This window comes from Desmodus rotundus, chromosome 8, assembly GCF_022682495.2.
Source record: "Desmodus rotundus isolate HL8 chromosome 8, HLdesRot8A.1, whole genome shotgun sequence".
Classification (NCBI taxonomy): domain Eukaryota; kingdom Metazoa; phylum Chordata; class Mammalia; order Chiroptera; family Phyllostomidae; genus Desmodus; species Desmodus rotundus.
In genome coordinates this window covers 1004608-1071718 of record NC_071394.1, presented here as the reverse complement: position 1 = coordinate 1071718, position 67111 = coordinate 1004608, and the positions used below count along the sequence as shown (strand labels likewise).

General features: G+C 62.1%; 4 protein-coding genes across 11 annotated transcripts; 3 read left to right on the top strand and 1 right to left on the bottom strand.

Moving 5' to 3' along the window:
- Positions 1 to 9351: 9351 nt before the first annotated feature.
- Positions 9352 to 16544, bottom strand: LY6H (lymphocyte antigen 6 family member H). Of its 6 annotated transcripts, none has more exons than XM_053929829.1 (5): positions 16426 to 16544; positions 11387 to 11647; positions 10913 to 11040; positions 10152 to 10271; positions 9352 to 9913 (listed from the first exon to the last, which is right to left on the bottom strand). In XM_053929829.1, exons 2-5 carry the CDS (start codon positions 11413 to 11415, stop codon positions 9663 to 9665), a joined length of 528 nt encoding a protein of 175 aa, XP_053785804.1. In that variant the 5' UTR covers positions 11416 to 11647; positions 16426 to 16544; the 3' UTR covers positions 9352 to 9662. The 6 variants fall into 6 exon arrangements, 5 of the variants coding, with proteins under 5 accessions (XP_053785804.1, XP_053785808.1, XP_053785807.1 ...); XM_053929833.1 differs by having other exon boundaries at positions 11560 to 11647; positions 16426 to 16538; XR_011651508.1 differs by lacking the exon at positions 16426 to 16544 and adding an exon at positions 12210 to 12371 and having other exon boundaries at positions 9815 to 9913; positions 10152 to 10362; positions 11511 to 11647.
- Positions 16545 to 19033: 2489 nt separating this feature from the next.
- Positions 19034 to 22292, top strand: GPIHBP1 (glycosylphosphatidylinositol anchored high density lipoprotein binding protein 1). Its single transcript, XM_045181758.2, has 5 exons — positions 19034 to 19166; positions 20076 to 20144; positions 20698 to 20841; positions 21743 to 21856; positions 21946 to 22292. Exons 2-5 carry the CDS (start codon positions 20093 to 20095, stop codon positions 22179 to 22181), a joined length of 546 nt encoding a protein of 181 aa, XP_045037693.2. The 5' UTR covers positions 19034 to 19166; positions 20076 to 20092; the 3' UTR covers positions 22182 to 22292.
- Positions 22293 to 25103: 2811 nt separating this feature from the next.
- Positions 25104 to 33293, top strand: LOC112315689 (zinc finger protein 41). Of its 3 annotated transcripts, none has more exons than XM_024572465.4 (5): positions 25104 to 25344; positions 26917 to 28245; positions 29452 to 29582; positions 31218 to 31591; positions 31637 to 33293. In XM_024572465.4, exon 2 carries the CDS (start codon positions 27123 to 27125, stop codon positions 27714 to 27716), a length of 594 nt encoding a protein of 197 aa, XP_024428233.1. In that variant the 5' UTR covers positions 25104 to 25344; positions 26917 to 27122; the 3' UTR covers positions 27717 to 28245; positions 29452 to 29582; positions 31218 to 31591; positions 31637 to 33293. The 3 variants fall into 3 exon arrangements, with proteins under 3 accessions (XP_024428233.1, XP_045037568.1, XP_045037569.1); XM_045181633.3 differs by having other exon boundaries at positions 25104 to 25812; XM_045181634.3 differs by lacking the exon at positions 25104 to 25344 and adding an exon at positions 25838 to 26013.
- Positions 33294 to 34098: 805 nt separating this feature from the next.
- LOC112315396 (zinc finger protein 345) lies at positions 34099 to 53392 on the top strand. Its single transcript, XM_053929540.2, has 4 exons — positions 34099 to 34464; positions 35420 to 35581; positions 37893 to 38808; positions 48839 to 53392. Exons 2-4 carry the CDS (start codon positions 35458 to 35460, stop codon positions 49515 to 49517), a joined length of 1719 nt encoding a protein of 572 aa, XP_053785515.1. The 5' UTR covers positions 34099 to 34464; positions 35420 to 35457; the 3' UTR covers positions 49518 to 53392.
- Positions 53393 to 67111: the final 13719 nt, after the last annotated feature.

Genomic DNA, 67111 nt, shown 5'->3' with positions numbered 1-67111 from the left:
ACTCATGTATCCGATCAGCGTGTTGCACCCCTTCAACTGATACAATGTTATATATAGGTCAGGTATCAAACTGGAAACAAAAGTAACCCAGCTTTACCTGTGTTTCTGTTTAGAGATGCCTTACTTAGCTACATTGTAGCTTCAGCAACAAGGGGCTCACAGCCATCAGCACCAGGACCTCAGGCTGAACGAAGCTCACCCAACCTGTGTATTTTCCCCATGGCGCACATCCCAGCCCTCTCCCACCTCGGAAACCAGAGAGCACTTCAGCCCCGTGCCCGGGGACTATTTTAAACAGCAAAATAACCAACAAAAATGCCAAAACTGTGGCACTAGGTAACCCATGCAAAGCACACTTGCCCGCAGCAGACTGTCTCCTGGTCAGGCTCAGCTGGGAGCATGCATGCTGGGTGACTCGGGGGGTGGGGGGGTTGCCACTCTGCCGTGAAAGCCAGGATGGGGGGTTGGTCCAGGAGGGAGGCAGTGGGATGTGATTGCAGGGAGAATCAAAATATCTGAGATGAGTCTGGGAGGTGGGAGTGAGGTGAAGGATGGGGGAGCGGGGGACAGGCAGGAGGGCTGGGCTCCTGTCCCCACCACCTAGCCGCCCTCTCACCCTGAGGGCTGTGCTCTGGGCTGTGCAGAGCCCTGTGAGGCCACTGCAGGGCAGGTAGACAAGTCAGAGCAGGGAGGCAGGGCGGGGCCCCCCCGAGGGCTGCTGCTCACATGCAGGGTGTCGTGTATGGGGCACTTTTGGGCAGCACAGCCTCGGCCCTCTGCGCGCCATGTACACTGCACCTCCACTCAGGGGGCGGTGGGCCCCACGTGCCCCAGGTGCGCTCTCCGTGGTGAGCCCCTTCTCCCTGATGTGCCCTGCATGCCCCTCATCTCAGGCCCGGCTCCGAGAAGGGGGAGGCGGGCTGGGGCTTGCACCTCACAGATGGATGGTGGATAAGGCTGTCACCAGGCTTGGCTCAGTGAAGGTGGGACAGGAGCTGATTCTGGAGCAGATGGATCCCCAGGGGCTGCCACTGAACGACATTTAGGGTCAGGGTGCAGAGTGCAGAGGCCATGCCTGCCTGCACTGGCCTGAGCCCTGCGGCCCGACCACCAGCTCACACGCACATGCACACACGCACGCGCACACACACGCACACCCGGCCAGCCCAGAGGGCTCCCCACACCCTCATTTCAGAGTCCTGTCTGTGCCCCCCCTGCCCCAGGCTACCTTTCTTCCCCTGTGCTCCTGGAGGCAGCTGGCCTCCTTCACACCCCCCTCCCCGTGACGTGGGCTGCCCCAGTTCTCCGAGGCTCTGCCCACGGGAACTGCCAGCAGATCAAAGGTGCGAGCGGCCTCCTGAGGCTTGGTGTCAGGGACACTGTGAGCAGGCCTGCCTTTCTCCAACCGAAGGAGAGACTCTGAGCAGGGGGGATGCAGCACCCAGACGGAGAGTGGATTCACCAGTTCGGAGAAAGCACCAGGGAGTCAGAGGGACCTCTCTGGCCTGTGCCCAAAGCGCACAGCCCACCAAGGGCCACAGACATTTCTAGAACAGCATGAAAGCGAGAAACACACAAGGGAGAGCATGTGGTTCAAGCGTTTTGTGTCCAGCAAAACCGACGAGCTGTGTTCAGCCTCGATGAATCGGGGAGTTGTGTCCCCATGAGACAAGGCCCCAGAGAACCCGCCAGTGACAGTGCAGGAATCACCGGTGTGGACGGCATGTTCAGAGAGAGCTAACGGTCCCTGAGGACACAGCTCGGACGGCACAGACACAGCAGGACCACAAAGAGGGAAAGGGGTGCAAAACTGAATTTTGAACGTTAGTGACTAGATCGTGGGTGGTCCTGCAGCGTAGTTACTCTGAGACTGCCGTGTGTGCGGTCCGGGGTGAAGTAAATGAGTGATGTGAGACCCCTGAAATCTAGGCAGTCCTGGTTACTCCCCCCTGTGTCCCAGGGTTCTCGGGGTGGAAGACGGAGTACAAAAGCAGGGTGACCTTGTTTGGAAATAAAGACAGGACTGAGGTGAGACCATCCTGGATTAGAGCGGGGCCTCGATCCAATGAGAGTGTCCTTGTGAGAGATGGAAAGGACCCACAGAGCCCCAGGGGACAGAGGCCACGAGAAGACAAACGTAGAGATTGGAGTGATGTAGTCACAAGCCAAGGAACGCCAGGAGCCCCCAGAAGCTGGGGGCGGGGGGAATGATGTCGGATCCACCCGCTGGAGCCCTCCCAGGGGACTCCATCCAGTCCACGCCTTGACTGCGGCCTCTGGCCTCCAGGACGGTGGGGAAATAGATTCTGTGTCTCAAGACGCCTCACTTGAGGTCATTCGTTACAGCAGCCTCAGGGAACTCACACAACAAGCGTCACCATGGCTGGACCTCAGACATCACTTCCCCGAGCCCGACACACGGTGGCTGGTCCTCGGACCCGAGGTCCCTGCTCCTCCCTGGGGCCCATCCCCCGCCCCCCCATCTCCACTCAAAACCCTGCTCTCCTCCTCCCCGGGGAAGAATGATAGATAGATAGATGATAGATGATAGATAGATAGATGATAGATGATAGATGATAGGAGGAACAGGACGGCAGACGGATGAGAGATAACATTGAACTCTACAGTCTTTGCGGCTGTATTTTTTCCATCACAGCTGTGCCCAACGACAGAATGAAGCGCTTTCTGTGTGGGCGCCAGCCGCACGGAGTCTGCTGGGACTTGTCCCCGGGGCCCCACGTCGCTGGCACTCTTCCGCACTCTTTCCTGACTCGGCGGCTCATTTGTCGCAGCTGCTGTTAGAAGCAGAACGCTGGGCTTCGGCAGAGGGCTCTCCGAGGGGTCTCCAGGGAGCTGATGGCACGGTAACCATGGTGATTCCTGCGTTGTGCACACTGGGGACATCTTCACCAAGAACTTAATTTGGTTAACAAGGCCTAAGTCTCCTTCCCAGCGTGTCCCCTGGGGGTCTCCCCTGGATCGAGACCCCAAACTACATCACCTCAGGAAGGCAAATGCTTGTCTTTCTGTCCATCTTGAAGTCTGTCCATCTTATGGCCCAGCTGGGGCGAACATGGTTCTCAGGTCCCCAAGTCAGGAGATGTGGGCCCAGTGCTCAGAACGGGCAGAACAGGGACCCTGCGTCCACCTTCAGAGCAGGGAGCTCTGGGGAGGCTGCAGGCGGTTGGAGAGAGTGGGGTCGACAGGAAACACTGACCCCAGGATTCCAGCCTGAAGCAAGGGGCTCATCACCCCCCCACCACCACCCCTGCACCTCGGGCACCCGGCCCCTCCTGGGCACCCACTGTCCCTCATTCATTCATTCAGAATCACCGACTGCCTGCCTGGGGGCTGGCCAGAGAGGCCTGCTTCCAGGGGTCTGTGTCCAGAGCTGGGCCAAAACACAACCTCCCACATGCAGCCCACCCAAGGGAGCGGGGGAGGATGGGGGTGCCAGCCCGCACACAGCCCACACCAAACAACAGCTGGGTGCGTCTCAGGCAAAGGCAGCGTGAAGACCAAGTCCCAGCCTGGTCCTGGCCGCTCAGCCACACTGCCAACTCCAAACCCTGCCAGGCCACCACCGGGGCGTCTGGCTGGACACTCAGTGAGAGTTTCCCACCCCTGTCCTCCCTCACTCAGCCAGCGCCCTCTAGCTGTTCCCAGCCACCCCCGCCCCCATGCCAGTGCCGAGGAAGAGAGGCCTGGACATCAGGGGCTCGGGCACACTGGGAGGGCAGGGGCTTGGCCTTGGGGATCAGCAATGTTGGCCAGCATGGCCACAGGTTGAGGCCACGGGTCGGTGATAGGATGCCTGCCCCACTCACAGACTCTCCTCCTCCTGGTCCCAGTGACCCTGCTCTGAGCCCTCATCCTCCAGGATGTCTCTTGGGTGCCCCAGCTCGGCCTGGACTGGTCATTGGTTCCCAACCTGACCCTCACCAGTGTGCCCCGCTAAGGCCAGTCTCAAGGCCAGCCTGGGCCCTGCAGCCCTTCCATCAGCCCTCACTGTCCCCAGTCCAGCTGCCCTCCGACACGGGTCCCCTTGGCCCCACCGACCCCCGTCACATCCCCCAGACCCTCCAGCCCCCTCCCCCACCTCCACGCAGAGGCCAGCTGGCCCTTCTGAGAACCTGGACCCAAACCCGTGACTCTGACTGGCACTCAGCCAGCTCCTCACCGCTCACAGGAGAAGCTTGGATGGAACAGAGGTGGGGTCAGGCCCACACCCCAAGCCCCAAACTGAGGGAGGGGAGGTGTCCCTCCCTCCACACACCCACCGTCCCCACCCCTCTCCACCCACGCTGCTTGGACTAGCATTCTGCCAGGTGGAACAGAAGGGGCCAGAGGCCCAGGCTCTAGGCTCTGCCCCTCCTCCTTGTGCACGCTCCCTCACTCACAGATACAGGAACAGGGCCTGGGGGGGGACATAGGGTCTGGCCAGGACTGTCCCGCAGGCGGTGGTGGGAGAGGCACTGGAGCCCAGGCATTTCCTGTGAGTCCAGAGAAGAGTCTGATGTCAGGGGCTGATCTCTTCCAAGTCTGGCTCCTCGGTGTCAGGTGGAATGAAAAGACCTCTAACTCAGCCTCAGTTAGGACTCTGGCTGGTGTGGCTCAGTGGGCTGGGCACTGTCCCGTAAAGCAAAGTTTGTGGGTTCAATTCCCAGTCATGGCACGGACCTGGGCCATGTCCCTGGTAGAGGGGGGGGCGGTGTGAGAGACAGCCGATTGGTGTTTCTCTCCCTCCCCATCTCTCTAAAAATAAATAATTTCTTTTTTTTCTAGGTGTTGATGAGGAGGAGGTGGACAGATGCCCTCAGACGGACAGGCCCCACCTGAGGGGCCCAGCACCCACAAAGCAGGGAAGGGTGGGAGGGCACAGAGCATCCGCTGACCCTGGAACTACCGTGGCCCCAAGTCCCCATGAAGAGGCGCTGGGGAAGGTGAACACCCGGACCCCAGGAGCTGACTGCCCCAGAGCAGGGGAGTTAGGAAGTCGCCTGTCTGCTCCGCGAGGCTGCCCCAGTCCTGAGCTCACCTCCGGTGAAGGGCTCCAGAGGGAAACAAGAGACAAACCTCCATCCACACCTGATGCGAATACCCTAGGAAGCAAATATCCGAACCAGACACTGATGGCTTGAACCCGGCAGCAGGTCAGAATAGTAACGCCATGTCGTGACCTGCTGGGGTTGCTCCCCACGAGGAAACCCAGCCATAACCCGCTGCGTGAGCCACTGCCTGCGGGAGCGGACGGACAGATGGAGAAGGGTGTTTCTTTCAGACGCATCGGCCATTTCCGATAAAAACACTTAACTGGAATATGAACGAAGAGTCTACGCTGAATAACGGCTAACTTTCAAATCCAAAACTGAGCGTCAGTTTGGGAGACACATCAGTTTGAGACCTTCCTTTGGCGACTGCTTGTTCGTCTTGAAAACCTGAGGGTCTGTGTTGATGATGGAGTTGGGAGGAGACGGCCAGAAAGCAAGGAGCACTGGGAGCACCTGGGGTTGTGGCCGTCCCCAGCCACCCTGCTCCTCACCCCCGCAGCTCACTGACAGCTCCTGCGGCGTGAACCCCATTTCTCTGGGACTCATAAGCTTCATTCTGCAGCCTCCAGGCCCCTAGGGTGTCGTTACAGGGTTTCAGTTCTGCCACAGAGACACATCCGCCAGCCACCGACCTCCAGCCCTACGGAGGGGAAGGGGCAGCGCCCCGCCCGCCAGCCCTGCCCCTGGAGCGCCTCCTCCGGTCCTTCCCGAGGAATCCCTTATGAGAACCCCCAGTGAGGACTCAGGGGACCCTGCAGACACACTCGAGCACGTGAGCACAGCCCCCCTCCCAGGTGAACAAGGTCACTTGATTCTTTCTTCCGCAGGTTTTCTCTGCAGGCCGCTTCTACCAGGCAGGCAGAACCCTGCTGTCTGAGCCGAGGTAGAGCACACCTTCCTCCCCGGGGCCGGTCCGACCGCGGCCGCACCACGGGTGGGGGCCTGCGGCTGTGTGTGGCTCTCCAGCCCCGACTGCCCTCGCCCACCATGGTTCTGAGGTCTTGCTCCTCGGGGCCGCCCAGCCTCCACCCCTCCCAACCCCTCTCCCCTCTCAGCCCAGGGGATCGTTTCCAGGTTTGAGGGAGGTCCCTCCCTCCCTCCCACTTCCTGTCTTGAAGCAGTTTGGGGGGCTTCCCTGAGAACTCGCCCCCCATGTCTCTGTGTTTGTATCAGAGATGCCTGTGGCATGGCGGGTTGAGGCCCCAGCAGCCCAGGGCTCCAGCAGTTGTCTGGCCTGTCAGCCCCCCAGTCCCTCCCCAGCTGCTCTGCTGGAAACAGCACCATGAAGACAAAGAAAAGCATCAGCTCACCACACCAAAACCGACAGATTTGACTTAAAAGCAAGGGAGGAATCCCACTTACACGCCACAAAACTATAAATAACAAGCATGTCAGTGAAGATACGAGACAGGCACAGAGAAAGTGGAGCCATACGGAGGGGCGGACGCTGCCAGGGGGGCGGGCGAGTGACCCGCTACGTGGAGCCCCTGGGGGGATTTCAGACGGTGGCCGGCAGTGCCGTCCTTTCCCAGCTCTGGCCCAAAGGAGTAGAAGTCCAGCCAAAACTCTGAGAGCGTTATTCGGGAACTGGACAAATGGATCCTGAAATTTGTCTGTGAGAATCAATCGTGAGAAGTAACCACAACCTTTTAAAAAGAAGAGCAAGGAGGGCGCCTGCCTGCCGCCTGCCCGCCGCCTGCCCGCCGCCTGCCCGCCGCCTGCCCGCCGCCTGCCCGCCGCCTGCCCGCCGCCTGCCCGCCGCCTGCCCGCCGCCTGCCTGCCGGTTGCTGAACCTGCTGTGAAGGTGCCGGAATCAAAGCAGCGCGGCAGGGACCCCACGCAGAGTGCCCAGGGGTTGGGGGGGGAGGGTCCTGACAGGCTGCGGGTCAGGAACAGGGTGCAGCCCTGGCTGGTGTGGCTCAGCCTGCAAACCAAAGGGTTGTCGGTTCGATTCCTAGTCAGGGCACATGCCTGGGTTGCAGGCCAGGTCCCCGGTAGGGGGCGTGCGAGAGGCAACCACTCATTGATGTTTCCCTCTCTTTCTCCCTCCCTTCTGCTCTCTCTAAAAAAAAATAAATAAAACCTTTAAAAGAGAAGGTTGCAGACCCGCGAGGGGACACATTCTATTACCAAGGCAGCACCCGACGCCAGTGGGGAAGGCCTGCGTGCAGAGCGCACGGCTTTGGGGCAAACTGCCCGCTCCCCCGACGAAGGGCCCGCCTCCTGCCTCACTCTGAGCTCCAGGTGGGTTGGGCATCAGCACCAGTCCCCACGCTTGTAACCACGTGAGAAGGAAATATGGAGACTATATTGTCTCCCAGGACTTGAAACCCAGAAACCATAAAAGGACAATTCGATGTGACCGCGTGGACCCGAGAACGTGCACGTACGCACGGCGAAGACGCCAACACAAGGACGCGTGGGCACAGTGGCGAACGCACGCCCCAGGAAAGACTGTTCCTAGCGCGCGCGATGGCCCACGGGCCGGCGAGGAAGGGCAGACCGCCGACCGGGGCGCGCTGAGGGTGCGATCGGCTGTTGCAGAGGAAACCGCACAGGCACTGGCTGACAGACGTGGGCACGGCCAACACACGAATCACTTTTCAAAGTGGCGATTCAGTGAGACTCCAGTGTCTGTCGACCAGGCCGGCAGACATGCCCAGAGCCCGGTACCGCCCGTCGCTAGTGGTGGGGGTGCAGGGGGGACCAGGACTTGACAGCCGTTGTGGAGGTGTCTGTCCTGCTTGCAGGCAGATACCCTTCTGGCTCGGCTGCTCACTTCCCGAAATGGATCCAGCAGAAACAACCCTGTGAGCCCCTGAGGTGGTGCGGATGGGCTGCTGAGACCGGAGCCCTGGGCCCCAAGGTGCAGGCGGCCACACGAACCTCCATCCGTTTGTCCAGGGGGGCCCTCAGCCCACACCACGACCACAGGCCTCTCTCCCTGTGCTGACCGGGACAGGTGTGCTTGTGAACTGCTCAGAGCCAAGTGGCTCACAGTTGGGGGCACAGCCACATGTCCACCAGACCAAGCGCTGCCTCCGCCTGTGCAGGACCACCCTGCCAGCACGGTCGTGAGGGTGTTGAGACTTGGGGACACGGGCCCTGCAGCTTGGAAGTGGGGGCTGAGACCTCACCTCGGGGCTCTGTGCTGTCCTCCCCGGAGCCCCTGTTCATTCCCAATCAGACACCCTTCTTAAAATTGCTGAGAGAATTCCCTTACTTTTTGTTTTAAATACCTCCCTCAAACAGTAAATTCAGCACGCAAAGGCGGGCATGAGAGTCGGTCTGAGTCCTCCAGGACCTCCTGGCTCCCTGCTGCCCGCCACGCCACGGTGCCAGCTTCCAGCTTCTCTTCACTCACCCCGAGCGAGCTGCCTCACGTCACAGCCAGCAGCACTGTCCAAGGGTCCCACAGCAGCAGGCGCAGGCGTTGGGTGGCACAGGTTACGGGGGTTTGGGCAGGGGCAGCATGGGGTGCACTGCAGAGGAGACTTCAAACGGAGCGCAGACCACTTTTGGCCATTTCCACCGGCAGAAGAGGACACCACTCTCCAGTGACCCCGCTGTCCTCCCTGAGTCACTCACCCTGCACCCCAGATGCCTCTGCACGGCTCATCAGAGGAGCCTGGGAGGGAGGTCCAGGCCAGCTCTGAGTGGGACCGTTGTCCTTCCCAAGGAGTCCAGGACCCAAAGTGGCCCCGGCCTGGGTCAGCCACACAAGGAAGAGGAAGAACTGGCCAAAGATCTGACCCAGAGGAAGCCTGGAGTGGGCGCCGAGTGTCACGTGGGGAGCCTAGGCCCCAGGACAAGCCACGCGGCCAGTGGGTGCAGGAGGCCAGGCTGGACCTGGGTGTGGGGCAGGGCTGCAGAGCCTCGGTTGGGGCAGGAGGGGCCAGGAGAGGCAGCACCCTAAGACTCACCTCCAGGGGTCCTGCCCCACCACCCCCCGCCCAATGTGCCCCAGGGGTGTGAGCGTGGATGGGTGCAGACGCCGGCACGGGGGCTTGTGTGTGCACCCCCCTGCATTTGTGTGGGCGAGAGTGAGGCTGGCATGGCTGGGCCTCACCCTCAGGCCCACCCTGAGACTCTACTGGCCTCCATTCTAACCGCCCCCATCCCACTGCTCCCCGACCTTGCCAGGCCTGAGCTGCCCCCCAACCCTGAGGCGGCTGGCACCACAGCCCCCGAACCCCAGTGCCCCCTGCTCCTTCCCGGCATTCCACTCACAACTCCCTGCGGGCGCCTGTGCCCCCCGCACCCAGGCCCGGAGCCAGGTCTCTAGACGCAGAAGCCACTTTATTTCTCGGTAGAAGACGCCCTCACAGCCAAGCTGCGGAGCTGGGCCTGGCTCAGCCTGGCTGCCCCTCAGCGACCTGGAGGTCCCAGCCCCCTGCCCTCTCCTCCGACGTCCGGCCCACCCGAGGGGTGCTAGTGTCCAGCAGGTGCCCTGCCAGCTGGGACTCGGAGCCAGCGGGGAGACAGGGAGGGGCGCGGGCCACAGAGGGTGGTGGAGCCCGGCCGAGGCTGCCCCTGCCCCAGCTGAGCCAGGCCGAGAAGGGGCAGCCGCAGGCCGGGGCACCAGCTCAAGCCCTGCAGGAGGCAGGGGCCTCAGGGCCCGGCCCAGAGGAGGGTGGGTCCCAGGCTGAGCAGGAGCCCCCCAGCCAGGGCCCAGGGGCTGCCCCCAGGCCCGGACGCCCTGTTGCACAGGTCCGAGTCGCAGCATTCCACGTCCACCTTCAAGACCCCAGAGTTAATGAAGCCCATCAGATAGTCCGAGAAAAAGTGCCGCTTCACGAAGTCGCAGGACGAGGCACACATCCTGTTCACAGAGTGGTCCTTCCGGCCTGGGGAGGGGGGGCCTGAAATGGGGACCCCATGTGGACCCGCTCTGCCTTGTGCCCGGCCCAGCCCAGGACCAGGCTTGGGGCCCTGGAGCAGCAAGGCTGGGACCCTCACCCCACCCACACTGCCCCAGTGACATGGGAAGGGCCACGGTGGGGGGCAGGGCCGGACAGGCACCAGCTCAGGGTCACACAGCAGGCCAGAGGGGCTCAGGCCGCCCCCACGCGCTCCCCAGCTGGCCAGGCCCCCGCTTACTGCTGCTGGGGTCGGCGATGCGGACGCTGGCACACACCGTGTCGGACGGCGGGCACTGCTTCGGGGTGCAGTGGCTGGAGTTGGTGGTCAGGGTGCAGTCCTGGCACCACAGGCCGTGAGCTGGGCGGGCCGAGGGGCAGGGCGACCAGAGGAGCTGAGCGCCAGGCCAGCCAGCCCCCTGCATCCTCCTGCCTGCCTGCTGCGGGCGCTCCTAGGAGAACCACGTGGCTGTGGGCGGCCAGGCAGCCAGCCCCTGGCCAGTAGTGACCAGGCCGGACTGGCACCTGGAGGACGGGCCCTGGAAGAACCCGTGGCTTCCCAGTAGTTTACAGGGAGGGTCCCACCCCTGGGACCCGGGAATCCCCCTGCCCCTCCCCAGCTTCCAGACCCAAGATGCCCTCCTCCACACTCCCACCCCCTCCCTCACTGCCCCCCCTTTCCCAGGGTTCTGTTGGTTCTAAGTTTCCTAGGACCCAACAGGACTTGATGGCTCAGGCGGGGCTCCGTGCGGGGCATCCGTGCAAGGCCCCAAGGAAGACCACCGTGTGCCCTCGGGAGCCCTGAGCGACCCTCGGGGCTGGGGGTGCAGCGGCGCCACCGAGGGCCCCAGGGGTGAGGGGCCGGCTGGGGTCGCAGGGGCCCAGAAGGGGCTGTGCGTTTGACGGGCACTGGGGTGGGGGAGGGATGGAGACTGGCGGCCCCACAGCCCGGCTCTCTCGGAGAACTGCCCCCCACCCCCGGGCGGGCCGCCCCACACTCACCGGGCGCAGAGCAGAGCAGGGCGGCCAGCAGCGCCAGGCTGAGGCTCTTCATGGCTGCGGGCAGCATGTGGCCCGTGGGCCTCGCAAAGGCGAGGGCGCTGCGGGCGGGGGTCCTCTGGGGCGCGGGCCTGGCAGGGAGAAGCCTCGGTCAGCAGACAGAGCCCCCCGGTCGGCCCGAAGGACCCTCTCCTTTTCTGGCCTCCGAATGCAACCTCCTCCCGGGAATCCACCGCTAGGGTCGCCGGGGAGCTCGAGGATTCCCACCCCCAGCCCATCCCCCAGAGCGCCCACCATCACACCATCCCCTCCGGCGAAAACAGGTCCGCCCTCCGGCCGCCGACAGGCTGAGATGCGCCCACCCCGCGCCCAGCACCTGTGAGACGAGGGGTGTCGGGGCTCGTCTCCTCCTCCCCCCGGGGAGCGGCAGGTGCGTCGGGAGAGGAAAGGGCAGGGCGAGGGGCGAGAGAATGGTACCTGCTGGTGGGGGCAGGGCAGGGGCGCATGCCACGTCCCCTCCCCGCACCCCTGGGCTGGGGGGCCGGGAACCCCGCGCGGAGCCGCCTCCCTTCGCCTTCCCCGCGCACTCCTTAGCGCTCACCGCGGGTCGGAGAGTGGAGCGCAGGCCACGGGTGGGGGGGCGCACTCACATCCCTGGGGTGTCGGCGCTCGGATGCTCAGGGCAGAGCGGGCGGTGCTGGCGGCGCGAGGAGCGGTGTCCTTCGCTTTCCCTGCGGACTGGAACCGGGGGGCAGCGCCCTCGTCTTTCGGGGAACGCAGCCGCAGACGCGGACCCCGCGCGAGGGGCGGGGCGGAGCTGGGGCGGGGACGTGAGGAGGCAGGGGCGGCAGGAGACGCGCTGCCGGGGCGCCCAGGGCTCTGAGGTCCGAGCCTGGTCGCTGTCCCGGAGCGTCCTGCGCCCAAAGCCACCCGGCGTCGGCTCGCCCTCTCCAGTTCCCGCTCCGTCCACCGCCTCCACCACCCGCTACCCAGGTGCGGGAGGCGTCCCTGCCCCCCCTGCTTGGCTGACATCCCCTTGGAATTTCTCGGAAGAACGTTTACTGCGAAAGGAGGCGAAACGCGCGAAGATGCAGGGCGGGAGGGGGGAGGGAGCAAAGGTGCGGGTTCGGGGCCCGGGTTCACAGAGCGTCAGCCCTGCCCCTCCCCAGCCCCCGGCTGCTCGGGGCTCTTGTCCCCTGCGCACCCCCAGGACCCCCACCAGCAGCCGCAGCCAACCCCAAGCCCCACATCCTGGGCAGGACGTCGCTTTGTCTCTGCGCCCCCGCCCCGAGCGTCTGACCTGCGCCGCCTAGGCACTTGCATCCGCTGGGTCTGGAATCGGTCCCTGAATAAACCACAGCTTCGGTGCAAGCGGGGACGTCCTTGCTTCCCGCCTGCCCTCATTCGTCCAGGAAATATGGATGGAGTGCCCACTGTTGGCCTAGCCCCCCCCCCACAGCAAGATGAGAAGAGGGTCGCTGCCCCCCTGAATCTAACAAATGGTTGTCACCGACACGTCGTCGTTGTGAGATGCGCCGATCTCAGCGTTTGGTGAGCACATAGTATGCGCTCTAACCCTAAACGTCACTGCTCAGCACCCTGAGCAGGGATTGTCGTCCCCCTCTGACAGATGCGGAAACCACAGGGCCCAGAGGTTGAGACCCCTGCCCGAGGTCACACAGTGAGCCAGCAAGCCAGTGACCCGCGACACAGGTGATGCTGGTACCCAAACACCTGGCTCGGGAGCCCACACACCTCCCCACTCGCCCGCTGCTCCACAGCAGTGGCGGCAGAGGAGGAGACGGAGGAGCCGCCCCGACTCGGGGGCGGGGTTCCCGCAACTTCAGCAGAACTCGAATATGAGCTCAAAGGCGGAAATCCGCGAACGTGCTGCACAGCGGGGACGCAGCAGGAACGGGGACTTTCTCAGCGGAGAGCATCAGGTGTGGAGTGTGAAACCCACCTGCCGTACAGGTGTGAGACACAGGGAAGGAAAGAGCACTGTCCCAACTGACCACGTGTACAGGGGAAGGAAGGAAGGAAGAGGCTCCAGCAGGCCTTGCTGGCCTCACAACTGCGTGAGCCAGTGCCTTAAAACCAGTCGGTCTCTTTTGCTTTCTCTCTCCCTCTCTCTCCCTCCCTCTCTCTCTCTCTCTACACACACACACACACACACACACAGTCAGAAGCCAGGTCTGTCTAGAAAAAGTCCAGCCATTGTTAACGTAACGAGAACGGTTTGCACGACATCAATGTGACCTGGCAGCCAAGGAGCGTGGACTGGGGTGCACACGGGTGAACAGTGATGACGACTTCACTGTACTGGTCAGTGGGGGCGGTAGATGCTGTTGAGTGAGCGTGTGCACGGTGTGGTCGTTGTGGTCGAAGGGACTGAGTGCTTGGAGCAATGAATCTGCGCCAGCTGGCGTCAAGCGTGAACATGCCTCCACAGAAACTATCTGGACGACTGAGAAGGCCGCAGCTGTGGGCACCTGGTGACGGGTAGCTTCATCACAACAACACGCTTGCTCACGCATCACGTCTCGTGCAGAGTTTTTTGGCGGAACATCGAACCACCCAGATGACTCGGCTCTCCTACAACCTAGATTCGGCGCCCTGTGACTTCCAGCTTTTCCCAAAACTAAAATCACCTTTGAAAAGGAAGACATTTCAGACCATGGATGAGATTCAGGAAAATACAACAGGGCAGCTCTTGGCAACGGGGAGGACTGGCTGAGGTCCCGAGGTGCCTGCTTTGAAGGAGACCGAGTGTCATTGTCCTGTGTACAGTGTCTCCTGTATCTGGTATCTTCTTCAGGAAATGTCTCCATTTTTCGTAGCACATGGCCGGACCCCTTCTGGACGCACCTCAGCATCTCCATCTCCCTCCATCTCTGTCTCTGCCTCTGCCTCTGTATCTCTAAACCACGGGAGTCTTCTGTACTGTAAGGCAATGATGTCGGTCCCTGGCCTCCACCCTTTCTGTTCTCATTTCTACAGACGTCACTGATTGCTGACCTCGAAGCCATTCTCAAGTTCTCCTGACTTTGTCCAAGCCGCTGTGAGGTCATAGGTGGTATTGTTTTAAGCCCCTAAGTTTTGGGGTAATTTGTTATGCAGCCAAAGATGATACAGGTGGGTGGGGCCTGGCATAAGCCTGGTGGCGGCACTGGGGGCAGAAGCCCGATGTCCCCAGAGTGATGTCCAAGGAGTTGGGGCCAGCACCTGGACTGCAGCTCTGGGCTTGCTCCCAGAGAGCAGAGGCCTGTGCTCTCCCAGGCTGGGCTTGGTTGCCAGGGAAACGGAGATGCCTCTCCCAGTTTCCAAGCTCCTCTGCCTTCCTCCTGGGGCACATGGGTCAGTCTCACCCTGTCAGGATTTCGCACACAAGAACCACAGTCCGTCATGATTAGCAGAAGAAAGGGCTTTCTTTAACTGAATGAGAGTAGAACAAGCCACTGTGTGGCCCTGGCCCCTTCAGGCTGGACAGCTCCTGCAGGGAGCTGGTGACCGCTGGCCTTGCCCTCCCTCTTCCCAGCCGGACCTGGCCCAGATGCCCAGGCCCTGGCGAGGGGACCCTAGGCTCTTGCCCTGCTAGATGGCACTCTGGGGAGTGCCCCGCAGCCTGGGGCAGCTCCATGGCCAAGGCTCACATCTGATGTTGTGCTCCGGGTCCAGGGTGACTGGCAGGCGTGGCCCACAGCACAGCCACCTCCCAGGTGGGCAGACCCAGGGACAGTGTCAGAGGCCACCGCTCTCCAGCCGTTGGCCGGTGCATCTGGCTCCCAGAAGCAGGGGAGGAGGCCTCTGGGGCAGCCTGGCGGGGAACCGGGCGGGGTTTGGATCACCGGGAGAGGTGCGGCTGAGCTTGCTGCCGGGTATTTTCAGTGACAGCATCAGAAGCCCTCCACGCCTTTGAGACTGCTGGCCGAGCTAAAAAGAAGGGCCATTTCCCAAAAGACCGACTGCCTGGCTCACCTAGAGGGCCAGCCGAGGGCCATCCAAGGACCCGGGGGGACAGTGTCATTCACATAGCGTGTTTCCTGAGATGGAGACCGTCCCTGACCCCAGGGGCCCCCAGAATAGCGGAGGGGCAAGGCGTGTGCTTGGCTGAATGGTGGCCCCCCAAAGATGTTCAAATCCTACCCCCACCCCCAGACCCAGGATTGGGACCTTATTTGGAAAAGAGTTTGTAGGTGGGGTTAAGTTAAGGACCTGGAGCGCAGCCATCCTGGTGCCTTTGAGAGAGGAGAAGCAGCTCTGGGGTGGAGACAGGGGGCAGGGGCGCCGGGAAGGGTTTGTGTTGCTCTAACTCCCCAGGGTGTGGTTCATTGCTTGGGGAGGAGCAGGCAGGAGGGAGGAGAAGGCACAGGTTGTGGAACAGGGACAGGAGGACCCTGGGGAGGCTGGCGCCGTGTGCGTGCTGTGGCGAAGGGGGCGTGAAGCCAGGGAGCGGAAGGTGCCCCCGGAGGCAATTTTTGGGGAAGAAAACGGAAGAGGGACGGGACTGATGTCTGCTGGGCTCAGAGGATCCCACTCCATGGCAAGGGGAATGCCGGGGGGGGGCCCAGGGAGGGGCAGGCAGGTGGGAGTCAGCACTGGCTGAGGAGCACCCCTCGTGTGGTCAGGGTGCCGACTGAGAACAGAACACGCAAGAAGAGCACACAGAGACTACTTGACGGTGGATGGGACCAGGGAACGAGCCGACCACAGCCTGCTGGCCACCTGCCCTCGACCCTCGGAGGTTTGTGGCCAGTGGATTGGGTCTGTCATTTTCCTGGGGCCGCAGCGATCCGGTGGTGTGGGGTGGGAGTGTTGCTCACCACGGGAGCTGACTAAGGGGCTGAGGCAGGAGGGGGTGCGCAGTGAGGGACACGAGAGCAGGGGGTGAGGCATCTCCTGAGACCCCCCAGGAAGGCAGGTGGGGGCGTGGACAGCAGGGACCTCTCCTCCCCCTCCTTCCCCTGGGTCACACCCTCACCTCCTAACTCACAGGGAACACAGAAGCATCCCACAGGCTCCTGGTGTCCACCTCCCAACCCCACCCCTGAGAGTCGAGGTTTAGAGGCAGAGGTGCGGGTGGCCAAGAGTGGCCGTGCGGATGTGACCAAGGGAGGGGCTGGCGAGCTGAAGCAGAGGGAAGGGCCACTGGGAGTGAGGGCGTCAAGGGCCCCGGGCTCCCCCTGGCTGGGCAGCAGAGGAGAATGGAGGACCTTGAACTGAATGGACTCCTGTGCTCAGCCAAGGGGAGGGACGGGATGGCAGGGGCGATGTGACCTGGGGCGGAGAGGGTGGCGGAAGGAGGTGCACCAACATCAGAGGAGTGGGCATTTGGGGGTTCAGGGGAGTAGGCGGGGAAGATCTGGAAGGGCCTCTCAGAGCAACGGCGGCACGTACCGGCGGAAGCGCCTGCCTTAAAGACCCTAACAACTTCGTCAGCGGTTACTGCGCGCAAAGGGCGACAGGCTCCACTGGAAGAGAACTGCCAAGTACACGCTTGGGGGCAAAAAACTCACTCAGAGAAAGAAGGTCGCTAGGCACAGCAAGTGCCACTCTGCAGGAAGAGGCCGCCCTTAAATGCTGGAAGAGACAGCTGGAAATGCCTTCACTGCGCACCCATCTCCAGCAGCCAGAGAGAGCGATATAAATAGAAAAAAGGAAGGAAACGAAGGCAATCGCAGGAATTCGTGCAGCAGAAACGGTTCCGATTGACCGCGACGGATGCTGGAAGCGGGCTCTTTGCGTCTCTCAGTGGACCCCTGGGTGGACGGAGCCGGACTCCAGGGAGACCAGACATGGCGCCAGCATCAAGGGCCCTGTCGCCTCCATTTCTCTGCTGTTTTCAGTCATAACAGTTTCATCCCAAACCCAGGTCCCCAGAGGCTCAGCCCCTGGCTCCTGGCTGCCAAGAACTCCAGGTGGCAGACGCGTCCCCCCGTCCATGGTGGGGAGTGAGGGAGGGGGAGGGGGCACCTATCAATGGCCTCGGAGGCCCCACCAGGGTGCTCTGCACAGTCAGGAGTCCACCGAACCTGCAGCCGAAGCTGGGGGGCGCCAGCGAGGGCCTCAGACCCGAGCCCCTCCCCTGAGCCGGCACCCCCTGCGGTGGTGGGTCACCAAGAGCAGGGAGATGGGTGTTTGGGGGACAGCCTCAGTGCTGGCATTTACCCAAAGGGGACGAAAGCTCACATCCGCAGCAAGCCTGCCCACGGGTGCTTGTTTATAGCAGCTTTGTTCATCGTCACCAACACTTGAAGTGACCGCGGTGTCCTTCCGCAGTGACGGGTACACATCGGTATAACCTGGAGCATGGCTCCATGCTAAAAAGAAGTGAGCTGTCGGCCACACGACCTGGAGGAACCTTAAATGCATGTCCTGGAGTGAAGAAGCCAGTCTGAGGGGGCACAGTATGTGACTCCAACTCCGGGACATTCCAGGGTTGGCCAGGAGGATAAATAGGTGAGCTTGGAGGGTTTGGGTTTTTTTTTAAGATTTCATTTATCTATTTTTAGAAAGATGGAAAGGGAGAGAGAAAGAGAGGGAGGGAAACGTCTGTGTGCCAGAGATACATTGACCAGTGGCCTGTCTCACGCTGCCCCCCCCCCGGGGGACCTGGCCCGCAACCCAGGCCTGTGCCCCCACCCGCAATCAAGCCCGAGACCTTTCAGTCCACAGGCTGGTGCTCAGTCCACCGAGTCACACACCAGCCAGGGCGCACAGGGGACTTTCAGGGCAGTGGAGCGCTCTGTGTGGCCTGATGATGATGGACACTCACCGTTACACATCCGTGCGAACCCACCGAGTGTGCACCCTCCGGGGGCCTGGTGTGACCGCGCTGTGTCTGTGCAGTCTTGTCCGTGCTGACCGAGGCTGGGTCCGGCAGGGGCCTCAGTCCTGGGGGAGGTCCTGTGTGGGGTGGGATATAGGAAATGTCTGTACCTTAAGTTTGCTGGGAACTTAAAATTCCTCTAAAAATGTCTTTAAAAAAGAAGTGCAGGACCTGGAACACATCAGTGCTGGCCTGGGCGTTGGGTCTTAGGGTGTCACAGGAGGGTCAGTCCCGCTCAGAGGACAGGGCTCGAGGGGGCCGCAGGGGGAGCCCCTGCATTGGCACTGGCAAGGTGCTGCCCAGCGGCCAGATCTCTGGGGACCCACCAGTGCTGCGTGTCACCCAGCTGAAGAGAGGCGGGTGTGGCCTGGCGTGTCCGGGGAGGGTGGGGCCGAAGTGAGCAGCCCAAAGGTCCTGCCGGCCCTGGAGGAGAAGGGGCCTGGCGGGCAGCCAAGAGGCAGGGCGCAGGCTTAAGCGGAAGGTGGCGCTCGGCAGGCCCACGTGGGCCCAGAGCAAGCAGCCTCCGCACGCACAGCCCCTTCCTCCCTTTCCACACAGACAGCAGCGTGGGTGCGCTCTCCAGCCTGGCCTCAGCCGTGCACTGTTTTGCTGGCTCAGGACCTGAGCGTCTTCCTTCCTGCCCTGGCTGTGCAGAAGCCCTGCACAGGATCTTGAGCGTTTGGTTTATTAACGACAGTGGAGGGAGACTGATGTCTAATGCTGTGAAAGATACATCCTTGCTGAGCAGGAGCTGGTGCCCCAGACGTTTGGCAGCGACCCACGCCCCTCAGTGGGGGCTGGAGGTGGGGCCAGTGGGTGGGGAGGACTCAGAGCCTGGTCCCCCACCCGGGTGGGTGCTCTGGCTGCGTTCCCCCGTGGCAAGCCCGGACTCGGTGGCAGGGGAGACGCAGCACCAGGGGATGAAAGATCAGCCCTGCCACGGGAGATGTTGCCACAAGAAAGGATATGGGGAGGGAGTTTGGGTAGAAAATTAAGGAAAGAAGGGGATTTTCAAGTTTGCTTTTATTTTTCTAATGTGAGACACTCAACTGCATTGACACGCGGGAGGAGAGGCCCCAGTGCGGAGATGAAGCAGACTCACTGAGAGACCCAGCCAGTCCACGTGGGGTCCATCCCCCGGGGACGGGAGCAGGGACGGAAGTGACACCGGCACAGCACGTTCCCAGCGGCCAAAGGAGGAAGCAGCCGCAGTGCTCCCCGACAGAGGGAGGAAGAGACAGAGGTGGTCCGCCTGGGCCCTGGAGCGGTGTTGCTCTGCCGTAGGCAGGAGGGCAGTTCTGGCACACGCTACAGTGTGGACGGGCCTCAGAGCTGTGATGCTCAGTGACATAAGCCAGTTCCCGAAGGACGAGCCCCAGGTGTTTACACTCAGTCCCTAGAGTCGCCAGACGGACACCGAGGGAGAAGGTAAAATAGTGGCGTCGCCACTGGGCTGGAAGTCAGTGTGTGACGGGCAGCCCCGGTGTGCAGAGAGGACCAAGGCCTGCAGGTGACGGTGCTGGTGGTCGTCCCGCAGCGTCACTGTGCTCAGTGCCCCAGAACTGGACATGTAAAAACGGTGGAAACAGCACATTTTATACTGTGTACATTTTACCACATTTTTTTTTAATTGGAAAAAACTGAAAAAGAACCAGGAGGCAGGAGCAGGGGCAGCCCGGGCCTCCCTCCCAGCCCCCCCCCCGCCGAGGGTCACGGGTGGGCGGAGGCAGGCAGGCTCACCTGGACACCCCAGCCCCGAGGGTGTCCCTGGGGAGGGGCGCCCCGAGGTCAGGGAAGGGCAGGGTGTGGGTGGGTGGCAGTGGGAAGGCCACCGCTGGACAGCTGAGCAGGTGAGGGGACAGCTGAGCAGGTGAGGGGAGCCGCATTCCAGGCAGTGGGTGAGTGTGTGGGGCGGGTGTGTGTCGTGAGTTCATCTGACATGCTCTCACAGAGGTGTGGGATGTCATTGAGCTGACTCAGGAAGGGGCCTGGCCAGTGACCAGCAGCTGCAGTGACGCCGAGCTCCTGCAGCTGTGGGGCCTGGGCCCGGGTTCCCTGGCATCCAGACACAGGGCAGGGGGTCATCAGGGGCCGCAGCAGCCCAGGGCCAGGCTCACAGGCCGTGCGGTGGGCCTGGGCCCCCAAGGCCCGGGAGCCAGGCAGCACGGATGGCCAGAACTCCCTAAGGCCAGCCACTGTGACTTCCCTCCCCCGGTCCCTCCAGTTGGTCCCTCAGGTCCGAGGAAACTGGCCAATTGTTTGAGGCTGGAGCTGGGGGGCAGGGCCCAGAGGCCTCCAGGAAGCCCCCAGCAGTGCTCTTTGCCACACTTCCCACAGGTCCGCACGCCAGCAGGATGAAGGCGCTCGCAGCAGCTGTGCTCGCCCTGCTGCTGTGCAGGCAGCCAGGTACCAGGGCGAAGGGCCACCCTGGAGCAGGGCGAGGGCAGCGGAGTCCAGCCCCCGGGGGCCCCAGCCTGAGGACAAGACTGGGTTTGGGAAGAAAGAGGGAGTGAGGCTGGAGTCTGAGGCCAGAGGGACGGGGATGGGGACTGTCCTGGGCTCCCACAGAACTCCAAATCTCCGCAGCACCCCCTGCCCCCCACCGCCCCAGCCAGTCCCAGGGGAGGGGCATGGACTCCCCTCCCCTCAGCCCAAGGCTTGGCCTCTCTGAAATGCAAGCTTCAGGGTCCCCTCCCCTCTCCCAGCCTCAGTTTCCTTTTCCATACAACGGCAGGCCATCCTGAGGGTTGGGGTGGGGCTGCCGGAAAGGGCCAGTCCAGCAGCCGGCGTTGCCCGACCACACTGGGTAAGTCAGCCGCTGGGCAAGCGGAGACCCGGAGACGGAGACTGCAGCAGCCTGGGACACAGGCAGGGGGGCGGTGGTGAACAGGTCTAGGGGCAGGGGGCGCAGCGCTGGCCAAGAGTGTGTCCTCTGTACCTGAGGAGTGGAAGTTTACAGGTGCCCCTGCGCAGCCAGGGACGGGACAGACACAGGATGACCAGGACTACTTGGAGGAGGACGAGAACGAAGAGCAGGGGGACGGGGACGAGGAGGACGAGGACGAGGAGGCCGGCGTGACGGCAGGCGGCAGCAGGGGCAGAGGTACCCGCACCTCCCCTGCACCCTTCCCCCACCAAGGCACGTGCTCCTCTTTCAGCATTTCTTGCGGGCGCCCCCCCCCCCCCCCCCCCCCGCGAGGTGCAGGGCTGGAGTGACGTGCACAGTCAGGCAAAGGCCGCCTGTGGGCCTGTCCTCCCGTGGGGCAGGGGGGAGGTGAGGTGGGGGCCCTGACACTCAGCAGTGAGCACACCCCTCACCCCTCACCCTGACTTCAGCTGCCATCCAGAGTAGGGGCCTAGAGAAGACGCCAGCACGGGGAAGGCAATGGTGCTGGGGCAGAGAGGGGTGCAACGCCCGCCCTCTCTCTGCGGGGAGAGGCCAGTGGAGGCAAAGGCCCTGGGTGTCAATTCCGACCAGAAAGACACAGCAGTCTGGCCCGGGCGGGGCGGGGCGGGTGGGACCACCCTGGGGCAAGGGTGTGGATGGGCTCCTGCAGGGGACACGGAGCCAGACAAAAGCTTAGAACGGAGCAGGAGGGAGAGAACCCCATCCCCACCCCTCACCCTGACACCACACCAGGTGGCTGGGGCCACCCCTCCTCTGTCCCGCTCACAAGGATAAAGCGGAGCTATCAGTACCATCAACCTGCATGGCCTGTGGCTCCCAGCATGCCTCTGCCCTCCGCCCCCAGCATGCCCATCCCCACAGCCAGCACCCACCTCCACAGTCCCCATGGGCTCACACACCCCCAGACCCTGGCCAGTGTGGGCTGTGCCGGCCAGTCCTCAGGAGGGGTCCGGGGGGCCTGGCAGGGCCGGCTCTGCGGGCACCAGCTGAGTAGGCAGGCGGACGGGCGGGCATGGGGAGGTCTGGAGGGGAGTAGGCGGCCCGGAGAGCCGGGGGCTCGGGGGCTGTGGCTGCAGCGGAGCCCTCCTGCCCCCAGGGCTGCAGTGCTACTCCTGCCAGAACCTACACCAGCAGGAGCGCTGCAACCAGACACACAGCTGCCTCCAGAGCCAGCCCTTCTGCAAGACCCTCATCTCTGAAGGGGACACAGGTGAGCGGCATGCAGGCATGCGCCCTTGAGGGACCTCGTCCCAGTCCAGACGCCCAGGGTGACTCACCCTCTCTCCGCCCCCGCCCCAGCATCGGGCCCTCTGACCAGCTACTCGGTGTGGTGTGCTGACAAGTGTGAACCCATCACCAGGATGGCAGAGGGCACCCTGATCACCATGACCTGCTGCCAGACCAACCTGTGCAACACCCCGCCCTGGCAGAGCCGGCCGGGCACTGGGGCCGGGGCCCCCCAGGGCAGCCCCGAGACCTTGGCCACCGCCCTCCTGCTCAGCCTCCTTCCTGGCCTCGGGGCAACAGGGTCCTGAACACAGCTCCCCTCCACCCAGCCCAGCCCAGCCCATCCTGGGTGGCCAGCACCACGTCCAAGGCCGTCCTCTGCTGCCCGCCTTCCCCCACCCCAGCAGCTTTGGAGAATAAACTTGGGGAGCCAGCACTGGCTCCTCCCAGCCCTGTGCATGTCCTCAGTCTGGCCTCCGTGGCCTCCTCGACCACTGCTTGTGTGTGGTGGGAACACGTACACGTGGGCCTCCGGTCCAGGCCTCAGCCTCTCACCGCATGCCCTGGGGGGCCTCACGCCCTTCTCTCCCCAGCCTCCTGTCCCCATCCACTCATCTGCCTCCTAGCCCCCCTTGGGGGGCTTTCGGGAGGGAGGCTGCTGAAGGCCGGGCATGGGGAGGAGCGAATGCAAGGGAGCTGAGAGGAGGAAAGGGTGAGACAGGAGTGTGGGCTGAGGAAGGACTTTCCAGCCAGCCCCTCAGCCTGGTGGGTGTAGATTGAGGGGAGTTGGGGTGGGGGAGAGCATGCGAGGAGCGGCCCAGAACAGGCTTGGGGGTTCCTGAGAAGAGCAGGGGGTGGCTCCGTCCCTCTGGCTCCCTCAGCATCTGCTCCGGCTGAGCTGGGCTGGGTACTGGCCACTGAGCCTTTGGCCTTCTTGACCACACCAAACTCTGCTTCCCCCAGGAGCTGGTGCCAGGAGAGAGCCCTGGGGTGGCGGAGGGAGGAGGCAGAGCAGTCTCTCCGTGGAACAAGGCTTAGAGGACCCCCACGCCCCCACCATCTCAACATCCCTGGGAAGTCTGGAGCCCTCTGCTGCCTGCTGTCGTGCCAGCAGGCGGCAGAGCACTGCCCCTCCCCTGCACTCTCCTCTCCCCTTCCCTTCCTCATTCATAGAAACCTCAAGGCCTAGCTGGAGGTGAGGGGAAAATCCCCTAGGTGAAGGCGGCTTGCCTTCTTCCCCTTCCTCCCTTCTGCTGGCTGGAATGCGAGTCGGAGCTCAGCATCCACCTTGTACCATGAGGCAGCACACATGGTTCGAGGCACGGCAGCCTGGCGAAGGGGCAGGGGTCACGGGTGACCTGGAGCCCCCACACCAGCCCTCACTGCCTGACCCAGGACCCCGGCACCTGGGAGGGAGGTGCACCTCTGTCGAGCTGCAGCTGCTTATTTCAGGTCGCTCTGCCACCTGCAGTTTCACTCGCTCTCACACCCCCCCACGCTCATGCACACTCAGGGGCACACCCTCCCACACAGCCCCTGTTGAGACCTCAGGCAAGGGCTCCGCCCTGCAGCTCAGGTACTGTTGAGGCTTCTCAGTGTGACTTGGGCCCAGCATGGTGAAGGGGAAGGCTGAGATGCAGCCGGCCAGGCCTCGAGTCTCAGTTGGCCGTTTCCCCACTGTGTGACCTTGGCAAGCCCGACAGCCTGTCTGCGTTCAGGGCCCTGCTCGGCCCCTGGGGCGGGGCTCAGGCTCTTGCGCTCTCACCTACAGAGGTGTCCTCTCGTCCATCTGCCCCTCTTCCTGGCATTGGGTCAGCCCTCTGGCCCTTCTCCCTTCAATGACCAGCACCTCACCCACTGGCCCCTGATGAGAAAGAAACAAATGAGCCCTTTAGGCTGAAGGACCCCTTCCCAAGTTGCTTCGCCCACCCAAACCAGCCCCTGGGGCTACGTCAGAGCCCTGTGTCCCCCACTCCCTGGCACCGGGAGGAAGCTCAGGGTGGACGCTGTGTTCCCTTCTTTTCCGGGCTCAAACAACCTGCCAGCTGGGGCCTGCGGCCTCTGAGGTCCGCCTGCCCCGGGAACAGACCTTCCTTAGGCTCCCCTCCCATGCAGCCTCCGCGACCTCCCCAAAGATGCTGAGTCCCATTCCTCCCTCACCGGCCCTCCCCCACCCCAGATCCATTTTGTCCTGTGCGCCTGAGTGCCCCGCCTTGGATTACCTGCCCTACTTCGCTCCCCTCCACCCCACCCAGTCTTGGCTCATGGGAAGTTCCTCCGGCCAGCGCAGGAAGCAGGTGGCCACGGTCTCATTTCCCGTCCGTGTTCCAGACCTTGAGATTGGGGTGAGAATGAGGCAGGGACCCAAAGTAGGATATTCCTGAGGACGGAGATTCTGAGCAGTGTCTCCTCCACCCCGTCCCCGCTCCCCGGGAAGGCCGGTGGCTGCAGGGGCTGCAGGGCCCGATGGACCGGGACAGGTCCGCGCTCCCAGGTCCGTCCAGGAACTTGCGGAGCAGAGAGGAGAACACAGGCCGGCACGCGTCGCGGAGCAGGGCCCGGGCCTGCCTAGTGGTCCCTCTGGGGCGCGCGCTCCACGCGGCAGGCGCTGTCCAGCACGCGGGCATCGGCGTCAGAGGCCTCAGGAGCAGGAGGCTCGACGTTGTGTTCAGGGGCTCCGAGTGGGGCTGCGGGTGGGACCAGGGCTGGGTCTCCAGGCCTCGGAGAATCGGCAGGGTTGGGGGGCGCTATGCATGGAGTAGCGTCGGGAAGAGTGCACTCGTGGTTCCCCGTTACTCATGTCATCATTCCCGCCAGAGAGAAGCTCGGGCTGAGCGGGGCGCGGGGGAGAGTGCTGGGGTGCAGAGGAGAGCGAAAGCGGGAACCTGGCTGGGGTGGCTCCGGTGGGCGCCGGCCTCGGAACCTAAGGTCTCGGATGGATTCCGGGTCCGCGCACCTGCCTGGGTTGCCGGTTCGTCCCCAGTTGGAGGCGCGCGAGAGGCAACTGACCGATGTTTCTCTCCCTCTCTTTCTCCCTCCCCGTCTCTGTAAAAATAAATAAATAAAATCTAAAACATATATATTGAAAAAGAGAGTGAAGGGGGTCCGCAGGGGTGAAGGAGGGGGCCGGGGGGTCAGTAAGGGCCAGCGGGATCAGAATCGAGTAGGAAGAGCCGGCCCGGGGGCGGAGCCCTACGCGGCGCACCACCGAGAGGCCCGGAGTCCCGCTTCCTAGAGCGGCCCAGGAAGGGGCGTGGCCCGTGGCTGGGTGTGGCGGCAGGCTCTGTGGTTCCGCTGCGCGGTGGTCCTGCTGCACCGCTGGGCTACTGGTGTGCGGCGGGGCTCAGTGAGGCTGGCCCCTGTTCCCCGCCCCGCGTTCAGCCACGGACTCCCTGGGTCACTCCGGCGTGGCGTGGGCCCCGGCCTCGCGGAGGGCGAGGCTGTGCGAGGACCAGCTCCGCGCGGATCGAGGTGAAGGCGTCGCCCCTGTCCGTGCGCGCGCGACCGGCTAGGCTCTGTCGTGGGCGGGGCGCTGCCCAGCTCGAGGCCCCTTGCATCTGCCTCAGCACAGCCTCTGGCCTCTGCAGGCCAAGGCCCAACAGACTGGGCGCATGTTTGCCCCTAGATCTCAAACCACTGGTGGCGCGGTCTCTCCGTGACGCCCAGGCTCCTGCAGGCAGCTAGAGAGGGGGCCGGGCCGAGTGAGGTTCCCGGGAAGCTCAGAGCCGCGTGGACCAGAGAGCAGCAGAGCGACACCCTAGTTGCACGGCCGGTACCAGCACTCAGGCTTTGGGCCAGCGCTCTCGTCTGCTCTGGCAACGTGGACTGAATTGTCTGTGTCGCCGTAGCAGGCACTCGTGTGCACAGACCTGTGACAAGAGGGGACGGAGACGGTGACCTACTCCGTTTTTCACAATGATGTTCTTCTCGGTGTGCACAGTACGTAGAGAAGTGAGCGAAGCCAGCCTCTACCATGAAGCCCCTAATAACTGCCCTGCGCGGGCGGTGCTTCCGCAGGAGCCCGGGCCTCACCTGTCGGTGGTACTGACCGGTTCCTGTTGCAGTTGTGAAGTTGGATGCTTTTCGGTGGCACCAGGGAGCGGGACTATCAGGTTTTAAGACGGTGCAAGAGAGAACCTGGTCGGTTACCTGAGGCTTTGGGCTTCCATGGATGCGTTAGCGCAGGGACGTGCCACAAGGAAACTGGAGCTGCGAGAGGGGCAGGGATACCTCTCTGAAAAGGGCCCTCCCAGCCGAGCTCTGCGTGAGAGAGGCCAGCCCCACCAAGGCCTGCTCTCGGGGCCTGTTTCCAGAAGCAGCCGGGTGCTGCGACAGGAAAGACTGGGCCTGTTTGAGGACGTAAAGAGGGCTGGGTGGCTGGAGGGGAGTGCAGGGTTGGCCACGTGGTGCTCCAGGGCCAAAGGGGTAGGAGCTTATAGGGCTTGCGAGTGTGAGGAAGCCACTGGGGAATTGAGCAGGGGCGTGACAGGGCTCACTGGCTGCTGTGTGGGATGGACCGTGAGGGGGCCTGGGGCCAGGCTGGGAGCCACCAAGTTTCATGCACCTTCGGATCCAGGCCCAAGGCGGTGGGGGGCACCTTCCACAAGGGGCACGTGGGGCTCCAAAGACATGTTGTCTGGCCCGAAATATAGGAAGTGGAGAAGGTTCAAGAAACTCCAGTGTAGGGACCACAGAGTAGACGCTGGTCCATGGTACACGTCAGCCCTCCTGGACACAGGTGTGGAGACCTCATGCCGTGGCAGAGGAAGAAAACTCCGTGGTGTAGATGCCATTTACAGAGACGAGGACGCAGTTCGGAGTGGGGGGGGGGGGGCAGGGCTCCTGGGAACCCAGTGTTCTGTGAGGCTGCGTCCAGTCCGAGATGCTCCTTAGATGTCCAGGTGGCAGGACAGGAGTAGGGAGGCGAAGGAGGCCACGTCCCCATGGGCCCCGCCCCTCCCTCAGTCCCTCTTTGGGAAAGAGCTGTGTGTCTTCCCGGACGCCCATCTGACACTCAGGCTCCTGCTTCTCTGGCCTCTGCAGGGTTGCTGCCACTCCGCTTTCCGCTGCAGGTTCCTGCTTCAGCTGCCACAGTGAGCTCGGGGGAGAGAAGAGCTGTGTCTGAGGCAGGGCCTCTCTGGAGAAGTGACTACAAAGAAAGAAATTTGTGTGGCTGGAGAATGGTGCCCCACCTTCCCCATTAGTCCTCACAGGCTTCCCACGGCCCTTCCTCCCCTGGGGACAGAAAGATGGAAAAGCCCACAGGCAAAAAGAAGACGCAGGGCCCAAAGGAACACACGGTTGTGCAGAGGGGCACTGCCAAGGACCAGAAGGTGTCTGGGGGCAAAGGGCCCAGCAGGAGAGCCGCTCTGGCTAAAAAGCACAATAAGGAGCCCGGCCTGAGCCCCGAAGCCGAAGCCCACATATTTGATGCCTTCGATGCTTCTTTTAAAGATGACTTTGAGGGGGTTCCCGTATTCATCCCTTTCCAGAGGAAGAAGCCCCACGAGTGCAGCGAGTGTGGGCGCATCTTCAAGCACAAGACGGATCACGTTCGCCACCAGAGAGTCCACACCGGGGAGAAGCCCTTCCAGTGCGCTCAGTGCGGGAAGCTGTTTCGGCACAGCTCCGACGTCACCAAACACCAGAGAATCCACACGGGAGAAAAGCCCTTTAAATGCGGTGAGTGCGGAAAAGCCTTTAACTGCGGCTCAAATCTCCTGAAGCATCAGAAGACTCACACTGGCGAGAAACCGTATGAATGTAAGGAGTGTGGGAAAACCTTCGCCTACAGCTCGTGTCTCATTCGCCACCGGAAACGTCACCCCCGGAGGAAGCACTGAGTGTGGGGAAGTTGTCCGAGCAGCTCCTCCGGCTGCCGCCTCTGCCGGGCACCCACTGTGGCTGCGGCCCACTCGCCTGCTCCTTGAGGGTGTTGGCCTAGAGTCTCTTGGCCACTGGGTCCCCAGCCCGTCCCCATGCAGGCAACATGAGGCCTGTGGCCCCGAGCTAGTCAGCGTCTTCTACGAGGACCAGAGCCCTGCTGTCCCCCCTCGGCTCGCTGCAGTGACCGTCCTTTTCGGGCTGCAGCACCAGCCCTTGGACTCAACCCCATCCCCAGGAACTAGATGCCCTGTGACACCTTCCTCCCCGCCCAGCCGCCGTCCCAGATAAGCCGCCGGACTTACGCAGATGGGCCACGTGGGCCGTGGTTCCTCGGGCCTGGATGCCGCTGCATGGGAGCTTCCTTCTGTGGCCACGCGCCAGGGGCCCAGTCTGCTGACGGCAGCTTCCACCCAGCCTGCATCTCCCACACAGGAGCCTCCAGCACCCGGCCATGAGCCCTGCCCCCCAGGGCTTAGCTCTGTGCAGGTGAGTTCTGCTGCTCTGTGCCTGGCCTCCAGGTTCCGCCCTACCTCCCAGTCAAGTGCACATGCCGGGCCTGCCGTGGCTTCCCTCAGGAGTGGTCTGTGTGGGGCCCTGCTCTACAGGGCTGTGCTGTTTGTCCCAGAACCTCCAGACAGCATGGGGGCAAGGTGACTGTCAGCCCGGAGATGACACGGCTTTTTATTAGGAAAATGATGATACCTGCATTTTTACCTTATTGGACCCAAGAAACTAATAATGGCCTGAGGCTTTGGGGATTCTGTCTTGTGAGAAGGCCTGAGCTCCGGGAAGACAGGCTCCTCCAGCAGGCAGCCCTAGACGACGGGAGGGGCTCCAGGTAGACTAGTTCTACTCCTGATATTTCTAGAAGCTGTGAGCGGGGCTCTGGCTGGCCCCCAGGGTGTCCCGAGGAGCATTCCCCCCAATCCCCACCTGTGATGCGCTCTCACTATTCCGGAAGTGAGACCTGATGAGGCAAAACTGTTCAGCAGCAGGTGCCAGAAGCTGGCTTCAGGGAGACACAGACCTGCGACCCCACATTCAAAGGACATCCCCGGGACATTTGTCAGACCTCGGGTCTGGACTGCCCCCTGGGTGGCAGGGCCATGCCCGTGGCAAAGCTCCCCAGTTCGACCGAGGCCTGTGGCTGGCCCACACCACGTCCCGAGGCACAGGCTGTCAGTGTCTGCAGCTCATCCTCGGGTGTCTGGCAGGGACACGGTGATGATGGTGCAGGTGTGTGCACTGAGAGTGACCTGGGTCTGGGCCAGGGGCAGCAGACGTCTTCTGTGAAGGGCCAGCCCACACCTGTTCTCGGCGGGCTCCGCCGTCACGAGGTCTCTGCCGCGAGGTCGGCCACGCGCAGCAGCAGTGAGCACAGCCGTGTGCTTGTAATGTGTGCTTTACGGAAACCGGCAGGGCCACGTCTGGCCTGTCCCAGACAAAGGGTGTGTGAGATCACCCCCACCTCGTGAGCCCTAACATACCATGATGTGCAAAATCACAAGTAGCACTGTTACGGAGCATATATCACGCGTTACAATATGCCACGCACACTGTAGAGAAATGGCCCTTTCCGTGTTGCGACGCTCCACGCCCTCACGCGGGGGAAGCACTGTTTTTGACTGCCGCATTGTGCCCCGCCGACTTCATCATGAGTAATGCTGTGACACGTGTCTTTTCCACATTCAGGGCCGACAGGAGGGTCCCCTGGGGGGGACTGACGGCGGAGGTGATGCTGGCAAAGCCCTTCCTGCAGGTGAGCTGCGCAGGCACCAGCAGCGCCCAGACGGCCGGCTCCCCCGCCTCTCCACAGCAGGCAGGTGGGTCCTGACCCTTGCTGGTTTGGTGGGAGGGAGAAAACACGTACCAATCAGGTGTCTTTGGTTTCTGGAGAGGAAGTGGGTGGCCAAGGGCAGAAGCTCTCAGGCCAGGGGCTGCCAAGCTGATCCCGTGCTCTGGAGATGTGGGACCTTGGACCCCCTGTGCCCTTGGATCTCTTGACCCCCTGTGCCGCGGTTTCCTCAGATGTGAAGTGGGGTGCCTGCCCCACCCCAGCGACTTCACGTGCGAAAGCCTCGGGGCAGCGCTGGTCCCCCGACCGGTGGTCTGAAGGCTGTCCACTCTCTGTGCATGCTGTCTGGGGGGGCGTGCTCCCCTGCTGGCTGACAGCCTTCGCCACCTCTCCCAGGAGGGGACAGCAGCTCCCTCCAACTAAATCAACCTGGGGAACGATAGAGAGATACCTAACGAAATAACGCCCTTGGAAGTTTCTTTACAAATACAGCGTCCGGTGATTAGAGAAGCCACACATCTCACACTAAGCAGTTTGCGGTCTCTTTGGCCCCTGTCCTGTTGGGCAGACAGATGGGCGTTTCCCATCGCTGCTGAGTCAGCTGTGGCGGCCTCAGGCAATTGGCCCGGCCCGGTGCCCCAAGGGGTGGGGAGCCAAGTTCGGCTCCTATTCGAACTCTGTGCCCAGGGCTGCCACGTGACCTCTGCACTTGCTTTTGTTGTTGTTCCAGTGGTACTCACCTGCATTCCAGGAAAAGAAAACCTTGTAAGTAACCCCCTGAAAAAATACTGAAAATTATAAAATACATAAGTTTCAGTGATGGCAAAAATGTGCCTGTCGCGGCGAATGGGAGGGCAGGGCTGGGGGTCAGAGAGCTGAGCCACTTCCACCATCCTTCAGAGGAGGACAGGAGAGTGCGGGGGGCAGGGGACAGCTGCCAGTCACGGGGACAGGCGCCGCCGAGAGTCAAAACGGACAGGCTGGTTCTCTGGCAGAACTGAGAGCTGAGCGGGGACAGTGTGTCACAGGAGACACCGGCATGATTTTACCGGTTTCAAATGCGACACTGGGCAACACCGAGTGGTGTGGTGTGTGGGACGCGCAGCACAGCCAGAGGAGGAAAGAGCGGCTGTCACTGAGCTCAGGCGGACGCTTCCTCGGTGGCAGGGGGGCCCCCGGCTCGGGGCCGGGGCGTCGGTCCATTGCTCTTGATTACATCGTATACACGCCAAGTCTGCCTGCTCGGTGTGTTTCCCAACTTAAGTTCAGAACAAAATTAAGCACTCTCCTGGACATCTTCTTGCCATCCAGGTGTGGGGTCTGTAGCTGAAGCCACACACTCCCCACCTTCCCCGTCTTCAAACTGTTTCCTCACATCCGTAGTTGGCTTTTTCCCAACAAAGGAAGCAGATAGCAATCATGCTTTTTTAAAAGATTAGTTTTAGAGAAAGGGGGAGGGAAAAGGAGAGGGAGAGAAACACCAATGTGTGGTTGCTTCTCACACACCCCCAGCTGGGGGACCTGGCCCACAACCCAGGTGTGTGCCCTGACTGGAAGTCGAACCTGCGACCCTTTGGTTCACAGGCCAGCGCTGAATCCACCGAGCCCCAGCAGCCAGGGTAACTGCACTTCTTTATTCCAGAGGCATTGCTTGTCTTTTCAGGTCATGAGAGCAGACCGTCCCCCAGAGCAAGACCTTCCCAATGAAACGTGCATACGGAGGAGCCTCAAAACTAACAAGAAAGTTCCCACATTCCTGAGCTCCTCCAAGAGGAACAGATCAAGGACAAGACGAAAGGAAAGCTGGGTCCAGCCTCTCCGGCTGAGGGACAGGTGGGGACCGAGGCGTGGAGAGGGCTGTCCCTGCAGGAAGGGACACTCCAGGGACACACCTGCAGACGTGAGCAGCACAGCGTTTCGTCCAAGGGAAGGCAGGGGCTCGGGAGAACTGGCATCAACTGCGGGGCCTTCCCGGGGCTCCCAGACCTCTCCGGGGTGGGCAGGCTCGTGGCTGCATGTTCTCGCCCCACCCAGCAGGCACCTCAGCTCGGCGTCAGCCGGGCATCCTGGGGAACGCTGCAGGCCCAGGACATCCCCGGCCAAGTGCCGGTTCAGGACCCAGACCTCAGGGCACCTCCCCACCGTCACAGGAGGATAGACAGCAGCCATCCCAGACCCATCCCAGGTGGCTCAGCCACACCGCAGTCCAGCGCTGAGAGCGCAGGGACAGCTCCAGGGGGACCCGGCGTCTGGGCGCGGGCCACAGAGGATCTTGAACAGACATGGGGATGCCCACGATGTCCCGGCAATTCAATGTCGATGGTGCCGCATGCTCGTGTTCTGTGAGCCTCACCCCCCTCGACCTGAGGGCAGGTGGGGAGCCAGCACTGCTGGGCAGCAGGCACTGAGGGCCACGGAGCAGGCAGGGCTCTGGTCCTCTCCCTGCAGGCAGGGGCTCCTCAGCGACTTGGCCCCTGGTTGTCCTTGCACCAGGGCCCACTGCATTCCACTGGGCAACAGGACACCCCTTGGGCTTCACTTCTGGTGGCCTCTTGTGTCTGAGCCAGTCTGGGCACCAGGATATGATCCCTTGGTGCCTCTGCCAGTGAGCGGGACTCCAACAGGTGCTGCAGAGGAGCCAGGACTCGGGGCTGGGCCTGCAGCCTCAGCACCAGGGAGGAAGTTCCTGGCCCTGCAGGCACGTGGACATTTGCTCTAGAGCAGGACAGAGGGGTAAAGGGGGTATTGCTGAGGCCCAGGGAAGCAGTGTTGGGACCAGAGAAGGAACAGGCAGGGAGCCAAGGTGGCCTCCGGGTCCACTGCCCAAGGACCCCTGTGCACCGAGCTTGGAGTCCTTGTCTCCTGATTCCTCCTCACATGCTCCAGCCACCTGTTGTGTGAACTGCAGGGTGGTCCTCTTTTTGGCCAGGGTCCTGCCAGGGTCCAGGCTTAGCCAGGGGTACAGGGCTGGCGCTGCTGCCTAAAATCCCCTGCAGACCCCGAAGACATGGGTTTCTGAGGCCAGAAGTCACCATCCCCTCGGGGCGAGCACCCCGAGTGCCTCAGCTTCAGTACATGCCTTTGTCTTGGCACTGGGGTCCCCAGTGTGGGATACATGCACCGCTCCAAGGTGCCCTGTCACACCACCTGTGCCTGGGTCACTGTCCCCTTACCCACATGACATTCTGGTTCTGTTTTTCGTGTCTGTGGCTCTTGGTGTGAGCACGCTTGTTCCTGGTGGCTCCGGCACTCTGCATTGGTCTCCTCCTCACGTCCCCCTGGGGAGTGCGACCAAGCCCACACAGCTGGTGGCTCGAGGTGACCGCAGGCCACAAATGCACTCGCCCCCAGCTGGTGGTCTTGGGCCTGAGGTGGTGCAGACACTCGCTAGTCTGGTGTCCACCACTTATTTTCTTTGTCTGGAAATTTAACCCTCCAGCTAGTCAGAGCTGCTGAACTTTTACTTGGAGATCCCTTCACTCCTTCGGTCCTTGTTAAGCAAGTGTGCTCTGCCTGGGCTGGGCCTTCTCTCTGCTTCCTGTGGCCAAGCGGTCCTGTGCTCTCCCAGGCGACGCCAGGCTGGTTCCTGCGGTGCCCCCCACCCCTGCCTCCCGCACCGCACCAAGCTCATGTCCTGCTGCCTGCTGGGGGTTGTTTTCTCCCGTAATAAATGTCCATCCTGACCCCTTCACTGCTCTCTGTCAGTCTGTCTGCAGCCCCAGGGGTGCAGTCGGGATTCCCAGGAGAAGTCTGGCACCCGCCAGCACAGCCAGAGACCCAGCTGGTCACAGCCTTTGGCTAACTTAGGATGGGAGTGCCTGGCTGCCGTGACAAGACACCGTGTTCCCCTGCGCACGCCACCTTTGTGGCCCTCCACACCTGGGAAACCAAGTTTGGATGTGTCGGTCGCTTGGTGCCTGCAGTCCTCACTGCTGGGGAGGTGGGGTGTCTGGGAGCCTGGGGCCGCCCACCTGAGGTCCTGGTCTCCGAAAGGCTGGGGTGGCCCCTCCGGCCTCCTTGCTGTCTGCCTGTCCAGCAGGGGCGAGTTAGCCACCCAGAAGGGTTCGCAGACAACGCCTGGGGGCGTTTTTGGTTGCCAACAACTTAGAGGAGGTGCCACTGGCACCTGGTGGGTGGGAACGGGGACGCAGCTGGGTGTCCCACAGGGCGAGGGCCGTGGGGGGGAGGGGGGTCCGAGGAGACCCGGAGGTCAGGGGAGCTGTGGGCCAGGTTTTAATTTAGCAGCTGGAAGCCGGGAGAAGCAGCTTTCGGCCGAGACCGGAGCATTTGCTTGGCGAGGTGCCCGTTCAGGCGGCGGGGCCTGGCAGGGACAGGGGCGGGGCGCAGGCAGGCAGAAAACGCGGTGAGCGGCCGTCTCCGCGGGCCGCCGAAACGAGCCCGGCGGGGCGACACGGGGCGGCCGGGCACGGGGAGGAGAAGGGACAGGCGGGAAAGGGGACTCCGTGAGCAGCACGTCCGAGACAACTTGGCCTAGCGTGTCCTCCAATCGCCAGCCTCGGGGCCGCCGAGGCCGCAGTCCTCCCGGCGCCCAGAGCGGCCGGAAGTGCGCTCGGCAGGGAAGGGGCGGGGCAAGGACTCACTTCCGGCCGGGGCGGGCGCGCCGGCCACCGCAGGCTCCGAAGGAAAGGAGGCGGCGGGCAGGGGTGGGGACGCTGGACGCGGTAAGCGCTCACGCGTCGTCCCTGCGGACCCCGCCCCGGGGGCGCCGCCGCATGACCTCGACGCCGGCCTGGGGGGGCGCGGGTTGTCGTCCCAGAGCGCAGAGGAGGCCTCCGCCGGAGGTGGGCGCCCCGGCCCCTGGCGATGGCCGTGTCCGCTTGCGGGTCGCCTCGCCTCCTCACGCGCCTGGAGCCAGAGGGACGGGGACCGTCGTGCCCAGTTCGCAGACGGTAAACTGAGGCTCGGAGAAGGCGCTGGTCCCAGGGCCGCGGCCAGCGAGTGTGAGCACCTGCCCTCAGCCCCGGAGGTCGGGCCCTTTGCCACTGGGCACCGGGCACCGGCTCCGCCTGGGAAGAGAGGGGCGGAGGCGGGTTCGCGGGTTCGCCCGGCCCGGTGGCCGCGGCGTCTGCGCCCCGCGTGCCCGCCGCCTCCGCTCAGACAGCCGGGGCGGGCTGAGCTCGCCCTCTCCCGGAGAAGCCGGCGGAGCGCCCTGGAACCCTCCGGTGTGACTTAGCGGCCGAGGGCCCGCAGCCGTCCTGGCTGCAGCCTTGCCCAGCGGCCGCTCAGGCTGCCGCGAGCCTTCCCGTCCACGAGAGGCCCCGGAAGGTCGGGCTCCGTGGGCTCGTCCCTTCCACGTCCCCTTCTCCGCCCCCACGCAAGGAATGCTGCTTCATCGCGGCGTGGAAGAAAAACCCTCACATGCACCAGCCCTTCTTGCAAACCAAGTTAAGGAAAAGTATCTTTGACCCCAAAAGCGGCTGGGCAAGGACAGAGGTCGCCTCTGAGGCTCTGCAGGGTCTGAGGGAGAGGGTTTCTTTTCAGGATCCCTCGTTAAGATTTAGTCCGGAACGTACCTGCTCCAGGAGACAGGTTCCCCCTCCCCCAGGGCCAGCGGCCCCCAGTTGTGGGGCAGGAGGTCCTTCTGGGAGAACCAGCCTGCTTTTCTGGGGGCGAGGCTGTGGGCTGGGTGGACGTTCCAGGCCATTTTGGGGACAGAGCTTTTCGGTGCGGCTGTTACAGGTGTGCTCGTGCGGATCGCATGGAACGACCTCCCGGGTCCCATACGGCACCTCCGGGTTCTCCTTCTTCCCGCCCAGCTCCCCGGTGGCTGCCGGGCAGCTGCTGTTGCCCCGCCCCCGTGCGTTCCTTTCACCCCTCATCCTGCCCTGGTTCTCGTTTCCCCAGGTCCCAGGAAAGCACACCTTCGTCAGGCCTTGGGGAAGATGGCAGCCCTGGGGTGTTGTCAGCAGCCCCCTCGTGTCCTGTCCCCTGTCAGTCTCAAGTCACCGGGGACACCTGGAGCCCACCACCTGGAGGCCCAGCTCCGCTCCCACAGCCCGCAACAAGGTACTGACCCCCCCCCCCCCACTTCCTGAAGAGCCCAGGGGGTGGGACCGAGGCAGCTGTGTGCTGGGGCTGGTCCACCCTCAGGTTCCGGTTGGGACTCAGGCAGCACTGGCTGAGGCCAGGGGCTGAGCTTCGTGAGCAAAGGTCCCTCAGGGACAGTCTCCTGGGACTGTGTTTCCTTTGGGAGGGGCATCTGGGCAAAACCAAATGCAGCCTCAGTGCCTAGGTCCTCTGTGATGTCAGCAAGTCCTCGCATCGCGGCGCCTCCCCAGACTTTGCAAGTGGCATCCTGGCTCTGGGCAGGCTGGTTTGGGTGGGGGCCCCAGGGACCTTACTCCACCCCACAGGCAGGGCCTAGGGCTGTCGAGGTGTGGAAGTGGGGGCAGGGGATGTCCAAGCCCCAGGCACATGGTGCCCCTGGGCCCTGCCTGTGCTCAGACGTCAGGGATCCCCAGGGTGGTGCCCGTGTCCCCGTCCGCGGGAGGCCTGACCTCACCCCTTCACCTCCAAGGACACAGATAAACTAAGATTCGTGGGGAGGCAGCAGTGTCAAATGCCAGGCCCTGGGCAGGTCATCTTGAAGCCCAGGGGGCGCCCCCTAGGTGGACACTAACAGATCAGAGAGGTCAGGGTGCTGTGAGGGCACACACAGCTAAGGAACATGGGTCACTGCCAGACCCACCCAGGCCCCGAACGGAAGCTCCAGGTGGCATCGTGCTGTGCCTGCCCCAGGCACCCTCCGGCCGCCTGCCCACCCCTGTGCTGGGCCAGGCTGGGGGTGTGGGGCGGGGGCGCCGGGTGCTGCACAGGCCTTTGCCGGGCCAGCTGCCCTCCCTGGATGGTGGTTTCAGCGCCAGGCCCCCTGCAGCCATGTCCCCTGCCACATGCAGTCAGGACCTCGAGGCCCTCGCTTTACCTCCAGTTTCTCGTGTCACCTTCAAAACATCCTGGCAAGGTAGGACCTCCTGTCCCCGTGTTTTTGATGGGGACATGGAAGCCTGCAGGGTTCAGACCACATCAGTCTGACTCACCGTGCCCTTGGCCCCCGACTGGATGCAGCGAGCCACGGCTCCTCTTGAGAGTCGGGCCAGCAGGACGTAGGACTGGGGAGCGGCCGTCCTGCAGGAGGAGAAGGCTGGTGCCCGTGCAGAGTAGGGCCGCCCCGACCTGGGCTGCGCCAGCAGAGACCAGCCATGGATGGCTCAGCCCACGAGGCCCTGAGCCTTGGCCGAGTGTCTGCAGACCTGGCCCAGTGGGAGGCGGTGTGCCATGCCAGGAACGGAGGTGGGGGGCCGCACCCTCAAGGAAAGCAACCCAGGCTGACCCTAAGGAGAGAGTGTGGGCAGAGACGAGGCTCTGGAGGGGGTGCTGTGTGTTGGGGGTCGTGACCTAGGAGCAGGTGGCATCGTGCAGGTTGCGGTGAGAGCCCTGGATCTGAGGGGAGGGAGAGATGAGCCCCAGACCCCAGGCTCCCTCGGCCACAGTCCTGAGGTGGGATTCCAGCCCCCATGGGAAGAAGAGCTGTCGGACCAGGGCATGGGAGACACGGAGGGGGTCCAGGCCGGCAGGGATGCCTGCCAGCTGGGTGAGGGAGCAGAGGCCGCCCCACGCCGGGCTCTGTGCAGCCTCCTCGCCCCAGGTACCACCATTGCCGGAACTCTGGGCCCCTCTGGTCCCTGGCTCAGAGCTCACCTCTGCCTCCCAGGCCCCTGGCCCATTCAGTCCCACTCCTCACTGACACTTGTGGGTGCCGCCCAGACCCCCACAGCCACCTGCCTGTCCAACTGGGGGTCCCTGACTCAGCACCCCTGCCCCCCGGGCCAGCAGCTGGGGAGTCCCTGGGCCCCTCTGCTCCTGCTGTGCAGTGCCCTTGGCCTCCACTTGTCCCCCACATCAAACTCTGGTTCCCAACCCCTCCCCACAGCCTTGCTGAGGCAGCGCTGGTCCAGGCCCCCAGTCCCTTGCTCACCCCCAACCCAACCCCCCTGCCCAGGAGAAGCCCCAGGGATGTCTGCTGGCACAGTTCCCCACCCCACCCGGAGGCCCCACAGGGGTCTGAGATACGGCAGTTGCCGCCTGACCTTGGCCAGTGCCGGGAAGAGCTGTGGAGGGTGCCTGGCGTCCTCGCACCTGTGGGGTCTGGACGGCACCCTCCGGAGCAGGGGCTCTGGCTTCCGAGTCTGGCTCCTGGCAGGTCCGTGCTCAGCCCAGTCCCCAGCACTGCGGCACCCCTGCCAGTTGGTCCCCTAGAATGGCAGAGCAGCCCGGTGGGTGGATGGGTGCTAGCTACCTCTCCCAATTGTCTTTTCAGATTCCGAGGTGGAGCCGGAGCAGGCTCTGCCGTCTCCCCATCTGCAGGATGCTGGACACGAGGTGGACCGGAACGGAGGGGTGCTGAGGACCCTTCTGAGGGGTCTGCCCTGTAGACCCACGTGTGCAGGCAGCCGCGGGCAGGAGGCCGGCTCTGAGCAGCGCACAGGCCAGCCGCCGGGGGCCGGGTGCTGCCTGCCCAAGAGCGGTGCCTGGCGCATGACGCTCAGGCCGCTGGGGGCCGCGGGGGCCGCGGGCGGCCGGGAGCTGGGGGACGGTTTCGGCCGGGGCTCAGGCCTAGGGGTTCTGCAGGGCGGCCCACGCAGCGCAAAGCCACACCAGTGCGAGGCCTGCGGCAAGAGCTTCAAGTACAACTCGCTCCTGCTGAAGCACCAGCGCATCCACACCGGCGAGAAGCCCTACGCCTGTCACGAGTGCGACAAGCGTTTCCGCGGCTGGTCGGGCTTCATCCAGCACCACCGCATCCACACGGGCGAGAAGCCCTATGAGTGCGGTGAGTGCGGCCGCGCCTTCAGCCACAGCTCGCACTTCACGCAGCACCTGCGCGTGCACAACGGAGAGAAGCCCTACGCGTGCGGCGAGTGCGGCCAGGCCTTCAGCCAGAGCTCCAACCTGCTGCGGCACCGGCGGCTGCACACGGGCGAGCGGCCCTACACCTGCAGCCAGTGCGGCAAGGCCTTCGTCTGGAGCTCAGTCCTCATCGAGCACCAGCGCATCCACACGGGCGAGAAGCCCTACGAGTGCGCTGAGTGTGGCAAGGCCTTCCGCGGCCGCTCGCACTTCTTCCGGCACCTGCGGACGCACACGGGCGAGAAGCCCTTTGCCTGCGGCGCCTGCGGCAAGGCCTTCGGTCAGAGCTCCCAGCTCATCCAGCACCAGCGGGTGCACTACCGGGAGTAGCGGCCACAGGCAGCGCTCCAGCCTCCCCACCCTTCCCAGCTGGCATCGCACACCCAGTGTCCCCAATAAATTCTTTTTAACTGATGGTAACCAGAACCACTGCCACCTGGGTGAGGCCAAGGGCTGCTGCTTGTCCCTAAGGGCCTGTTTCTTGGAGGAGTGGCATGGGGCCGTAAGAGGGCTCCCTCTGGTGTCCTAGGGCATCAGAGCTCCCCAACTGAGACCCGGAGGCGTAATGAGTACTTGGAGCCATACCCAGGGCATGGCCAGGCACCTCAGGGTGGGGTTAGCAGATGCAGAGACCCGAGGGGGCTGGCTAAGGCCCCCACTCGTCCTGGGCGTGGCAGTGCAGTCCCCTGGCAAATCAGGGAGTGTGCACGGAGCTTGTCCATGCAGCAAGCCCCAGGCCCAGTCTGTAGGCGGCCTGCAGGTCTGCCTCGCCCACCTCCTAGCGATCAGACTCCGGGCCCTGGGGAGAGCTCAGCCGGGCGAGGGTGGCCGAGTGTCAAATAGCCTGTGCCGCCCCGTGTGCTGCCTGCTCCCTCCGTGACAGGGCAGCACCGCCCCACATCAGGAGTTCCCAGCCCCTCCCAAGGCTACAGCCAGGGGATTCACCCCAAAGTGAGGCAGACAGGGGATTCAGCAGGACAGAATTTTCACGGGGTTGGGGTCTAGAAAGGGGACATGATCTTTGGGGACTTGGTCCGTATTTTCCTAGAGTAACTTCTGAAGCCTCGTGTGCAGATGGTGCTGCTTGAGAGCTCACAGAGGTCTCAGCCCAGCCTGTGAGCGTACAGGCCGCAGAAGCCCCGTGGGGACTTGAGTGTGAGACCCTGAAAGGGCCGTTCACCTGGCCCACAGGCGGGGCCCAGTGCAGCACGGTTGGGGGAGGGGCTGAGGACTCGCTGCCAGAAGCCCAAGGGAGGGAGGTCTTCCCTGCAGGGCCTTCTGACAGTGGGTCCATTCCACCGAAGTCGCCACAGTCCCACCTCTCCTTGTTCCAGCTCGAACCCTTCTCGGAACACCCGTGCGTCCTCTGCCTAGGTGTTTGGGGGTCTCCTGCTGATCTCAGCCAACCCCGTGAAGCACTGGCCCCTTGCCTTGCATTTTCTAGGACCTTGTCTCATGGGGTGTGAGCACCCACTAAGGGACCACCCAATACCACTGGGGCGCCTCCCAGGCCCTGCCCGGGGCAGTTATTCAGTGGGCCTGCGGTGGGGCCAGGGTGTTGAAGCTCTTCCCCAATCTCCAAGGACGTTGGCAGTGCACCTGGCTTGGGAACTTCTGGTCTCCTCCAGCCCCTCAGAGCAGGCGCTCTGGCACAGGCGGACACCACCTAGACAGGCAGCTGGAGCCGAAGGACAGCTCTGGCTTGGGCCTGGATCTGCCCCTTCACCCCCTGTTGTTCCCAGCTCTGCCCTCTGGGTGGAGATGGCCTGGCTAAGCTCGCTCGACATAGGGCCACCAGGGTTGGAAGGCAGGGTTGTGCCCAGGCCCTCTCTCCTGCCCCTCCGGTTGTTTTCCAAGCAATCAGTTCCTCCAACTGATCGCCGTGGACGGTCAGGCTCTCTCCCCATCCAGGCTGGCATTCGCTGTCCCTTGGGCCATTCCAACCACCCGGACCCCGCCTCCCGCGTCCCCGCCACTGTAGGCCAGCGAGGACTTCTGGAGCCGTAAGTTGGACACCCGCCGCTGCTTCCTATGGCCTTAGCGCCCTACACGCCTTGCAGGCCCCTCGATCCTCCTCTGGAGGCTCTGCCTCTCGTACACCCTCTCGGAGGCGCGCGCCCCGTCCAGCACCTCGGACAGCTCCAGGCTCTAGGCCCGCCCTGAGTTCTCCCAGCCGCCCCTCAAGCCAGCCCCAGGGCCTGGTCTCCAGTGGCTCCTCCAAGCAGCACCAGGCGCCCTGCGCACCTCAGCTCCAAGCGCCCCCAGCGTGCAGGCCCCTGCACCCTATTGACATGGGGGGGATCAGCTTAAAAATAACCCACAACCTTCGGACCAACTAAGTGGGGGGGGGGGATCAGGACTCCCCCAGCGCGGTTTGAACCCGGATCTGGAGTGCCCCCCCCCCACCCCCCGCCATCCCAATTGGCTGTCACAGTCGTGGACAAGCCATCCACTTGCTAAGTCAACTGTCAGCACAGTCGGTCCCCCAGGCGACCGCTATTGTAGCTTTGCGGTCCCGCCGCTTTTGACCCACAGATCCCGGCCTGGGCTCCGCTCTGCGTCCGCCGGAGCTCAGCGGGTTTCCCAGATTCCGCAAACCGCCCGCGCTCTCGCAGCGCGCCACTTCTCTGCTGCTCTGTGGTGCCCCCTGCCTGCTCGGGGGACTCACAGCTTCCGGCTCTTCCCGCTGAGAATTTCTCGGCCCCTCCTCTGACCGAGGGGGTCAGCTCCGCCCCCTTCTTCTGGAGAGCTGTCTAGAAGTCTCCTGCTCGCCTACCGGCCTCACCCACCCGCGGCCGCCCTCTCTTGCCCTCTGTTGCTGTAATTCAGCTCCTCATCGTCGCTTCTGACACGGCTCTCGTTCCTGATAATGCCTTTCTTTTCATAGGAATACACGCTGCAAACATTGCTTTTTTTTTTTTTCAAAAACATGTTAAGAAAGAATGACAAGTGTACAATGAAATCCTAGTAAATTCTAACTTGTACTTGAAAGGCGACCTTAAAATTCTAAGTAGTTTCTTACTGTGAATGTTCGCTTTGCCCCCATTTTGACTTCCCGAGGCTGTGCCGCTCGGCCCCTAGGCCCACCCGGAGCCAGCCAGGTCCTTTCTTAGCTGCTTGGCCGCAGTCCCTCTGTCCCTCCCACCCTCCCACCGCAGGCCCCCACCCCCACCCGCACGAGCACCAGAGCCCGCCTGCTCCACCCTGTTCCTGAGCTCAGTGGTTCTGCAGCGAGGAGACGCGACCGGTGGCCATTCCTGTAACAGGAAGAGTTGTGTCCGTGCCGGGGACACGATCCAGAGCACCAGTTCCCGGGTTTGGTTTTGTTTTGTTTTTTTGAAAGTTGACTTTAAGTGTGATACTTAAAAAAAAAAAAAAAAAGATTTTATTTTATTTTTAGAGAGTGGGAAAGGGAGGGAGAGAGGGAGAGAAACATCAATGTGTGGTTGCCTCTCAAGCGCCCCCTACTGGGGACCTGGGGACCTGGCCCGCAACCCAGACATGTGCCCTGACTGGGAATTGAACCCATGACCTTTTGGTTCACAGGCCAGACCTCAATCCACTGAACCACACCAGCCAGGATGTGCCCCAAACTTTTTGTGATGGGCCAGACAGTACAAGAGCTGTGTTTGTGGACCTACACTGACAACCCTTTAAGTGCAGAGCCCAGGAGCTGGCCCCACCTGGCCGAGCCCTGGGCTGGGCTGGGCTGGGCCTGGCCAGGGCCACTGGCCACCGGAGCACCTAGAATGGGCTGGAGCCTGAAACGCAGGCGGGTTGGGGGCTGCCGAGCTCCCGGGAGCCAGCACGGGTTGAGCTCAGAAGGGGACCGTCCTGGGTTATGTGGTGGGAGGAGAGCCAGGCCAGGCCCTTGCGTGGAGGGCGTAGTCAGGAGAGGGCAGCAGGACTCTCCAGCGGGTGGTGGTCATGAAGGCTCCGAGTGCATGGCCACACCGGCCTGTTGAGTGCCTTGTGGGCCAAGCAGCCCTCAGACCTGAGGTATCCCACTGGGATGTGGTGGCGGGGGGCATTTCTACTTTTTAGATTTAAAAAAATGTATGTGTTTTGCATAATTTGTTGCAAATAAGTAAGACAGCAGGTGGAGGGTGCAGACACAGTGTTGACTGGAGCAGTGAGTAGTGAGGCGGGGCTGGGCGGGCCGCCAGCCAGGGTGGGAGCTGCAGGGTTGGAGGGCAGGTGCAGGGTTCCGAAAAGCTGCGGGGCTGCCCCTCCTTCTGCACCGAGCAAAGGCGGCCTCCAGCAGGGTGCGCTGTCCCGCCCACAGCCACCCTTTGCGCCTCAAGCTGCAGGCGGTCTGAGGTCTGCATTCAGTTCTCCACTTCCGCGGCCTGAGGCTATTTCCGGGCCAAAAGAAGTAACTGCTCTGGCACTGGGTCAGGACTCAGACCGCCTGGTCCCTTCCCTGCTGGCTCTGCTGTTGACCACCAGCAAAGGGCCAGCCCACTGCAGTCTGGCTCCCTCACCTCGTCCCTGGGTGGTGGCAGAACTGCACACTCCGGGCCTTGAGCTGCTGGTGCCTGAGATGCTCTAGGCAGCAACAGGAGCCCGCAGCCCCAGCACTGACTGTCAGTGAACACGGAGCTCCGCGGGCTCGAGTTTTCTGCCCTCGCAGCGCAGCCTGTTGGAGGGCGGGCTGTCACTTTCCTGAACAGAGCACCAGCTCCTCCCTCTTCCTCATCTGCACAGCAGCACCTGTCTCTGGGGTACTGAGGTCAGGCCAGGGGATTCACACGTGTGCGGGCCGAGGGCTGGGCCGCATGGAAGTGCAGCCACGTGGCTCCCTCCCCACCCTCATTTTCTCCTGCTCCTCTCCACGGAGCGGCTTCCTGAGTCTGCGGCCTCCTTCTCCCTGGCACTGCCCTTTCTCCACTGGCACCGGCTTCGTCATTCGCTCACTCCGCAGTCAGCTGGGTCACCAAACCTAGACCCACTTCCCTGACCTTATCCTTGCACTTGGCCTGGATGCGGTGGAGCCCAGATGGGAGATGGTAGACCTGCACCAGGCAGGTGCGTGGGAGTGGAGCCTGGGAGAATCAGGGATTCCGAAATGTCTGTGGGAGCGGGAAAGCAGGCAGCGCTGCTCTGAAGACGGTTAGGACAACAGCCTGGGAGGGGCCTGGAACTGGAGCTAGGGAACCCGCCTTTAAGAATCTCAAAATGAAGCCAGCCCTGGGGGGCCACCCGCCCACCACCCAGTGGCTTCCCAGGGCCGAGGAACACAGCTGAGCGCACTCATCAGGTGGTCTAGGTTGTTACCGCCAAGTGCCCATGCCAAGGCCTCCAGGGCAGCTAAGCCCACAAGTCTCCGTTAGCTTATAGCACAGGGGCAATCACAAGGCCCACAGGCAGAATCTGTCTCAGCACCTTGTTTCTACCCGGCGGCAGCGCCAAGATCCTTGCCCTTAGTTAAGGAGTAGTTACATTTATACAGTCCTAAAATTACATTTGGCCCTTTGAAGGCAATCATGAGGCTGACAGCCCTGGCTTAGAACATCCCTGGAAGCAGCGTAAAAAGTTGCTGCAACTGTTAGGGTCTGCGGACCTCTAGGGCAGCTGAGAGCACGGTCCTCTGGCAGCCTAGAGCGTCCAGGAAGTGCCTGCATCGCGGCCTCCAGGGCAGCTGAGAGCACAGTCCTCCAGATGCCTAGAGCGTCTAGGAAGTGCCTGCGTTGCGGCCTCCAGGGCAGCTAAGAGCAGAGGCCTAGAGCGTCCAGGAATTGCCTGCATCGCAGCCTCCAGGGCAGCTGAGAGCACAGTCCTCCAGATGCCTAGAGTGTCCAGGAAGTGACTGCGTCGCGGCCTCCAGAGCAGTTGAACTCACACTTCTCCTACAGCCTAGAGTTGCCGGAAGTGCCTGCGCCGGGAGTGAAGGGCCATCGGCGCTTGGGGCTGCTGGCGGTGACTGCAGGTATGTGGTGGCGGGCTAGGTGTGGGGCGGCTGACGTTGGGGCCGTGGCGAGCGCGACCGTGAGGCCGGGGATGAGGGTCGCGCGTCTGTCCTGGATTTTCGCTGTGGAAGAGCCGCGGGCCCGCTGAGGAGAGTGGAAGCGGGGAGCTGGCCCTGCGGCTGCGGTCCTGCAGCAGCTTCCCCAGACCAGCGTGACGGCCGCCAGGGGTCGCTGCGTTCCCAGTTGCTGGCGTGGGTTAACCCGCCCGGTTCTTTACAAGAAATGACCTAATTCACATGGTTTCGCCTACAAAGTTCTCGATTTCGGAGTCAGGAGGTCCTGGAGGGGTGAGTCAGTGCGACCCCACGGCATTTGTAAGTTGTCCCGTGACCGCCAGGCGCGCAGCGGTGGACCGGGTGAATGTGCTACTTTCAAAGTAAAACATGGAGTTTTAAATTGCATTTTTTAATTGCTAATAAGGTGGGACAAATGTGGAGCTTAGATCTGAAGATATGTTGGCCGCTTGGTTTTTTTTTGGTGGGTTGCACGTTCATGACTTTTACCAACTTTTCTTACCCGTGTGAGCTTGTGTTTTAGTGATTAGGCTGTTGCAGTTGTCCCATCCCCCCCTCACTCCCCTCCGCCCTGCACACCCCTCCCTCCCATTTCCCCCCCTATAGTTCATGTCCATGGGTCACACATACAAGTTCTTTGGCTTCTACATTTCCTGTACTATTCCTACCCTCCCCCGTCTATTTTCCACCCACCATTTATGCTACTTATTCTCTGTCCCTTCCCCCCTCTCTCCCCCTCCTACTCCCCTGTTGACAACATTCCATGTGTTTTCCATTTCTGTGGTTCTGTTCCTGTTCTAGTTGTTTGCTTAGTTTGCTTTTGTTTTGGTTTTAGGTGTGGTTGTTAATAACTATGAGTTTGCTGTCCTTTTTACTGTTCATATTTTTTATCTTCTTTTTCTCAGATAAATCCCTTTAACATTTCATACAATAAGGGCTTGGTGATGATGAACTCCTTTAACCTGACCTTATCTGGGAAGCACTTGATCTGCCCTTCCATTCTAAATGAGAGCTTTGCTGGATAGAGTCATCTTGGATGGAGGTCCGTGCCTTTCATGACGTTTGGAAATGTCCCAGAGGGTCCTTGTACTCAGGGGTTTTTTTGTTTGTTTCCTCCTTGCTGTTCTGGTTGAATGCTGATCTCTTCCTTATGTTCCAAATTGTTGACTGGGGTCCCGGCTCCCTCCCCCGCTGATGTTTCCCGGCAGCTGTTTATCGTGCTCCGTGCGACCCTCCTGTCTTCCTTCATGCTGTCACGGGCTCCATGAGCGTCCTGACGACCAGTGTCGTGAACTCTGCACCTGCCAGGTTGCTCACCTCCACTCCATCTAGTTCTTTTTCTGGGGTTTTGCTCTGTGTGCTTTGGGCTGTGTTGCTTGTCTCCTCGTTGTGGCAGCCTCCCTGTGTTTGCTTCTGGGCACTAGGTGGGGCCGCCTGGGCCCCCTGAGCCCCCTGAGCCCCATGGCTGTGGAAAAGGCGCCTGGAAAGCGTTTAGGGCGGAGCCCTAGGTAATGGCCAGGGTGGGGCAACCCGCTTCACCTCTTTCTTCTGAGCCCCGTGTGGGGGGAGGGCTCGGAGAGGGGACAGTGCCGCTGCCTGGCTTCTGGAGACCTGCCCAGCCTTTGTCCCACTTCCAGTCGCTTCTATGCAACCAGCGCCCTTCCCGCTGCTGCCCTGGTGCGGAACCCCAGAGGGGATGGGTTTGCATACGCTCTGAGTCTGTGCAAGCCCTTTAAGCAGAGTCTTCTGAAAATCCGGCAGTTTCTCCGGCCACCCCAACCCCCACTGGTTTCTACAGCCAGAAGTCCTGGGGACTTAACCCTCCCCGCTGTAGAGCCCTAGGCTGTGCGGTCTGGCCTGGGGCTGGGACCCCTCGTTCCCAAGGTGTCCCTCCCGGTTTTTATCCACCCCACGTGACACTGGGGCCACCCATCCTGCCACCTCCCCGCCCATCTCCACGTCTCTGCCCCTTACCCGTCCGGATGGACGTGGCTTCTTCATACCTTGGTTGTCAGACTTCCATACGGCTCCACTTTCTGACAGGTTTGGGTGTCACTTGTTTTGAGATCTAGTTGTGATTTTTTCCGTGGTTGTTCGAGTGAGGAGGCGAAGCGTGTTTATCAACACCTCCACCTTGATGGAAGTCTTCCCCTAGATTTATTTTTGGCTTTTTTAATATTTTTATTTATTTTTAGAGAAGGGAAGGGAGGGAGCAAGGGGGAGAGAAGTATCAATGGTGGTTGCCTCTCGTGTGCCACCTACTGGGGACCTGGCCTGAAACCCAGGCATGTGCTCTGACTGGGAATCGAACCGGTGACCCTTTGGTTCACAGGCCGGTGCTCAGTCCACTGAGCCGCACCAGCCAGGGCCAGTTTTTTATGTTTAACACTAAACCTTCTTGTGTGGTGAAATCCATCAGATTTTCGCGTCGCACTTACCAAATCATTCCTCAATCCAAAGCTACACCTCTTTCATGATTTCTTTTGCATTAAAAATTTCGTAGTTACCAAAAGATCTAAAAACTTGTGGCTATTTCTCTGGACCCTTGAGGGCTGGTTGAAGGTGCTGGGCCAGGCCCTCACGGGACAAGGGGTACGGGCGGGTGGGGAGCCACCACACTGTCCCCAGGCACGCACGTGACAGATGGGTGCACGGGTGAGGTGGCTTCTCCAGGAGCCGGGGGCTCTGGCCTCCCCCACTCCTCCTGTCACTTTCTTCCCTTTCTTTCTTTTGCCCAAACAGGCGTCCCCGCTCCTGCTGCGTCTGCAGGACGCCACGAGAGGGCCGCCCTGATGGACACACGTGCAGGTGAGGGCACGCAGCCGGAGGGGTCACGGGTCAGGAGTGGGGGCTCCTTGTGTCCCGGCCCCCCGCCACACCCTGCGCCCCTTTTTCAGGCCCCCCAGCTGGAGGCTTCTGAGAACAAGACTTGCCCTGGGCTGTTTCCCAGCCCGGAGCCACTGACAAGGGAGGCCTCAGGGTGCAGGCCACGCCAGGGCCGTCCGAGCCGAGGGCTCAGGTTGGGTTTTCTGTGGCTGCTGTCACTGCACCGTTACGTGACCAGTGCTGAGGGCACTGCCCCCTCCCTCACAGAGACGCACCCTCCCCAAGGTGTGTTCACGGTCGTATTCGATCGCTGACCCTGTCACTCCACGGTACAGCCCCCTTTTCAGAGGCCGGCACTGCCCGCGGCTCACGTCCTGGCCGGCCCGCAGGTGTGCTCGTCCTGAGGGGCTGCAGCAGGTGAAGTGCCTGCTGTGGGTGGAAAGGTTTTCTCTGGACCTAGTTTCTGTGCTCACCCTGGCGGCTCCGCCCTTGTCCTGAGCCACCTGTCACAGGAGATCCTGACAACGCTACAGGGACTGCCCAGCCTCCCCGTGTCCCCACGTTGGGATGCCGCATCCCAGACGCTCTCATCTGCGTGGGCGCCTGCTCTGTGCTGAGAGCCAAGAGGACCTCGTTAACCTGCTGCCTCACCGTGGCAGCCCCCCTGGCCTCCCCGGCTGTGCCCACTCTGCTGCTGGTATCTGGGTCAGAGCCGTCCCTGCACGAACCCTCCGGGGTTGGCGGGTGGGGGCTTGTCAGAGAGTGTCGGCTCCCCGAGCCCCGGGTCAGAGTGGTAAGTGGGGCCCAGGACGTGTGCTATCAGCTTTGGTGTGTCCTGCCCTGGCCCCAGGCCGAGTGGTGGGATAGGCACGGCAGAGCCAGGGCCTGTCCCCTCCACTGCTGGGGCTGGGCTGGCGGAGGCAGAGGCTCAGGCCTTCCCTGGAGCCACTGACGTGCTGTCCTCCAGCCCCTTGTCCATCCTTGTCCCCACAGAGGTTAGAAAGGACAGCCGAGCAGGGACCCCGTACAGGCACCTGGTGCACATTGACCTGACCTCATGCCGTCTTCCCAACGAGGCCGTAGGTTACCAGTGCCACCTGAGTTCACATAGGGCTGCCCTCGGCTCGGAGTTCCTTGTGTCTGAAGCCACACCTGGCCTCTTCTCCAGCTCTCCTCACACAGGTGTCACGGGGCCGCCAGGCCACTGCGCACGGGGCTCAGAGTACGGCGTCGATGCGGCAGCCGGGGGCTGTAGAAGAGGGGGACCGCCATGAAAAGCAGGGGCCTCCCCAGGCTCTGGCTTTTCTGGACCTTTGTGGGAACGAGGAAGCCAGGGAGAGGCCCCGAGAGGCCCCACGGGGACCGGTCGCTTGTGAGGAAACGGGAGGGCGGAGCAGCCATGAGGGCGCGTCAGGCGTCTCGCTGAGTGCCGGCCCTGCGGCAGGCGGCAGTGGCCCCCCGGAAGGACGGCCTTACCCCTGCGACACCTGCGCCGGGAGCCTCCAGTGCCCCTCGGACGCCGTCAGGCACCGCAGCGCCCCCTCCAGGGAGAAGCCCTACACGTGCGGCGCCTGCGGCAAGGCCTTCGTCCGCAGCTCGCTCGTCGTCCGGCACCAGCGGACCCACAGTGGGGAGAGGCCCTACCTCTGCAAGGAGTGCGGCAAGGCCTTCAGCCAGAGCTCCAACCTCATCAGGCACCAGCGCGTGCACACTGGGGAGAAGCCCTACAGGTGTCCCGAGTGCAGCAAGACCTTCAGCCAGAGGTCCGACGCCATCAAGCACCGGAGAATCCACACCGGAGAGAGGCTGTTTGAGTGTCGGGAGTGTGGGAAGACCTTCGTCCACGGTTCGAACGTGGTTCGCCACCAGAGGGTCCACCACGGGGAGAGTCCCTACGAGTGTAAAGAGTGCGGCAAGGCCTTCAGCCAGAGCTCCAACCTCATCCAGCACCAGCGCGTGCACACCGGTGAGAAGCCCTTCGCCTGCCGGGAGTGCGGGCGTGCCTTCAGCCGCAGCTCCTTCCTCAGTGAGCACCGGCGCATCCACACTGGCGAGAAGCCCTACGAGTGCGGCGAGTGTGGGCGCGCCTTCCGGGCCCTGTCGGGCTTCTTCCGGCACCAGAGGGTCCACACAGGCGAGAAGCCGTTCCGCTGCGCTGAGTGTGGCCACGCATTCCGCCTGAGCTTCCACCTCATCCAGCATCAGCGGGTCCACAGCAGAGAGTGAAGCTGGGACGTGGGAACGCGGGGCTGGGAAACCTGCACGCAGGTGGGGGGTGCAGCCCCACTGAGCTGGTGCCCACACCGAGCTCTGCAGGCCGCACTCTTTGCACGGCCGGCCGGGAGGCTGTCTCAGAGGTGTGCGTTGCTGCCTTGGGTGAGTCTGCAGCCTCCTCGCCCTGGAGCAGCCAGAGGGGAAGTGGAGTCTCCGGAAGGCGACTTTCCGAGTGCATGTCGCAGACACTCCCGGGGAGGTAACCCCTGTCCGCTGAGGTCAGCTCGTGTCACTTCCACAGCTCACGCTGCTCCTTCCTGGGGCGTGCTCTGCGTGTGCAGCTCCTAAGTGTTTGGTTTTGAGAGCTGAGGAACATAATCCATTTCAGCCTTTGTAACCATGTGCTGTTGGGGTAGACTTCTGTCACCTGAGGATGTCCTCGTGGCCCTCCCAGGTCAGCCCCCTTCCTCGGAGGTGAGCAGTGAGCCCGCCTGTCACCGCGGCTCTGATTGTCCTGGGCCTTGTGTTAACAGGACGTGACTGGCACTCGGGTCTGTGCCTTTGAGACACACCCACGTGGCAGCAGGGCCGCTGCAGTTCCACGCCCGTCTTTCTGTCGGTGCTGCTGTGCCGTGTCTGTGTTCTCCATTAGGGCGCGAGGTCCTCGTGCCCGGGACGACTCAGGCACAGGCGTGGCACGGAACGCGCCCCGCACAGGGGTCGGGATGTGAAGTGAGCGGGGGCAGAGGAGCCCTCGCTGCCGCAGCGCAAGGAAGGGCGGGTAAGGTCTTCGTACTTGCAGCGAACGTGTCCCGAGCACTTCCCTGTCCGGCTCCGTGCTGCTGTCCCGAGGAGACAGACGCACCAGAGTCTGCACACAAGGGCTTCACGGGTGTGAGCGCGAAGGACAAAGCAATTTCCGTGACGCGGGCAGCGAGGAGCACAGGGGAGGGAGTGGCCTGGGGAGCTCCCGGGCGGGCTTCCCGAGCGGGCTCTCCAGCGACTGCGTCGGCAGGCGGGCGCGGCATGTGCGAAGCACAGTGCACTGGGGCTGTGCGTGTAGGAAACACGCCTACTCCCGGGACTTCGCAGTTTGTGGTTACGGTAACAGCAGCCCGTGACCGGACTTCACATCACAGGACCATGGTGACGGGCACACGCATCTGCACACGGGGAAGAGGTGTGTGTCGGGGACGATGTCCAGGTGCACGTCATAAAACTTGGCCGTGGTGACGGCAGTGAGTCTTGTCACTCACGGGCCTGAGCCTGACCGGACAGCTCCGGGCAGTCATGTGGCCGGCGCCCCCCTGTGGCCTTGGTCTGCTCCAGCTGAACTGCCCACCGTGCGCTGCTGGGTCCCGTACCCGCTGGGACTCCCCAAATAGCACGGTTCTGGGGCTCGTGCAGGCACCTAGTTAACGTGTGTGCTGAGGCTGTGGGACTGTGCGGCAGGTAGGGGTGGGCGTGGGTGCAGAGCTCCCCTCAGGGACCTGCCCGGTCCCTGTGCCACCTCCCAAGTGCCAGGAGAAGCCAAAGCAACGGCTCTGTGGAGGAAAGGCCCCTGAGACACACACACTTAGACCCTTGTCCTGTCCCTGCTCACAGGTCGCTGCCAGGCACTGAAACTGCCGGGGGCGGCCGGGGCGGTTACGTCTGGAGTGTGTGAGGAAGACAGCCATGGTGACAGCGTGGCAGCGGCCACCAGGCACAGACAGGCAGGGGCTTCAGAGGGGGCCGTCTAAAATTGGAAAACACAGTTCTGGAGAAGGCATTAGTGTTGTAGAAGAACCCACCACAGAAACCCAGAGTCCCAGAGAGGTCAGGAAATGGGAAACACATTTCCAATCCAGCAGAAAGAAAAATGCGGTAGTTCAAAATGAACAGCCCTGGCTGGTGTGGCTCAGTGGATTGAGCATGGGCTGCAAACCAAGGAGTCACTGGTTCGATTCCCAGTCAGGGCACACACCTGGGCTGCGGGCCAGGTCCCAGTTGGAGGTGTGACAGGCGACGATGGACGTTCCCTGTCCTCCCTCACGTCCCCTCTCTAAAACTCAGTCACAGTTGAGACACTAGAACTGGTGGGAGGGATCTAACCCGGACACACGCAGGTCCCCGCGTGGAGGAAAGGCGCCTGCGGACGTGAGAGGCCAGGGCACTGTGCCAGCGTTGGGGAGGCCTGGCCCAGGGGACAGCGGGGCCAGGGCCCTCCCTGGAGCACATGCACCACCCCAGAGAGCAGACCGGCAGCCGCTCCCCAGTCGCGAGCCTCAGCGACACACGTAGCCTGTCGTCACCTTCACTCCTGTGTGGACGGAAAGCTGGCGTCAGCAGGCATTTGAGGACCATTTCTAATGTGCAGGCGAGAGATCAAACCACAGCGAAAGTTGCTTTTTACCAACTCAAAGGAGACAGACAGTGCAGGACAGGGTCGCCATGGCCCTGGAACAAGCCAGGGGGCGCAGTCTTGAAGTTGCCTGTTTTCTCCCGGTGCCCATTCTGAGGACAGTGGCCAAACTCCCGCTGAAGCTTTTCTGCCGCCTCCTTCAGCCTCTGGACGACAAGAACGTCGCACAGACATCAGTGGTGGCGAGAGGAGAGGCCTCAGTGCCCGAAGGCTAAGATGGGGCCTGGCCCCACCGGCACACCCATGGCTGCTTCGAACCCTTGCCCACTGTGGGGATGGGTGTGAGGCCCCTTGATCCCGGCCGAGTTCCCGGGGACGCTTGTCTTGCAGAATCCCACATGCCGGGCTTTGTGAGACAACGGGGTGCGCCTCTCAGTCTATGCATGAGGCCTGGTCCCCACAGCGACTCCCACCCAGAGGCCCCAGGAGCGTGGAGCACACAGGGCGCGGACAGGCCCCTCGCGCCCACGGCAGGCTAACCTGTCTCCCTGCCTTGGGCAGAGCTTTTCGGGCTGCGGCTCTGTCCACGAAGTGTGGGTCTCCGTGAAGTCGCACTTGTCCAGGTGTGTGACCACTTTCCTCTCTTCTGCTGTCATTTCTTGCATGGGAACCACAGACACACATGTTCGTGGCATCTGACCAGTAATGTGTATGATGGGGACCCTTCCCCGGGCTTGGACCCCGACCCACAGGGACGGACTCTGGGCAGAGAGCACCGAGGACCCCGGCCCCGACCAGCAGCTGTCCTGCCCAAAGTGGCGTTTCAGCAGGCGGCCCAGGCAGTGCGCTGAGGTGCCTCCTGGTGGCTTTCTGAGCTGGGCCACGTGCCTCCAAGGAAGAGCCCACCTGGGCTGAAATGGGGACTGACTCGGGGACAGGACTGAGGACAGGGTCCCTTGCTCACAAGGGGCAAAACGCCGCTGCACCGCTGGCAGTGTAACAGACCAGCCTGCCGTGAGGAAGGAAGCGTGACCGCAGAGCCAGCACTGCCGAACGACGTCAGCCCCGTCAAAGCCAAAGTCCTCGAGGCGGGGAGCACAGAGACGGAGCCACATGCGGGCCATCGGCACCAACTCATGCGTCAGACCCGAACGGACCCAGTGTGAAAGCTGAGGCCACAGGCCTGCAGCACAAGAACCCAGAAGAACCTCTGCGGCCTCAGGTCGGGCCAGGTTTTCATTGGCAGGACACCAAAAGCAGAATTCAGTAAAAACACGGCACGCTGGACTTCGTCGGTGTGGGAGGGGTCGGCCTTCGACAGTCAGGGTTAGGGGTGAGCGCGCAGCCCCAGGCTGGCAGTGTTTGGAAGCCACGTTCCAGCAAAGGACTCAGATGACACACAGCGTGTGGGGCGTAAAAGGAAAACCCGTCAACCCAACCACCGGCAAGTTCCATCCCCCTGTTCGCCAGAGGACCCCACTGAGCGCGCGAAAGCACAAACTCGGGGTGACGGCATCACATCTGACAGAGGACCTGCACCCACCACACATTTTGAAAACTCCTCAAAGTCACTAGGAAATGTGGCAGCAACTCAGTTTTTTAAATGGACAAAAATTAAAAGCAAACATAAAACAGAAGAACACAGACACTCCATATCTTCACTCTTAGGGAAACGCGAGTTCAAGCCCCAGTGAGGTCGCCTCATGCTCTTGGCCCGCCCAAGCGTGGGAACACAGGGCCTAGTGCACCCCCGCATAACCACCACCCAGCCACCGCACCCCAGGCCCCTGCGAAGGGGTGAGTGCTCGCAGCAGCCCAGCCCTGGAGAGACCGCCCAGGGAGGTGGGCGCCTGGTGCTGCACCAACAGGAAACTCCACGGCAGTGACTCACATTAGTGCAGGCACAAGTTTCTCAAATGAGAAAAGAAAATAAACTACTTGTCTTCAAAGAGGTTCCCCCCGAAAGTTCCCGCTTCCTGGCCTCCTGTCCCCCCTCACTGAGTGCCACGCGCCTGTCCGAGCGATGTCCTGAGTGAGGTCCCGGCTTGCTTGGCTCCACCCCACTGCCTGCGTCTCCAACTCTGGGCCAGAGGGACATTCTAGGGCACGAGGTGTCCTGACCAAAACATGGCCACCGTGCACTTGGAAAGGCCACAGGAGAGCAGCCCACAGCACCGTCCCCAGGATGGCGGGTCCAGGGCCGCCGCCCGGCCGCCCACAGTGCACACCTTCCGCCAGTCGCTGAAGTTATTTTGGAAAACTTGTATGTTCGTGATCCAACATTTTCCTGTAAAACATGGCAACCTCAGCCGCTAAGCTCAAGTTCACGGGCTTTCCTGTGGACAGCAGAGGACGCCTGAGGTGGGGAGCCTGCACCTCGTCCTCGTTACGCAGCACACCAGGAGCCGGGCGTCCTGGTCTTGTTCGAGTTCAGGGGCGCATTCTCAATTTAAAAAGATGAACGCACCTGCATCCAGGCTGACGCTGTGGACACCCAGAGCGCAGCTGGGAGCTCTGGCAGGTGGCCACGGCCATTTCACTCACGTCTTTCCTGCTTTAACATTTTATTTTGCTACTGCGCCGACAGGGAAACTTAGGGTCAGCAGTGTGTGCAATCTCAAAACACATTTTGCACGTAATTACTGAAGCAAGATAAAAATAAAAGTTAAGGCTTCAAAGCAGAACCCCGAGTAAGTGTAGGCACCACAGCCTTCGATCCCCCCCCACTCCCCACCCTGCCCCCACGTGCTGCTGCCAGGCCAGCAGGTGCCAGGTGGAGGTGTCGACGGGGAGGACATTGTGTTCCCAGGGAAGGTCATTCAACTTTGTGTTTAAAATTTCATAACCAAGTGTTGGAAAAACCAATGGTAATTAGATCAGTTAAGTCGATGGCGTTATTGTGCTAATTAATTAGAAAAGAGGCATTCGTGAAAAAACAGTGACATCCTGCCCAGCCAGCTTCACAGGAGGACAGAGGACACCCAGCAAACGGCCGAGGGCCAAGGGCCCAGCTCCCGTGCAGGGCCCGCTGCCAGCCAACGCCCCTCGTCTCCGTGGTTGGGTACTTGGCCCCCCTCCCCCGCCCCCCATGCTCTCCACCTCCTGCCTGCCACGGGTGCGAAGGGCTGGCTGGGGCACAGCAGACTGACACGCGAGGCCCCTGCCTGCAGCGCTGCTGTCCCGAACAGCTGCCCGCACCGCTCTGCCACACAGCCAGTCACAGAGTTGACAGGTGGCTCAGAGCAGCAGATGCTGGGCCGAAGATCACGGCAACAGTGCGGTAAACAAGGAAATGTGTGGTGGTGTGCGTCCCAGCCAAACGCCTGCTGGGCACAAGGTGAACGCGACCCCACTGGGGCCCCGGGAGGTCACAGGGTGCTCTTGGGAGGTGAGCAGGTGAGGGCTGCCAGGGAGGGGGCCGTGCTGTGCAGGAGGTGGGCTGCTGGGGCCTGGTCTGGCCCGGGAAGGGAGAGGCCTGCTGTGGCAGAACACAGGCTGGAGTGAGTGAACTAGCCGCACGAGAACTACGGAGGAGTTCCTGACTGGGAGAGGACCGGGGTGGCTGAGGGTCTGGGGACGAGGGACCCCCAACTCCAGAGCCCTTGGGGAGGGGGTGAGGGCAGGACAGTGGAATTCCCGCATCAGCCCTCAGATGCCACAGTCACTGGCTGTTTCTCATTAAGACGCAAAACCTGGGCGCACAAGCAGCACCTGCAAACAGCACACAAGCACGGCCCCCACCAGAGGGCTGGCCGTGGCCCGCACGCACCAGCAGTGACTGAGGGGACGCCAGGCTGCAGGCACTACAGGGCAAAGCCTGGCCTGCCTCTGCCTCCCAATGGCCCAGGAGCCCCTGCCAGGCCCGTAAGCAGAGGTGCAGTGCAGCCCCCAGATGCTGCCCCACCAGCAGCCTGAGACCCCCCCCGGGGCACACTGAGCAGCAGAGGCCAGCGTGGTTCTGTCATCATTGGGGGGTGGAGGTGAGCCTTGGGGTGGGACTGTCCTCTGCCCACCAGGCCACAGTGCTCACCGTCATGGTAGAAACGCATGCCTTCAGGAGGGGGCGAAGCATGGCCCCTGTGCTCCAGCTGCCACCACTTCCCTGCGTCTGGACCCCTCTCCACTTCCCACCTGCAGGACAAGGCCCGAGCTTCCTCCTCCTCCTCCAAGCAGGCCAGCCGAGCACGGAGGTAGGCACTGAGGCCTCCACCTTGCGGGTGAGCGAGGTGAGGAGCAGGCAGGCGATTGCCTGCTGGGGGAGCTGGCTGGGACTGACCTGCCTGACAGGCCGCACTCCTAGTCAAGGAACCGCGCCTGCCCCTGCACACGCTCACGCCCCACCGGGGAGGCGCCATCGTGGGACAGGTGCACAAGTCTGGCTGCATGGGAAAGGGGTGAGCAGGCTCCTCCAGGGCGTCCCCAGCTGGGCCCTCACAGACTCCCCAGAATCATCTGGAACATCTAGAGGGCCCCACAGAATTCATCCAGGAGTTAGAGCTGTCTGCACTGTGAAGGTTTTTTGCTAAACAAAGGCCTGCCTTCCCCGAGCTGGGCCAGGGGGAGTGGGGCGGAGAGGAGGCCCAGAGCACCAGCCTGAGGGACTCTAAAGAGAAGCCTGCTGCTGGCTGTGGGAACAACTTGTATGGCCCAGCACTGGACATACGTCATCCTCAAGGCCGCCACTGAGGTCCCCCTCCCCGTTCTGTCCCCAGATCTCCCCAAGGCAGTGTTCCTACAGCTGTTTCTGGAGACAGATGGACAAGGCCCAGGTGGTGCCACAGCAGGGCCTGACTCCGTCCCTCAGACCCACAGATCTACCAGCCACAGGCCCTGGAGAGGCACATAGCCAACGAGCCTTTCCCAAGGACCACAGTGAGGAGGCAAGACCGCAGCTCCAGGAGGCAGGCAGGACACGGGGCAAGTTGGGAGCACTGTGGACAGACGAGCCTCAGCGTAGAGCACAGAGGCCCTCAGAGGGGGTGGATGCCTGGTTCGCGCCCGCAATGCTCCAGGAAACCGCAGAGGAACCGAGATCCCCAGTAGGGAGAAAGGACCAGTCTCAGGCGGCCCATGTGAAGGCTAAACCCAACACTACAGAGCTTAGGTCCCACACCCCTACATAAATACCAACACTTAACAAAATCAAACAGAGAAGCTGCACATAGGGCTCCCCTGGGGGCAAGGGCCTGTCCATCTGGGGCAGAAGTTGCCCGTTAGGGAGCCACACCGTGCAGTGCTGCCCCCGCACCAGGGCATGTTTAAGAACCCAGGGATGGCAGCCTGTGTGGTCCCCCACAGTGCGGCAGCGCAGCTCAGGTGGCTGGGAGCGGCGGGGTGCCTGTGCCGCCCAACACCCTGGCCCAGCACCCTTCGAGCCCCACCTGGCCATGCGGATCCTCTGCGAGGGCAGGGGTTTGCAGGTGGCTTCCACGCACCTCCAGCCGGAAGCCCTACAGAGCCGGAGCAGCAGCAGGCCCACCGCTTGGCCGGCCCTGGAAGCCCCGCCCTTGGGCCTGCCCACAGTGGGTGTGGCCTTGGGCACCCCTCCTCCAGGGGGCGGGGCCGAACAGTCCCACTGTTTGCTCTCGCCCGGTCCCTTCTGCATCTGCGCACATGGGTCTAGCCCTGGCCTCCACTCTGGCCCGGAGCTTTCGGGATGCTCGCTCATACTGGGAAGCAGGACCTGCACGCTGTAGGCGTGGCGTGTCACGCTGGATGCCCACAGGCTGGGGGCGCCTGGTCGGAACCCACAAACACACGCGCACCCTGCTGGATGCTCAGATCTCAGCGGGCGCCCCCGAGCAGGCGTGGAGCTGCGCAGGGACATAGGTCAGGCGCTAGCGTGGGCAGACAGAGGCCACAGACACACCTTCCACCCAGCCCAGGCAGCCTCCCAGGGGAGATGCTTTTGACAACTGTCCCAAGGAGTCCTGTAACAGTCCCAGCCAACCAGCCTTGCGCCCAGAGAGGGCCCTGGGAGCTGACACTTCCTCCCATCCGGGGTTTGGCCCCCGCTGGCCCCTGGCAGCGTGGCTGAGCTGCAGGCGCTGGTGAGGACAGGCCTGGGCAGAGCCAGCAGTGGGCTGCATGGCACCACTTGTTGACCTTGGGCAGGCGGCTGCCACCCCCGCATCTCAGCTTCCGGCTGTAAGACAGGGCTGACGGCACTGTGGGAAGGAGACAAGTGCGCAGGGCAGGCGCAAGCACACGTGCTTAAAGAGACTGCCTGCTCTCACCACCGCCCTGGCTCTCCAGTTCGCACCCACATCCAGGGGCTGGAGGCCTGGCAGAGCGGCGTGGCTGTGGGGGCTGGATCTCAGCACCCCAGGCAGCCAGGTGGTGGTTGCTGCCATTCTAGAAGGAGCCACACACCTGCTGGCTGGACGCCAGCTAGGACAACAGCCGCTGACACTCCTTATGGCTCTTTGTGCCAGGTGTGCTCGAAGGTTTGCGTACTTCCTGTCCTAGAACCCTTATAAAATCGGGAAGTAAGTTCTAGCACAGGCCCACCATTCCTCAGCATGGGGCGGGACCAAAGCCATAGGATCTTTAAGCAGGTGCAGAAGCAGCACCTGACAACATCCAACATGACAAAAACAAAGAGCCGGGCTCCACGGCTCCCGGGCCAGGGCAGCCCAGCCCGCTCAGAGGCGCAGAGGCGCAGGGGCACACAGGCAGGGAAGTGACGCGAAGGCGTCTGGATGGGAAAGGAACTAACTGCCTCTGCTTGCAGATGGCGCGCTCACGTGTGCAGAGAACCTGAGACATTCTATGAAAAAATGATGAGCACTAACAAAGGAGCTCGAAGACACTGCAGGCACCAGGTCAACACTCAGAAACCGCACCCAAACCGGTTTTCTTTACACCTGCAGTGAACGGAGAACGTTAAGAAATGACCCCATTTACAGTAATGTCAAAAAGAAAACACCTAAAAAGGAATGCAGCCAAGGAGGTGGCACCTGGGCACTGAAAGCCACAGAAGGCTGTTTGCTGACCTATGAACACAGGAGTGTGCCCCTGCTCGGGACCTGGGGGACTGTGTCCCGCTGAGGGGCGGTTCTCCCCGAGGTGCCGTGCACATACAGCCCAATCCCCACCAAAATCCCAGCTGGTGCCCCTGCCGAAATGATTTCTCGACAGCCCGATCCCAACATTTACATGGAAATACAAGATATCCAGAAGAGCCAAACAAACATCTTGGGCGGAAAAGAGAAGAAAAAGTAGGAGGGTTCATGCATTCCGATTTCAAACTGCTCTCTAACGCTTTGCCGTCGGACTGCGCCGCCCGGTCTTGGGACGGTGCACAGCTCGTGGGCGGACGGAAGAGACCCCAGGGGAAACCCTCACCTCCTGAGCGGCGGGTGTCCTCACGGTGGCCAAGTTCACCCAATGAGGACGGTGGTCTTTTCAGCATGGTGCTGGACTAGCCACGTGCAAACAATGAGCTCAGATCCATTCACAAAAGGTATCTCAAAGCGATCAGAGGCCTAGCTTCTATAGTTTTATACGTAGGGGGAAAAAGCACGTGTAAAATCTTTGTGACCCTGGATTCGTGATTTTAAAAACATGACATTAAAGGTATAAGCAACAAAAGCTAAAATGGCTAAATTGGACTAATCAAAATTAAAAACTTTTGGGCTTCAAAGGACACCATCAGTCAGGAAAATGAGCAGACAATCCACAAAACCATTAAGAACAAAGTGTTTGCAAACCACGGATCTGATGAGACTCTTATGTCTCAATGAAAAAAGACAAAAACCCAAAAAGCAGCAAAGGATCTGCGAGGCCATGTCTCCACAGAAAACACACCAACGGCCAAAGAGCACAGAAAGGGTCACAACCCACTGCAAGGTGCAGCCCAGCTGCATGGAATTGCTCCACCCCCGCTCCGCGCGACCCTGCCCAGGTGTCCTTGCCCTCGACAGCGAGGTCTCACAGCAGGTGCCACGGGCCCCACCTCACACACACACGCATGCGTGTGAAATGGGCTCAGAAAGTGTAAGTCATTTCCCCAAAACCAACCCGCTGCGGAGCACGGAGCTGATACAAACACAGACCTTTCTGACCCCAAGGCGGGCGGCCCACTGGGGCCTCCTTGCACCCTGCACGGGTGTGAGGTCACACACCAGCAGAAACGTGGTGGCCACATGTGGACCTCAACTGTCTAGGAGCCAAAAGAAACAGTCACTTCATTTTATAGTTAAATTCAACCAGTGTGTCCAATATACTGTAATTTCAATGTGTGATGACGATTAATATAAAAACTGACGAGTCAGCGTGTCTGTTTGACACTAAGTGTTTGACATCAGTGAGCACTTTCCACCCACACGTGGTCCCAGCTGGGACTGGCCACGTCAGGTGCTCACAGCCACGTGTGGCTGGTGGTGCAGTATGAGACATGTGCCGCTTGCTCAGTGACAGCGGACAAGTGACCTAACTTCTCTGTGCCTTGGTTCCCGACCTGAGCAATGGAGCTGACAGTCACGGACGGGCCCCAAGCCCTGCACGCAGAGCGTCACCGGACACTGGCTCTCGCCAGTACCGTGATACCTACATGTGAAAGGCTGCCCCCCATTCTGGAGTTCTCCACGCCTCCCAACAAACCTGCAGCGGGCAGGAGACACCGAGTGTGCAGTTCTCCACCTACCCATGCGCCTGCCTGAGCTGCCCAGAGGACCCCGGGGGTGGGGGCACCTACCTCCTCCACCTGCCGCCAGTTAGGTCCTTCTCCAGCTCCATCCCCTTCACTGCGCTGTCCCCTTCCTCCTCTCCCCCTCCAGACAGCCCCACACCAGCCCAGTACCACCATCTCCTACACTGTCACCTGCACTCCACTTCTGCCCCGCTTCCAGGCACACCGATCCTCCTCTCTCTGCACTTTTTTCTCCCGCGGCATCTTCCTCCTGGGTGGGCCTGCAGCGTCCCCCATCTGTCCCTGGCTCTCAGGCTCTGCCTCTCCTAGTCTCTGCACCTTGGCCTCCCGAGCCCCATCCGCCCCTGCGGGCCAGGCTTTCTTCCCTGGTCTTTCCTGGAAACCAGTCTCCGATATCGACTTGTTATTCTGTGTCTTTTCTCCTTCCTTGGTGCCACCACTGAACTTTTCATTTTCTTCTGCCTTCGATTTCGCCTCCCTGCCACCCCCCTGCCCCGCCTATCTCCCCTCGTCCTCATCCCGGATCTGTTTCCTCCCAACAGCCGCCTCTGCCTGTGCGGCGCCTGCCAGCTTCTGCCTCCCCGTTGTGGCTGGTTTTGCGTCCACTGTCTGCAGCCCTTCTCTGCAGTTCTCCACTCCTGTCTCCCTGTCATGACTCGGTGCCCCGTCCCCACCGGTCCCCAGTCTGTCCCCCCTTTCCTTGGGCCCCCTCTTCCTGCATCACACACACGCCCTGGCCCTGCGGCCCTTCTCTGGGCTGATGCTTTTGTACAGCTCCCACACCCCCAGGTCACTCAAGCCCTTTGGGCCTTTTCTCTTCCAGGTATTTTTTACTTTATTTTTCTTCTGTTCGCTTTTCACTTTCACCGCGCTGTCTCTGTGGCTGGCTGTCCACTCCAGTGCCATCTCCCTCCCTGAGCATGCTTGGTGGCAGGGCCAGCAGGGCCCGCTTGTCAGGGACCACCTCACGTGCACCGAGGGCCCGCTGCAGCCCGTCTCCAGCACCTTCTTCTGGTCTCGGAACCTCGTCCAGGACAGGAGGCCCATGAGGGGCCCGCGCCACAGGCAGCGTGCCCGCCCCACCCCGGTCACTGAGGTGGAGGGGCCCACGATGAGGGGCTGGTTCTCCACTCCGAGAGGAAAGGAACTGGAGACCACACACGGCCCTGCAGCGACAGCCTCACACACCCGGCCGCCCACGGGGACTGCCTTCAGAGCGGGGCCCGAACCGAGGCTGCGCTTCTACCGCCTCCGACTGACCTGCGGAAAACGGCCCTCCGTGCCTCGGCCCCACGGCCCAGGTCGGGTCAGGAGTGGAACCCACAGCAGTGCGTGAGCGGCCATGCCAGGCTGCAGCCCCTGCTCACTCCCCGCAGGCACACGCGCCACGGGCAGGGCACGAGGAGGCACCGTTCTAAGCGGTTTTCCTACCCAGGCTCTCCCGACTTTTCCCACAGCAAGTCCCCAAGTTCATTCATCTCTGTCCCATTTGCCAGAGTAAACGTCGCACGCTTATAGAGCCGGCCGGAGCAGCTCGCCGGCCTGCTCTCCTGGACGGCCTTTCCTGGCCACGCGTCCCCGCCGGCTTGTTGGTCTGTGCGGGTCTGGAACACAAGGTTACGTGCAGACACACGAACCTGCTGCTCACTCGGGAGGACGCCCCCAGCCTTTCACACAGACTTCCTTCTCCTGTGGAAACTCGTGGTGGTCCTCAAAAGCACCTTCTAAAGAGGCGACCAGTGTGCAAAACATATTCAGGGACAAAAGTCACGCTGCACAGAGACCAGGCATAATTAGTCTGAGCAGGGAGCAGAGCGGCCGCTCTCGGACACGCACGCCCACAGGGCTGGGCGCCAGGCCTGCCCTGTCCACCTCACATGCACACATGGCGAGAGAGAAAGAGAAGGTAGGTCTGGAAGGAGAAGCCGAGCATGCGAACCCCACGCGGACAGCGGCCCCAGCGGGGAGCACTTTTCATTCTCGTCCGCGTGGTCACACGACACACGAGGCCGACACTTGGAGCGAAACACTGTTACTCGGTGCCTGCTGTTCGTGATCGCTCACTGCGGCAGTACTCACAGTGACCCCAAGGGGGAGACAGCCCAGAACGTCCATCGGCGGGTGAATGGAAAAGCAGAACGTGGCCTCTGCACACGGCAGCATCAGCCATGGAAGGCAGGAAGCACGGACACGCCGGGACGCAGACGAGTCTCTGACACATGCTAGGTGAGCACAGCCAGACAGAAGACCGCTATCTCATCTGCTCACATGAGTGATCCAGGACAGGGACACCCACGGGGACAGAGAGCAGGCCAGTGATGTCAGGGCTGGGGGACAGCGTCACGAGCAGATGGGGATGCCTTCTGGGTGACAGAAAGTTCTGGCACTAGTGGCGATGGCCGCACCACACTGAGCGTATGTGGTGCCATGAACTGTGCACCTTAAGTGGCTGAAATTGTGGCTTTTACAGTATATAAATTTTACCGCCATAAAAAACAGAAAAGGGAAGTTTCTGTGATATTCTGACATCGTCCACGAGAGGAAAAGCAGGCCTGGAACAGAGCAGCAGGCGCGGAGCGGCTCCCAGCCACAGTCCACAGTACGGATGCTGCACGCTGGGGCCCAGGAGCTAACTCCGGGCCACTCGCATTTCTGTTTGGCTGGCCAAGTGTTTTTGTAAAATTTCAGCAATGTTTAACACTAGAGATGTTTCACCACAAAAACCCCAATTCCTGCCACCTGACCTACCAGCAGCCTGGAGCGAGTGGCCTGCGCACCCACGTCCCTTCTTACAAGGGGGCACGCAGCTCACAGCAGGGCCAGGGCAGGCAGGCTGGGGGTGCCTGAGGCAGCAGAGGGCAGACAAAAAAGGGGCCCGCCTGCCACCCCCCTGGGGAGCAGACTGCAGGAAACGCGTGACCACCACATGGTGTGACTCAGAAAACAGCAGAGCAAGCAACCCCCGCACGGCGAGGCTGGGCGCATCGGTCAAAAATGGAAATCCCGTCAGACACAGCTGTGAGGCTTCGATCCCAGTCACCGGGAAGGGGATGCAAAGCTTGTCACCAAGCCACGTATTCATTTACGGCATCACATTTTTCAAAAGCAAAACCTACCGGTTTTCCCATCAGGTCGTCTCTTTGGCCTGCGGCACAGAGAGAGCTACTTTCACCACCATCTGATACAGAGCCGGAGAAGCGCGGGCGGGGGTGGGGTGGGGGCCAGCACAAATCCGCCCCGAACGCCTTTCAAGCTATTTTTGGTTCTATTCTTTGAAAAAGATGTGGTTTCATCGATTGTTACCAAGTTTACAACGGTTTCTGACAAGACCATTTATTTAAAATGAAACTGAACGCTGGGCAGGTGGAGGCGGGGAGGGCGGCCCTCTGGACGGGAGCCTCACATCTCCGCGCTCCCACGGCGTGCAGGAGACTGATTTCCTGCCCAGCAGACGGCAGCTCACGTGCCCGAGCACCCCGCAGTCCCGCCGGTTCTGAGCGTCTGCTCAGGAGAGCAGGTAGAACAGGGAGTGCCGGTCCCGACGCGCCGCAAAGGCCAGACCCCGCGGGGAGGTGGTGAGGCCACTCGCCCTCCCTCGGTGTCGTGGCCGCTTGGCCCAGCCCCACTTCACTTCCTGCCTGGGAAAGGGACAGGGAACAACTCTTACCTGACACCACAGCCACCTGGGCCTGGAGTTTCTATCGATGTGGAGAACACACTTTCTCCCTTCACGCGCTGCTACCGTCACGAGAGCACAGAGTGCACGCACTGCGGGCGTTCCCACCCCACGGCACCTGGTCAGACCTGCTGCGGCGACACCGAGACCTCCGCCGATGCGTCCTGCTCATGGCCCCTTGGGAGGCCCCATGTGCCACTCAGGACAGGAGCAGGCCAGGCCCGGGCCACCCGGGCATCCCCAGCCGGGGCTGCCCACTCCCTGCAACGCAGCAAGTGGCAGCAGCCAAGTGCAGTGACCGTCCTGGGAGCTGCCTCCCATCCGCAGCACTGGAAGCAGGTGCACTTTACATGGACACAAAGTACACATTTTAAAATGTATCAAAATGACCTGGACACTAAGGAAGGCTTATCGGTAAATTATGAAGAACGGACTATACTGAGGACTAGGCCTTTAAAAGTGAAACATTTACAGCACAAACAGATGCAAACCTGGTCTCTCCCACATCTTCCCGATTTCTTTGGTTTGGCTCCTGCACTTTTTGTTTCTTTGAGTTTTCTAGCTTCATCTGCTCAATATTCTCTCTCTTCCTTTAATAAAAAAAGAAAAGGAGAAGTAAGATGACTCCCAAAGGAGGAAATGCACAGCCGACGCTGACAAGTCCTGTTTGATGGGGAGAAACACAAACCGTGCGGAGAAGCGATAAGGTCACCTCCTCCTCCTCCAGCCTGATACTGGACTCCCTGTTCCCTGCGCGCACACCCCCATCCCGCTTTGCTCCAGCTGGGGGTGCGGCCGGGTCAGGCCTGGACAGGAGCTGAGCTGCCCGTGAACAGAAGTCACAACGCCCCCGGGAAAGGCCACTTCTTCCCCACAGCACTCCGCTACCTGGTGAGAGCACCCGCGCGCCTCACGGGGAACAGCAGCACACCGGGACCCAGGCCATCTCCCATCGCCCCTCTGTATCCGCCTCGGCGTGGCCTCACTGCAAGGAAACGCAGCAGGCAGGCTCCCGCAGGAGCCTGGGCCACATGGCAGGGACCGTCTGCGCCAGTCCTGCCTGCAGCTGGCGGAGTCCCGACGGCAACGCAGCAATAGCCAAGCCCCAGCGCAGCCCAGAGACCCGAACAGGCCTGCAGCCCGCGGTCTGCCCTGGCTGACGCTGCTGACCCCACAGTACGTGGCCCGTGGCCCCAGGAAGCTTAGTTAACGGGTCTGAGCGTTTCCCCGGGTTTCTTCATCGTTAAGTAGCACAGGTATTTTGAATGCAGGCACAGGCTGAACAAAGCGAGTTTGCCACTTCTACCTGAGTACCATGGCTTTGGGTGCATCCAACCAAAAGACAAAACAAGACAGAGCCGGACGCTGAGGTGTAACAGAGACGCGCCCTCTCGCGCAAGGGGGTACGGAGGGGGAAGGAGGATGCTAGCCCCCAGATGAGAGGCGGCACCGTGGCCGCGGAACCCTGCGGGCTTCCCGGGCCTGGAGAGTCAGGAGTTCCGCGACCTCGCCGAGAAAGCCCTGGGGCGAGGGCATCCGTCCACAGGAGCCCCCGGGGCCACGGCAGGAGGGGGCGCCGCAAGGGGAACGGGATGCCAGGCGCTGCGGACTCACCGAGCGGGCCACACAGCAGACGGGTTTGCAGAGAGCAAGAGCGTGGTCGCCGAGGAGAACAGTCACCGAGGGGAAGGCGGGGCCCCACTCGAGCCCACCCACCCCTGCGACCTCAGGCTCCGCCCCATCCCCCCGCGGCAGCTGTTTGAGGTGTCCCTGGGACCCGCAAAGTGGCTACACCAACGCCGGAAACGACAACCGCACCGCCTGCAACCAATGCCGCACGTGCGCAGCCTACCCCACCTCGTGCCACGTGTGCCTCGAAGACGCTGCTGCGGGGGCCGCTGGGAAAGTGGCGGGACAGCGCGTGCGCCGACCTGGTCGGGGAGGGGGGGAGACTGTGCCTGTCTCAGGGGCGGGGCCTGCGGCACGACAGCGCCTGCGCCTTCTCACCGCAGGTGCGCTGTGCGGGCAGCAGGTAAGGGCGCCGCTACAGGGCCGCCAGGTGCACCCGGGGGGAGGGGCCGCCCCGGCTCCGCCCCCAAGCTCCGCCCCCCCAGCTCAGCCCCAGCTCTCAGGCTCCTGCCTCTGCTACCCAGGGCTGTTGGAGCTCTCGGGTCTTTGGTGTCCTCAAAAGATGGGGACATCGCCGAGCTTTTTGCTCTTTTGAACACTCCCCGAATGTTTGAGAGAGGCTGTGGAACGTGATCTGTTACAACCGGTTCGCTGCACATACAAGTGTTTTCACACAACCTGGAGGCCGGGCCTGCGCGGGTGCTGGGGTGCGAGGGAAACTTGGCGTGTTCTTTGGGGAGAACAGGAGCATTCTGAACACAGGCGTGTGCGGCACGCACCTTGGTGCCACCGCGTCTGGGGACACAAGTGACACACAAGCTGCATGTGGAAGTTTGAGTAGATGTTGGCGGACGGAAGGATGGAGAGTGGGCTCCAGGCCCTCAGAGAGCTGCGTGGACAAGGGCACGGCGAGCAGGTGGTGGGGACGGAGCTGTGGGTGGCCCGTGTGTGCAGGTGTATGAGGCTGCGTTTCCCGGGAAGCAGGACATTCACGCAAATACTGTGTTTGAGTGGCGGGCCCAGGAAGCACAGGTAGGGGAGTGGGGAAGTGAAGCAGGAGAGAGCAGGCTCACCCCCTGTTGGGGCCTCAGGGAGAACCTGGAACCCGCCTCCAGACGGAGTTTCCTGCGGTGGGTCACCATCTGTGCCTCCTGTTGCCTCCGGCGGTCAACTCCAGCACTTCCAGCAAGCCCCGACCTGGGCCCTCAGGCTGGCACAGCTGGGCCCTGCGAGAAGTCCCGTGGGTGCCGTGGGAGGCATCAGAGTGGGTGTCACCATGGCACACTGGGAAGCACCAGCCGGGT

Coding starts and splice junctions, on each gene's coding strand:
- LOC112315396 (XM_053929540.2), top strand. CDS start 35,458: ATGGCAGCCCTGGGGTGTTGTCAGCAGCCCCCTCGTGTCCTGTCCCCT. Junction 35,582..37,892: donor CTCCCACAGCCCGCAACAAG/GTACTGACCCCC, acceptor TTGTCTTTTCAG/ATTCCGAGGTGGAGCCGGAG. Junction 38,809..48,838: donor CAGCGGGTGCACTACCGGGA/GTAGCGGCCACA, acceptor CGCCCCCTCCAG/GGAGAAGCCCTACACGTGCG.
- LOC112315689 (XM_024572465.4), top strand. CDS start 27,123: ATGGAAAAGCCCACAGGCAAAAAGAAGACGCAGGGCCCAAAGGAACAC.
- GPIHBP1 (XM_045181758.2), top strand. CDS start 20,093: ATGAAGGCGCTCGCAGCAGCTGTGCTCGCCCTGCTGCTGTGCAGGCAG. Junction 20,842..21,742: donor AGGCGGCAGCAGGGGCAGAG/GTACCCGCACCT, acceptor TCCTGCCCCCAG/GGCTGCAGTGCTACTCCTGC. Junction 21,857..21,945: donor CATCTCTGAAGGGGACACAG/GTGAGCGGCATG, acceptor CCCCCGCCCCAG/CATCGGGCCCTCTGACCAGC.
- LY6H (XM_053929829.1), bottom strand. CDS start 11,415: ATGCGCCCCTGCCCTGCCCCCACCAGCAG. Junction 11,041..11,386: donor TGCCCTGCCCCCACCAGCAG/GTACCATTCTCT, acceptor TCTCCCTGCCAG/GCCCGCGCCCCAGAGGACCC. Junction 10,272..10,912: donor CCTGCTCTGCTCTGCGCCCG/GTGAGTGTGGGG, acceptor CGGCCCGCCCAG/CTCACGGCCTGTGGTGCCAG.